Here is a 71,926-nt window from a genome sequence, read left to right as displayed (position 1 = left end):
AGGACTACAACCAGGACAAACAAAAATAATGAAGTTTTCTATCATATTTTTTAGTAAAATAGGTGATGTGTCAGAGTATGTGTGTGTATGCACGCACACGGGCAAACCATATGTGTGTACCCCTACGTTCAAGGTTTCATAGCGTTCAGAGTAAAGGAGATGGTCCAAAAGGGTTTCTTTCTATTTTTCATAAACTCTATTTAATTTTTCCTTCCAGTCCCTCACAACCAAAAGGACTAATAGTCCCAGGCGCAAGACCTCAGAAACATATTACTGAGTTATGTGAAACAGGAATAGGAGACATTTTTAGTAATACTTTTTATGTGGTAGTTATTTTGGTATTGAAACAACTAAATCAAATCTAACAAAGGTCTTTTGAGAGGAAATGGTTAAAAGGGCATGTCTTTCCTTTTCTAAAAGGAAAACCACAGCAAAGTATTCCGATCAGGAATAAATTAAAGAGCACTGCACTTTTCTGCAAGGGTCAGGAAGTCAAGCTCTTGGCCTTGGGCTGCTTCTCAGCCCCACCCCAGCTGACCCTGGGAACAAGGCACTCCCCATCTCTGTGTGAACTCAACAGTTGCTGTCAAGTCCTGCCATTCCTCTGTAGAAAAGAGCCAGGGATTTTCTGGCTCTTGCCAGAAATCAGAGTCGGAAGGAGGTAGCTAAGGTGCCGGGGGCTTTCTATAGTGTCCCAGTGCCAGCTTTCTGTCGCCAAAGGAAAATTCCCTAAACTCACTAAAGCCAAATCTCACATTTTGAAAAGTCTCCAAAAGAAGTTTCATAAGCTGTTTTGCTGCTAGAAGATTAAGCTCTCATTTCCCAGATTACATTTTTTAAATGTAATTTCCTTAAATTCAGCAGCAATTTTAATCCATGACACTCGCTGGTAGACAAGAAAAACAATTCTGCTGTCTTCACAATCGATTTAAAGCTTACAGATGTGACATCTCAGTACTTCATGTTGTGGTTAATTGCCTTATACTAACATCTGATGAAAAAAATATATATATATATTTAATGTTCTTATATAACCTGTGCAGCTGACATGTGATTAGTTGGGAAATAGGGGCTGTGAGGTGTCCCAAACAGCTGAACTTGATCAAGATGTCATGCACTCCCGACCTCTTTAATAGACTATTTTGCTCTTTTGACAGCATTCAAAAATCTACTTGTCCTTCAAGGTCTAGCTCAGTTCCTGCCTCCAGCCCAAATCTGTGCCTGGCCATTTAAGTTCTCACTGAGATCTTCCCCCTGGCACCACCTTAAGGCCCTATTGCCTGTGCTATTGTGGCATTTGGATATGTCAGCGTACACCATATTTTATTCACTGACTTTCAAGGGCCGTGTGCTTTCTCTTTGGCTCCCCATAGTGCCTAGTCTGGTGCTGAGCACATGTGGATGCTCCATGGTAGAAGTGAATCAAATTGACTTACCTCCTTTTTCATCATTTTCCCTATGATCATATCTAGGGCTAAAATTTGCATTATTGCTTTTTATTTCTCCAGTCATTGTTCCTTAGTGACCCAGGAGCATTTAGAATGAGATGCAAGTTAGATCACTCCTGGAATAGGTTGGTCACCTGTGGTTTTTGGCTTGGATGTCACTGTCTGTACCACCCATGGAAATGGGAGACAAGTTACATCCCTTATGACTGTAGTCATTAGGGAATTACCAATGAATATAAAGAGAAAAAATAAGCTAATGGAACAGAGAAAGAAAATAAAGAAAAGGATGAGGGGAAAAGAGAATGAAAGAGGCAAAAAAAAAAAAAGCTCCCACAATCCTACTTTCTGATGTACATACGTTTCCTTTTTAAATGACAAAACATAAAGACTCCTCACAGGTATATTTAATGGATGGTTACTTGCACATCTTAATAATGTTTGCTCTCTGGGGAATCATATACAGAAACAACTGCCTTTCCAGTTTGAATTAGGAATAAAGTGGAAAGGCAGTTACTTTGGGAGGAAGTAAAAGCAAAGCCTAGTAACACTGGTGCATTGTATGAGGCAGTGAGAAATGACAGTTCACAATGAGGCAGACTTCTCTCTTCAGTGATCAGCCTGCTCGGCCCTCAATGAGTCCGTGAGATTCCGCATTTTATAGGTTGAGCTTCCCACTGGCAGCAACTGAAGCAGTTTATTATGCACATCTGTCACGTGATCCACTTCATCAACCAAATGGAACTGGGAGAATAAGCCACCCTAACAAGATCCTCAGTACACTCTTAAAAACTACTTACAGATGTACTCTTCCTCCGAGGGGATACAATGCATTTCCTTGTACGGTGCCACATGATACAGGAAGTGCATTATCCCCGTCCAAATTCAGGCATACCAGGAGGAAGCCCATGAAAAGAAAGCAGCTCAGAAAAGCACACATGGCTTTTGCAAAAGTCCTGAGAGGGGCTCCTACACCAATTTGTGATAACAGCAGATAAAATCCCAGGCCTCTGAAGCTCAGTTCATTACAAATGCTAATGTCCACACAGGGGAAAAGAAACCACATCAGCAGTCAGCATCGACACAGATGTCGCCAATGCTTTTTATTTACGGTTGTCACTGAGTCCCCTCAGCAGTATGCCACATCTCCATTTGTGTTGTAACTTTAACTATGTTATGTGCTTTCACAGTTCGCTAGGTTAGGTACCCATAGGTGATTTGTGATTTCAGACTGTGTCTGGTGAGATGAGCGGCCGCACTTCTAATCTTGAATCTGGAACCATTTTGTTCCCATTCAGATAAGATCGAAGGAATGCTTTTGTAGATGCATCCAGGAACAGTAACACCTGCCATTGTTAAATCTTCCTGTTTCAGCTGGGGTGATCAATTTATCATTCAGTCAGTCAGTCAACAGCTGTTTATTGAATACCTGCCACGTGCCAGGCACTGTTCCAGGCATTGGAGATATAACAGTGAATAGAGTCCTACCATCAAAAAGATTACATTCTAGACAGGGGGAGGGGGAGACAGCAAACAAGTATGGAATATGGCAGAGTGTGTCCGTCAGGATAGGCTAGTTACTTTGTGGTAATAACAACCCAATCTCAGTGGATTAAAACAACCAAGTTTATCTCTGACTTACACTGGGTGTTCATTGCAGGTCAGCTGGGGGCTCAGCTCTGTGCAGCTTCACTCTGGGACCCAGGCTGCCCGGAGAATCCCCATCTGGAGCATGGCCAGTCTCTGTGGGAGAGGGAGAAGATAGAGTGGTGAACTGCGCACTGGCTTATGGCTGAGAGTGACACACGACCCTTCTCCTCACGTGGCACTGGACAAAGTAAGTCAGGTGGCTGCACCCAACTTCAAAAGGTAAGGAAGTGCAATCATATCATATGTTTAGGAAAATCAGACATACTTGGTGGGCAGAACTGTCCCAATGATGATGATTGCTATGAAGAAAAAAAGCAAGGTAAAGGAGATGGTGTCTGGGGAGCTGGTTTCCACTTACAGAGATGGTCAGGAAAGGTCTCTCTGATATGGTGACGTTTGAGGAGAGATCCCAAGGGAGAGAGAGAGGGCCGTTTGGATGGGGTGGGGACAGCATCCTGCAGAGGATACAGCAAGGGCATAGTTTGTCTGGCATGTTTGAGGAACAGCAAGGAAGTCAAGATGGCTAGAGGGGAGCGAGCAAGGGGAGAGCTGTAGAAAAGTAGGTCAGAGACATAAGAGAGAGTTGTGGGACCCAAGTGGGCACCTTATTATAAGGGCTATGGCCATTGCAGATGTTTGGGTGAAGACATGATCTGAGTTAGGTTTTAAAAGAATCCTGTAGCTGCTGTGAGGAAAATATACCAGGGGGCCAAGGGCTGAAGCAAGGAATAGTTGAGAGGCTCTTGCAATAATCCAAGTAAGATAAGAGAGTGGGTAGTAGTCAGACTCTGGAGAGAGTCTGAAGGTAGAACAAACAGAATTTGCCCATGTATTGCTATAAGAGAAAGAAAGGATTCAAGGATGACCAGAAAGGTTTGTTTCTTCTAGTAATCCCTGGATACACATAAGGACTACTTAATGTGACTTTTGAGAATCTTCAAATTTGGCAAAATCACATAGCACATAACCTCCCTCCAAAGTGAGTTGAGTTGAAGAGCCAAGTGGAGAGATGGATGCTGGGTGGTCAGCTTGATTCATGGACCATCTAAGGGACATCTCTCCCACACTGGCCTAATATCCAGTCTCTCTTAGGGTTTTGATCCATGTTACTTTATAAAACCAGAAAAATGAGCTTCATAATTACAAGCAAAACAGGAGCTTCTGACTGAGTCATCCCAACCTCATCCCACTCCTCTGTGAACCTCAGGTATCACTACCAAGAAACTTAGCTATACAACACAAGACCTGTCCTCAGTATATGCTGGTATAGTGGTGTGTCACCAATTCTCCTAAAAGTAGGTTGAATAGAAATCTTAATAAATACAATAAAATAACATTATGGTGTTCTTCTGAATAGTTTCCCCTCTTTCTGCTCACCCTGTCTTCCCATCACATGGTTCTCCCCATTCACCACCACCCATTAAATGGCCACTAGAGCGCCCTACTACACCTGGGCCTTCTCTTATGTCTTCTCCAGCTTAGGAAAGCACAGGTTGAATGCACAGTTTGCCAACTACCGTAATGGAATGAATAAATAAAGGTCATTGCTGTTTTTTGTTTTGTTTTTTTTTTTTTCCTTGGCCGCACTGTACAGCTTGCGGGATCTCAGTTCCCCGATCAGGGATTGGACCGGGCCCACTGCACTGAAAGCCCAGAATCCTAACCACCAGGCCACTGGGGAACTCCTTATTGCTGTTTTTAAAAACTGTATATTTTTGGTTATTTGTAATCAAAAGCATTCGTTCATTCAAAACATCTTCTTGAACTCCTACCATGTGCCACTTCCTCTTCTAAGCACTGGAGACACAGCCATGAATAGAATGTGGAAGTAATACATATTGTTGAAAACTGGGAGAGCATAGAAAAGTATTAAGAAAAGATAAACTTTCCACTAACTCACCACTGAAACATAACTGCTAGTAACATCTTGGTGCCCTGTCTTTTTCCAAGCATACATATTGTTCCTCCTTGCTCTTTTGAATAAAATTTACAACTCTGGACTTATACAGTACATTTTTTTCTTTAAAAATTATTTCTTCTTATAAAAATAAATCATAGCAGATGCTCAGTAAGTATTTGTTGAATGAATAAATTAATTATAGAAACAGTAAATTACAGAGAAGCAAAAAATTAAAAATGAAAGTCATCAATAATATCACTAAGAGATAGTATCACTAGTAATAGTTTGGGTTGTTCAGTGTGGTTTTGAATAATCAACATATTTTTACAACATCGCTCCACAATGATTATTTTGTAAATGACAACTTTCTCTTTTTTTCTAATTACAAAAGCAACATGCCATTGTAGATACTTTGGAAAATATTGAAAACTACAAAAGGAAAAACCAAAAGTTATTTGTAGTCCCACTGCCCTGAGACTACTGCTATTAATATTCTCCAATTGGGCTTCCCTGGTGGTGCAGTGGTTGAGAGTCCGCCAGCCGATGCAGGGGACACGGGTTCGTGCCCCTCCCGATCCGCGAGGATCCTACATGCCGCGGAGCGGCTGGGCCCGTGAGCCATGGTCGCTGAGCCTGCGCGTCCTGAGCCTGTGCTCCGCAACGGGAGAGGCCCGCGTACCGCAAGAAAAAAAAAAAAATCTCCAATCTTTTTGGAAATTTTTTTCCAATCGTTTTTTTCTTGAGCAGTACAGTAGGTTCGTTAAGAGCCCGGGCAAGTTACTCAGCCTCTCTGAGCCTCAGATTCTTCATCTGTAAAATGATACTAGTAGTACCCACTTTGTAAGATTGGTGTGAAATTTAAATAAGATAAGATACACAAACTGTTTAGTTTAACATCTGACTGACCCATTATAAGTGCTTAATATGGGAACTCTTACCACTTTGCAAGACATTTCTACATAGTTGGTCAGACTTTATACATGAATTTTTTGTCCTCTTTTTTTAAAGAAAGAAACAACATTCCTCAATCTCATTAAATTTAAAATTCTGAGACGATCTCAAATTTTCAGAAAAATTACAAGCAAAGTACAAAGATCTTTTCTCCCTTGAAATATCTGAAAGGAAGTTGTCAATCCAATTCCTCCATTACCCCTGAATATCATAGCTCACATTCTACAACTCAAACAGAGACATAGCTCAAACAGAGACATTCCCCTACAACTCCAGTGCAAACAGCAAAATTGAGAAATTAACATTGGTACACTGGGGTCTAATCCTCAGACTCCAGTCAAATTTCTCCATACATACCTTATAACAAAAGGATTCCAGTTCCAAACCACACCATGTAATTATTCCCCATGTCTCTCCAGTCTCCTTCAATCTGGAATAGTTCCTCCGTCTTTCCTAGACTTTAATATCCTTGACACTTTGAAAGAATATGGGCCATTTTGTAGAATGTCCCTCATATGATGTTTTCTCATGATTAAGTTATGCATATGTCTTTGTCAGGAATACCACAGAAGTGATGCTGTGTTCTTATTGTATCTTATTAGGTAACATACCTGTTTTGGCTATAACAACCTGTGCTGGACCACCTTCCTACACAGATACGCCTCTCACCCCACCTGGGCTCTGAAATATCCTCTTCACCCTGCCTCGACGCCAACATCTCGCACTAGGCTATGCCTTTGCAGGAACACTCCCCTCACCCCACGTGGGCTCTGAAACCTCCTGCCGGGCTGCCCCTCCCACCCTCAATCCTCAGCCCACCTGGGCCACCCTGCACTGAGCCATCCTCTCAGCCTGCTTTGGCTCTGACACTGAGCTAAGCTGACCCTCTGCAGGGGTGGCTCTCTTGAGCTGCTTGGGCACTGGCACCAGGTATCCCACTCGTGGGATGCCCTCCTCACTCCACTTTTGCGGTGTTCTAATTCTTTAAAGATTTCTATTATCTATGTATATAGTATCAGTTTTTCCTCAAACTAGAGGTCTGTGTATGTATTATTGATGATCCATCAGTAATAATGTGTTTTCATGTCAATGATGATCTAAAAAAACCTTACATTATAAAATATAAGCATATCTGGGGTGTTCGTTTTATAACCACATACTTTTAGTGTTGGTGCTTTGTGTTTAAAATTGGGTTGGTACCACGTGATTGTTAATGTGTCAATATTTAACTTTTAAATTGGTGGTAGTTTTAGATTGGCATTCCTGGCATCAAAATACAAAAACCATCTTGATTTCTGTTCAGTAAAAATTATGTTGCGTTTTCTTACCAACTATAAATCTAAAATTGCTCAGTGATGAGATTTATGTCTTTATTTAATAAATTAATTTTGACTTTCCATCATAAAAATAACCATGCTACTTTGTCACAGGCTGATGAAAAAAGAACTGAACTGGCTGACTTGATACAGAAATGATGCACTCATGCAAAGTGGAGGCCAAATGAATCATGGCACTGGTATAAGTGAAGCTTTACAATAGTTCAAATAGAGGAAAGTAGAGAGAAAACTGAGTCATTACAGGTCTCTTGGTATCATAGGTTGAACTCAAAAGAAGCTAGGCAAAGCAGTCACTTTTTTTCAGATTATTGACAGATGTGTTTGTGTGTGTGTGTTTATATGGCATACCAGCTTGCAAATATTCTCCATGAAGGACTTTTGTTAGGAGCTTTTTAAAAAAACAATTATCAATATTATATTTTGGAGAAAACCATTTTTAGATGAGTTGGACCAATTAAAATAATCAACTGATGGTTTCAAATGAGTAACCTGATGGAAGGAAAAATTATGGTTATGATAATGATTGCGAATCAGAGGACTGTCCATCATGCTCATAATCAAATATTTAGGTCAACAATTGAGACATAAAATGCATAAAAGCATCTTATTACGCTTTTATAATTACATGTATAAATTGTAATTAGGGGCTTCCCTGGTGGCGCAGTGGTTGAGAGTCTGCCTGCCGATGCAGGGGACAAGGGTTCATGCCCCGGCCCGGGAAGATCCCACATGCCGCGCAGCAGCTGGGCCCGTGAACCATGGCCTCTGAGCCTGCGCGTCCGGAGCCTGTGCTCCGCAACGGGAGAGGCCACAACAGTGAGAAGCCCACGTACCGTTAAAAAAAAAAAAAAAAAAAAATTGTAATTAAATCCAACATTGGCTACTTAGTTTCAGCAAAACTTTACCACTTTTACACTAAATTAATGTTTCTTATTTGAATTTATCTGGTGATCTTGTTTTTATCTAGCTTGTTAAATTTGATTTCTTCTTATGGTTTATTTTAATTGTGGTAAAGAAAACACATAACCTAAAACTTACTGTGTTAACCATTTTTAAGTGTACAGCTTGGTAGTATTGAGTATATTCACACTGTGTGCAACAGATGTCTAGAACTTTTTCATTTTGTGTACTTATAGTTTTTAATGAGCTATAAGTATAAAGCATTTATACCTAATTATACATTGGCACGTATTTAAGGAACAAGATGATGAAAATTATTTAAGTCAACATAAAAGGTGGTCTCAAGAGAACTTTTTCCTTTTGGGGAAAAAAGGAAGAGGTTTAAGAAACACTAATCAATATGGTAATTAACTTCCAATCTAAATGTTTGCTTAGGCCCACCCCCACTTTTCTCCCTGGCTGGACGGTTCACAGTGGACTGGGAGGAAAAGGCAGTGATACCTCATTTCTTGGAAAAGCAGAGCCAGGGGAGAGCATAGCAGTTTTCCCAACCTGAATTCAAAACTTCCTTTTAAGTAATAGGTATAATATGAACACAATACTGCCTTTCAAATTACTTTTCAAAATAGTTTCAAATCCAGTATCCTAATTTTGAGGCCCCGTTGTGAATCTCTAAAGTTAGTTTCCTTTAAAGTCAAACCTCATTGCCAAGTTTGATATGTTATAACTCTAATCATCCAAGCCAGTGCTGCTGGAGTTTTGCTAGAGGGAAGAAGGCTGTCTCCAGATGCTGTGATTGTTCCGAGTCTGCTACGGCCTCTTGCAGGCCTTATTAAGAAAACAAACTGTGCTGATTAGTTTCTCTGAAAAACTAGACGGAAGTTTTCAGCTTAAAAGCTCATAGGCTGACCTCTCTTAAGGCTTCATTTTTAAAACGAAAGTTTGTTGTTGTTGTTAGGATTTGCTATTTGACTTTTTAGAAATAAGAAAATATCCAAAGTTCCCATAAATAACCATTAATTATGAGGTGGAAAGCAAGAAGGAAAGGGCAAGAAAGGAAGGAAAATTTATTATTTACTATGTGCCAGGCACTATTCTAGAAGCTTTATATCACCCGTCTTACCTTGTCCTGACAACCTCCCTAGGAGTTGGTTCTGTTGTCCCCATTTCAATGGCTGAGACTCTGAGAGGTAAAGTAACTTGCCAAAGATCACGCAGCTTGTAAGCGAACAGGTTTGATTCAAACTCGGGTTTGTCTGATTACCACTCACTCAAGTACGAAACACGTCAAGACACATCACAGATCAGCTTGGTCAGTTTTCTGCCACAGATTTTGTCTGGGGAAACTGGACCATGCCGACACTCATTCATGGAGAAAGTCTCTCTGCCCATTCCAGCACATTACCATTCTCTGCTCTCTCGCTCAGTTACTTGTATATTTAGCTGACAGACTCAACTTCGAACACTCCCCAGACCCTACCCAACAGAGTGCAGAAATCCCTTTGCTCTCTCGCAGCTGATCCCAGCACCGGCTACGTTTCTGCTCCCACAGATGTGGAGGCTGCAGTGTAAAAAGCACTTCCTCACCTTGCAACTACAGGATTGTCTGGTGCTTCTTGAGGCACAGGTCTAAGCTGCTGTCTAGAGAGGCCTGATGTATGCCCTGTGGGCTGCACTGTCATTTACTGGTTTAATATGCACACTCTGTGATGCATTTTTATACTTTCCCATTTCTTAAATTCTGTCTCCTAACTCAGGTCTCATTTACATGGTGATTTATAGGGCCTGAATATTATAATCTAAAAGGTGTATGTGGAGAGGAGGAGTGAGCACATCTTCTATTTATTAGGAAAAGTCTCCAATCATCTGCTTCTTTGAAAATCTGACCTTGAAACTGCATAATGAGAGCTCAGTCCCCAATCATAGTGAGGAATAGGGAAAAGGGACCAGCTGGTCTGTTTGCTTAGCGTCTGCTGTACGCTGCCTTGGGTAATCTCTTTTCACATGACGGCCTCTCTCCCCAGTTAGATTTTAAATAATTGGACGGCAAGAGCATGTATCACTGACCTTTGTGCCAAGCATAAGCCCCTTGCACATAGTAGGCATTTAGTAAATAACTGGATGTCGGTTGCTGATCTGTGACTGACTGCTGCTTAAACCTCCCCATTCCCCACCATACCCCCGACCTTTCTGGTTTAGCTTTTACGTGACAGTTTCATTAGAAATGGTAGCAGGATGGAACCAGAACTTTCACGCACACACTGGGATATCAGAGACTTCTGCTTCATGTGTCTTTTCAAAGAATGAGTATAGGCTAGTATCCAAAGACCTAGTTTAGAATCTTGAATTTTAAAAACTTGACTGTGGGAAAGCCCTGCCCACTCACTTAGGAATGCCCCCGCCCCCTCTTAAGCATACTACACAGCATGGTTTAGTGCCTGGACTTGGTGATACCACTTTGCCTGGGAGGGCCAGTGCATGAAACCCTTTCCACACTGACACCACAGCTTAAATTCATTTTTCAGGCAGCCATTATTTTTTCTTATTAGGGTCAAAGATAAGGTGATGTGTGGAGGGGCAGCCGGGGCATCGTCTGGGGGGACAGGACTCTACCAGAGGAGCAGGAGCTGATGCTGGGCATCTTGTTGGAGGAAAGAAGGAGCCCATACAGAAGCAGGGGATGGGGTTTAGGTGCTGTGGAGCATTAACTGCTGGCCCTGACTGCACAATTCTCCTCAGGCTGGCTGTTTTGCCCAAACCTAGTTTAGAATTGTCCATGTTCTAGGAGCCTCTTATGAATGAGCATCTTGCTTTGAAAATCAATTCGAAGCCAGAGTGGAAGTTTTCTTTTAGTCACAAAGTGAGAGCAATGAAAATAGGACTACCCTGCTGTATTATTTTTGGCCTTGTAACAGTGCAAAGTCAACCTTTCTTTCTGACTCAGGAGCGTTTTATAAAATCTCCACATTTTGTGTGCATTTCAGACCCGATAATCTGCCACCCCAGACCCCATTTGAGAGGGACGATTTAAAGTTCAGGGGAACAGCAGCTCTCTGCAAGGTTCTGAGTAACTGAACTTTGTTATAACAACAGATTGGAAGATAGATTCTGTTAATCTCTAAACTCAGGGAACCCTTGACCCCTATCCCGGATAACACAGGATGCTGAAAATTGGTCGGGTCCCTGACTCACCTTCTCACATTTCTCCTCTCCCTGGAAGAATGCAGCTTTTGACCACCGTGCCAGCTTGAGAGCAGGGCCTCCCTGTCACGCCTCAGTGAATGTGTGACCAGGTGGATTTCTGTGCCGGGCGTCGCCTGGAAGGTGGCAAAAGCCAGACAGGTACCTGTGGCCCAGCTGCTGCTCAGCTACGAGGCTAGCAGCCAAGCCGAGCGGCAGCTTTTCAAAAGCAGCCCTTTTGATAACACCGATTACATTTCCCTCACTAGAGCCTTGGGCTGATTGAGCAACAGCCAGCTTCTCTGGGTAACAAAGAGGAGGGGAAAGTAATCCAAACACAGGTTTTATTATAAAAACCTGGGACTGAGAGAAGTATATTTATTCTGTAAGATAACACACCTGCTCAGTGCCCAGGAGGCTCATTTCCATCAGTTGCCATGGCAAACTCGTTATACTTCAAGGCCATGTGGCTTTGTTTCCTTTTGAGATCTGGTCCTTGTCCTACCTTTCCTAACAACTGCAACACAATGACATGGAGGCCTGCGACAGCATAATTGATTTCTCCTTCCCTCTATCAACGGTTCACATTTGTTCGGCACAGGACTGAGCCTGCCTCTTCCTTTGAACTCCTGGCTAACCATGAAGGCATGCTTCAGAGAGCCGTCCTCATTAACATTCCAGGTCTCCCTTCCCCGTCAGCGATAAACAAGCCCCGCATCAACGGCCTCCTTCCTTCCAGCTTTACAAATGAGTGGCTCAGTTCCATCTTTCGCTGCCGATCCAGGTGCCCAGGCGCACAATGCGGGGCTAAGAAGCACGCTGGAGAGACTAAAAATAGAACAGCAGTTTTGGACGCATACCAGAGCAGCTACTTCATCTCAACTTGCTTTGCACACTAAGCCTAATGGGATCCATCAGGCATGAGTTCTCTCCCTCTCGCCCTCCCTCTCCCTCACCCTCCCCGCCGCGCCGCCCCCCCTCCCCCCCATCTACCGTCAGCACCTTCCTGGTGAAGGGAGCAAAGGAGGTCAGGCCAGGGACAAGAAGTGTGTGCCCTCCTGGTCTTAGTTTACCGAGTGAGTCCTGGGAGATCTGGGGGCTGCAATTACTCCTTCCGTACAAGCGTTTCTAGAAAAGAGCAGGTAGGTCCAGAACATGGTCACCTTTGCCCAGGTACACTTCGTTCCTCCAAGACTTTCATTGTTCAGCAAAGGCTCAACTATCACTTCCTACACACCCCAGTAAGCGTGACCTAACCCCAGACTCAGAAGCTTCTTGGGCAGTTAAATAGAGAACTACACTATAGTGTTCCTCTTACAGGTCCCACCTGCTTGGCTTCAGGCTAAAGATTTGGGAGCAAATGCACCATCACAGATGGAGGGGCTGTAGCTCACGTGGGTGGGTGCGCAGCACGTGACTGCCCAGGGTCTGCGAAAGCCTCCCACCAGTGATTCTATCTGAAAGCCTTTTGCAATAGAAAATGGAACAACAGTATGAAGTTAGGAACATGCTGTCCTGCCTGGGCACCAGGCCTCCCCAGTGCCAGCTGTATTGAATGAGCGAGGCTCCTCTGTGTTGTTGATGTGTCTCCCTTCTTGCAGCTTCCCTCCACCCAAAGGAGAGTTAGCCAGACCCACACATTTCTCATGAAGGGTAATGCAGGTGTTCCAAACAGCTAAGTATTACTCCAACGAGTACCACTCGTGTAGAATTAGGAGAGGGAGGGAGAAAAAACAGAAAAGGAGAGGGAAAGATGACTATCACAGTATTGAAAAATAAAAGCCTTTTCATTGTTGTTGTTTTGGAGATTGGCCAGATACAACGAAAAGAAATCGATCTACTGGTGGGTTTTGTCTGTAAGCTTCTGGAAGGTGTCAAGATCTTTTCAATTGTGCCTTGGTTTCATAGAATAGCAGGATAAAATAAACATGCCAAAACTACTTCAAGAAAAGTCAGCCTCCGTACAGCAATAATTAACCCCCCAAAGAATTTCCCACAGAACAAATTGCAACATGATCGTTTAATCCTCCAGCCACCAGAGGACAGAGGTGCATCTTCCCTCAGCCTTCTCCTATGTTCATGAGGCTCAGTTTACCTCCAGGAGATACTGGGTCATTTGTTGAATAAATCTACCATCAAAACCCAGAAAGTTTTCTAGGTTCACCGAATAAATGTCTATAGACTGGAAGCCAGGGTGTTCTAGCCCAAGGGTGAGCTTAGCAGAGCCACGGGTGCTCTGCATCTCACTTTTCTCATGCCTGAAACAAAACTGCAGAGGTGCGTGATTTCTAGGGTCCTTTCCAGACTGAAGATTCCCTGGCAGAAATAAATGATATGGGAATTAAATTTTCGTTCGTGAGTTCATTCATCCTTTCTCATTTTTGTGGTGGTTTATTTGGTTTGTGGGCCCTTACAGAACGATATACCTTGAAAAATATTGCATAATTCTTCAGGATGAGAGGCATTTCTTCTTTGTGGCATTTTCCCACAGTCTAACTTTCCTTCTCTTTCATTTGCCACTAGGAGGTGGGTCTCATTGATTCTTCTTGGTTCATTAAGAAGAAACAGAAAGATCGTGTGTTTTGAGAGACTCTTTCTGGATCATTTCCCAGTGGTCACAGGACTTTGCAATTCATTTGGCAAAGGTGATGGTGACAATGGGGCATTTGGCAAAGTGGCTGAGGTGGCTGATGAAGTGACTGAGGTTGAGAAGGCTCCTGGCAAAACATCATGAAACAGGGTCTGGAATGTTCGAAACGGAGGGCCTGCCTCCCTCGCAGACACGGCTCCGAGAAGAGCTCAGTCTTTAAACAGGTGATTTGTTTAACAGGAAGCAAAGAAAAACGGTATCAACAACAATTCTGGGGGGCACTGAGCTGAGAAAGAGCTAGTCTAATACTTCGATTGTAGCCATGAACTGAGATGCCTTTGAATAATACAGAAATTGAACTAACCAGGCAGATATTCTGAAACCAGTCACTGAAATTAAAAATCACATTGTAAGTTTTCAGTTAGTCACTAAATATCAGACAAGACTCTAGCCTTGCACTCTGCACACGTCACCCCTAACATCAGTTTAGGTCTGAATAAAGCTTTGAGGCTAAGAGGTTATTTTTACTGAGTCAGCCCTAGGCCACTTCCATCCCCTGCAAACCCGCAGATGAATGCATGAGGACCAGGGTAACTTCCCTCATCATTCACCTCGGGGAGGAATAGTGGCTGAGGGCTCAGGACAGGCCTCCGAAGTGAGGAAGGGGTAATAACATCACATTATTAAACCTCCACAAACTAGAAACATTTCAGAGTAATCATTGCTGATGCCACTTTTGTACAACTCTGTGTAGAATCTTTAATGATGGTATCACCTCCGAAAAAGACAATAAAAAGAGAGGAGGAAGCCTTGATGTTTGTGTCTGGGGTGTTTTCCAGGCACTTTGAGTTAACTAAACAAGCACGTCAGTTTTACCAGGTCCCAAATGCTATGACACTAAAGGTACTCGTCATAAAGTCCTACAAATGAGGACTTCGGGTATACTAGCTTTTCTTTTCTCTTCCTAGTTTTAAAAACAAAGACATTGGGCTTCCCTGGTGGCGCAGTGGTTGAGGGTCTGCCTGCCGATGCAGGGGACGCGGGTTCGTGCCCCTGTCCGGGAAGATCCCACATGCCGCGGAGCGGCTGGGCCCGTGAGCCATGGCCACTGAGCCTGCGCGTCCGGAGCCTGTGCTCCGCAACGGGAGAGGCCACAACAGGGAGAGGCCCGCGTATCGCAAAAAAACAAAAATAAACAAAGACATTCACTGTACCCAGTAGACATCTAGGTTATAATGTAAAGAAAACTAGTGTTCTTTGCAATTCATCAGCAAGGATTCTTGTTTATAGTTGATAAGAACTCATCTTCCTAAGAACTATGATTTTATTTAGAATCATGGTTGTGTATGGTACAAAGTTGTTTTGTTCAAAAAATTCACTGCAGGAATAAAGCTTTCAAGATTAAGTTAAAAGGGATTGTTTAACTCTCTGGCCTAATCCTTTAATACAAAGTAGTCTGTTACAGTTGTCTAATATTCTATTTAAGCAGCTTTATTGATGTCCCTGGAAGCACCTGCCTAGATAAATTAATATATATCTATGTCCTCTGAGATAAGTGAAACACAATTTTACAAAAGAGTAAATATTTTATTATTTGTACATGAATCAGTGTGGTCTAAAGACACACAGCATCTGGCTAACTCGGAAAAGTAGCCCAGAGTGATGGGAGAGTGTGGTCGCTGACATTTATCGCAATGTCACTTGTACTGTCTACTTGCTAAGTGCTGAGAGCCCATTCTGGACACGTCACACGCTTGGGAGGAGCCTGCAGTGGGCTTAAGACGAAGGGAATGCAGAGCATCCATGGCCTCTGTTTCAAAGACAAGGTCCTTTGAGGTCTGGGGTGGCCGGGAGGAAGAGGACCCTGCAGAACAGGTTTTCTGGGGTGGGAGGGCCCCTCAGGGAGGGACTGAAAACAACAGCCCTGAATGCTGCCACGCAGCCTCAGCCAGAAGAGCGCTCGTCAGAACAGGGGCCCAAACGTGGCATGGCCCCCAGATCTGGGGATGGAGGGAGTCACAGGGGAACCACCTGAAGTGTGGGCAGAGGCCCTCGGGGGGGGGCCACATACTCCTCCTCTCTGAGCAGCCGCAGGAGGATGTTTTTTTTATTCTTCGGCCAGCTGTAGACGTGAGTGTTCTGAAGCCAGGTGGGTACATGCTCCTAGGGGAGAGAGAGTGGCAGAAGCAAAAGCCGTTAGAGAAAAACCCGGACTCTAGATCCCAGATTCAGTTCCCAATTTTTCCCTCATGGGCGTCTCCTACTAAATTCTTCTGGGAGTTGTACTGTTTTGCTTTCGGAAGGGGTTCGAGTGTGAAATGGCTCTGGGTGCAAGCTGTGTAGCTTGTTATGGAAAGCACACGTGTCCAGCATCTTCCTTCAGTCTCCCAGGCTACCTGCCCTTTGCATCTCAGTGTGCTTTTCACCACGATCCCATAAAAGGGGTAGGACGGAAGTCATGCAGAGTGATGTGAACTCCTCTGTGGCTTCCGCAGAAGGGTGCCAAGGCTTTGGGCTTAATCTAATTCATTATCCTTTCACTCCAGCGACAGGGCTGGCTCACAGAAGCAGCCCACCAGATCCCAGTTATCAGGCAAAAGCAGAACCTGTAAGCCAGGGATCGTGAGGGTGCAGTTTCAGAGTGCCCTCGGGGAGTGGACATTCTGTTGGGGAAAGAAAGACAATGAATAAGTAAAATATATAGTGGGTTCAACGGTAATGCAGGCTGTGGAGAAAAATAAAACAGAGAAAAGGGGTAGCGAGTGCTGGGCAGGGATGAAAGATTTGCAGTTTTAAATAGGGTGTGAGGGAGAGGTGTTACTGAGAAAACAAGCAAAGACGTGACAGAGCAGTGAGCAAGCTTTGTGGATGTCTGGGTCCAGGCAACTAGAAGAGCCAGTGCAAAGGCCCTGTGGTGGAAGCATGTTTGCCAGTGCGGCCAGAGAAGCATGAATGAAAGAGAGTAGGGGAGGGGTTTTGGAAGTAGAGGGGGCTGTATCAGATAGGGCCTCAAAGATTTTTCACTGAGTAGATAGGACTCCTTTGGGGATTACAGGATGAGCTTAGACGGAGCACCTGCTGTAGGTCAGGCACCATGCTGGGTATTGATGATGCCCAAATGAAAAAGACACAATTACTGCCTTGAGGAGTTCATAGTCTTATGATGGAGTCAAAATGTAACTATTTTCTACGCCATAACATGCCAAGTGGCCAGGGCAGCGGTGGGGGGGGGGGGGTGCAGTCTGCCCTGAGAGCGGGTAAACAAGGGGACTGTTTGAAGAAGTTTAAAAAACATTAACAAAACCAACTAAAAGCTGGTCTGCTTTTTTCTATCACCATAACGCTCCAGTAATTCTAAACAATTACTCCCAACAGCCCCAGCCACGCACCACTGACTCAAGGTACAATAATTAGGAGCTCTCAAGAGAGGGACTATTCAGTACATCGGCACAGAGGAGGAGAGGCTAGAGGGATTGGGTGCTATGGGGATAAGTAAGAGTTCGCCGGACACACAACCAAGGAAGGGCACGGCAGAGCAGTGGGAGCACAAGTACAAAGGCACAGAAACATGAAAGAGTAGGGCGTGTGTGAGGGCAAGCTGAAACAGGCCACCGTGCCCAGGGCGTAGTGTCATCTGTGCGCACGGTGGCGAGAGGGAAGGCCAGGCAGGCGGCACAGCCCTCTTCTGAAGGGCCAAGCTCGCCACACTAAGGAACACCGATGTGATCTTGTAGTCAGTAGGAAACCACCACAGAATTTCTAAGCTGGACAGAGACAGATCAGATCTACATTTCGGATGTTCTTCTTTGATGGCAGCACAGGGGATGGCTTGTACAGGGTCAAAGCGGACACAGGGAGACCAGGAAGGACAGGTTGCAGTGAGAGCAGTCAGAGCCTGGGCGAGGGATGGAAAGCACACTGTTGGCAGGCTGTGAATTGCGCAACCCCAGGGGTCCCGTTCCCATAAATGGAACCCTCCCTCGCCCAGGGCAGAAGTCTCAGTGCAGTCCTGACATCTAGGGATCCTCCAGGGTGGGGCTGGGCCTGAGCTCAGGGTGCCGTGGTGTGGCTCCCAAGATGTTTACTACACTGTTGCCTTCGCTTCTCCAAGCCTGGCGTGGGACCTCAGATGTTTTTGCCCCCGTTCTCCAAATCTGCTGGCCTGCCCTTCCAGTGAAAAAAACCCTCATATGACCCAACAGCAAAGTTCCCTTCAGTAACTGTGTAGGTTTAATTCCCATATTCTACAGCTTTGAGAGCTGAACTATGTGCAACCAAACATTTCCGTGGAACAGCCTGCAAAAAGTGCACACATCTTGACTTTCGTGTGCAAGAGATACGAAGTATCAGATGAACAGTCTCTTTTCGTCTCATGAGTTACAACACAAACTACTTCTTTGTGTGTGGTGGCTGCTTGAACAATTAGGATGGTCTATCAGGTAAAGCTCTGAAACCTTCCCGATTCATGCTACTCAACTGAGTGCGACAACCTGTTGATCTTTCTGGCAACACTGCTATCTCGAAGGATGGATAAAGGGCTGACAAGCTTTTCCATTTAAAATCCCAGATGACAAACAAACCGTTTGTTTGTTTACCTTCTTAGCATTTGGGAAGAGCACAGGGATGAATCTGAAATTCATACTTCCTTGTTTTATGAACTCAATCTGCATCTGGAAGAGAACACACTTGAAGGATTAATTTCAGGAATGAGGATGAGTCGATGGTACTCACGATCATGCAAGCCCGCACGGGATTCTTATTCTGATTTCCTTCAGTGCCACACACTCATAACTTCAAACTCTCCATCACACATGTATGCCATTTGCTCATTCATCGGTCATGTATCGAAGGCCTATTGAAAGTCATGCTCTGTGGTCAGGGGGCCCGGCCGGCACCACCACCTTCTCCCCCATGCTGTGAAGGCAGGCCCCGCACCCCAGTGCCCGGGTCATGCTCACACTGGACTCTCCATCTTGTGCATATCTTTAACAATAGCTTCTGTCTCTCCCCAGTCTTCTAAAGACACTCACTTTATCTTCTCATGCCATGGTCCCTTTGACAGTCTGGTAAGGACCCCTTCTCCAAATAAAATACGTAAGAAAATAAAACACCTAAGAGAACGAGAAAATCTAGGAAAATAAAGGAACTATTGTTACTGTTATTGAAAACCACTTGTCAAATATTTTTAAAATATGTAAAAAATAAAAGACCTATTTGAGATTAAAAAAAAAAAAAGTCATGCTCTGTGCTGGACTTTGGGGTTTCAAGGACTAGGATACTTTACAGGGTGTGCTGAGTTGCCTCATAGCAGTTCACAGAAGCCACTCGTGTGCATCTCTTCCCAATTCTGTGTTCAGTGACTTCACATTGGTAGGTTGAAATCGGCCATGTGAGAGTATTTGAGAACCAGTTTACCAGACACCATGGATATAATTCCTATCCTCACAAAGCCAGCAGTTTAATGAGCAGGCAGGAAGGAAAACTACCGACCACAGTGCAGTGTGAAAGGTATGAACAAATCACTGTGGAAGCCCAGTGGGGGCCAACCTTTTCTACACCAGTGGTTTGAAGGAGTTACAAGGGAGTTGTCATTTGGATACTAAAAGAAAATAGGAATTTGGTCAGACAGGGAAAATGGGGGGGAGGGGAAGAACATTCTCAGCAGAGGAAACAGCATGAGCAAATGTCTGGAGGTGTGAAGAAATGTTTGTGGGGTTGGGGCCAGCTAGTCATGCATTAAGGCCAGAGCACAGGAGGGCAAGGGAGGCCGAGGGAGGCCGAGGGAGGTGAGGCTAGGAGGTCAGTGAGGAAAGCTCCGTCTGCCAAGCTTTAGGTTTCCCACACCACTTCCAATTTGCTCTGACACTGTGGTGGCCCTGCAAGATTTAGCTGCCAAGAACTCTATCAAAACCAGAATTTTCAACGTGAGAGGAGTTAAAGCCTTTCAAATCCTGTAACCAGCACAAAGCTTTCAGTCATCTGATGACAAAGGAGATGAGGAATTATGTGTTCCCAACTATGTCATCTTCCAACTGATTTTTGTAACTGAGAAGTCTTCACCATGCATGGGAATAAAAACAGAACAGAGAAGAAAGTGACAGTGGTGATGACTGAAATCACCATAGAAACAGCCTCATAAACACTCACTCTTACACACACACACACACACACACACAGTCACAACACACACAAATCTTCCATGAGGTGTTTTCTCAGTGCCATCTCACATTAAAAATCAGAAGACGACACCAAAGGCATATTTTAAAATGACCCGAGTGAGGTGCAACTAAAAGCACCAACCACACGAGCACAAACAAGTGAGAGGAAGGGTGTAGGGCCTGTGAGTTAAAAGTGAAGAACTGAATTTAGTCCCTGACTTCCAGGACACTGCATACTGTACAATTTTGCTTGTCCACTAGGCTACCCCGGCGGTGGTGCGTTTTTATCATCTCTTATGTTTCCAGAGATGGGCCTTCTGGGAGCCGTTGGCTCTATGATGCAGTTACTCATGGGTACCTCCTCGCTCCCTCTGTCCTGGAGTTTCCTGCTGCTTGGAGGGGACCAGCAAGCCAGCCAGGTGGGCAGGAAGGCACTTCTGCAGCTGGTCTCTTCAACCCCTCCAGTGATGAGGAAGGGCCCGAGACATCGTTGCCCCAAGAAACCAAGTTTTGGGGACAATCCGGTTCATGGTTGGGCACCGTCAGAAAAGCCCTGAGGTCCAGCTGCCCATTACTGCCTGGCGTCACCACACACCAGCAGAGCTTGACAGGACCTGGAGCCCTTCACACACAAGAGCTGTCGGCTCCAGGACTGGCAGTTCCTAGACACAAGTGCTTCGAGGCCATGCAGACAGCCGAGGGGTAGCAGCACCCAGAGCCAGCCATGACCTTTTAGGGCAGAAAGGGTGGCTTTCCTGGGCCCCACCAGGGTCTGCCAGGCTGGGTAACAATGGAATAGGAGGGATACTTATCTCCTGACTCCTTGGCCTCACTCTCTGACCTCCCTACCTTGCCTCGGCTTTTGCTTTACGTTGGTTCTGAGCTCAAGTAAGTGGTCGGCACTTGGTAGAAGAGGAGCCAGAGACTCTGAAGACCCAGATGGGGAACACCCACCCAGCCAGCCTGCCTTTTTCCGGTACTCCCGACCCACAGGACAGACCTGGATTTCAGTCCGCCTCCCCTGAGGTGAAGCTGCATGTCCCTGACCGCCTGACTGCCTCCTGCCTGGTGCTGCTTACTTATTCCATCTGGGCCATGTCTGCTTCCTGCCCCATCTTCCTGTCTTAATCAGTGACCTTTTATGCCCATTCCAGGTGCCTTCCCCCCGTGTGGAATGCTCGAGCTGAAATGGAGCTTACAAGTTCTAGACCAGTGAGTTTCAAGCCTTTTTAAGTCTCAGAATCCTTGGTAAACCAGCCTGAGAAATGCAGACAGCTCTGGGTGGGGTGGGAGGCCCAGGGCCCCCAGCACATATGGGCATAAAGGGACTCTACAGGAGAGTGTGACAGTCACAAGTCTAGCCCAGCATCCTAGTCAAACAGGCACCGCCTCCACAGGCTCTATACGGTCATGAAAAGCAGGGAGGCTGCTTGCCCTATATAACACAGCCAGTTCCAAAGCTGGTGATACTTTCAGCCAGAATGTTCTGTCAGATGCTAAGTCGAACTTCCTATAAATGTCTCCCCCTGGTTTTAGTTTGACCAGGCCCCCATAGTTCAGGTGTTGCTCATATATCATGAGCTAGAACCATCCCTTCCCTTGACAGAGCATCTGATCTGTGCCATATGCTCCACAGATATTATTTCATCCAATCTTCACAACAACACAGTGTTAGTGACCCATTTTCTGAATAGGCACATGGAGGCACAAAGAGGTTTAAGCCTTTGGCCGGTGGTCACACAGCCTGTGCAGGAGGGAGCTAGATTTGAACAGTCTCTTTGACACAACAGGCGGTGTCCTTTTGGCTGCGCTACTCTGGCTCTCTGAAAAGGCAGGGGACAGAAAAGGACACAGATGCAGGAGCCCACTCCCCTCACGGCCCTGTCTCCCCCCACCCCACCGCAACCCCCAGGTTTCACATTTGTTGATAAACAACCAAGCCAGCAAAGCACTGCTTTCCAGAATCTTGGAACTTAGAGATCACACATTAATCTCCCTGTTACTGAGAGGTACACTGAGTCCCAGAGGTGTGGGGACTTGCCCCAGGTCCCGAAGGTAGGCAGAGCGAGAACCAACACCCGCCTCTCCTGCGGGGGTTCTTCACCCATCAGCCGGCTGGTCTCTGGTGAAGGACAGGCCTTCACAGAAGAAAGTGCCCGACTCCGAGGGCCCAGGGCCGGCGAGGTGCTGGTTTCCTCACTCACCATTCGATGAATGTACTTAGTATGTAAGCCATGCTCATCCTCGTCCAGCTGCGACTCAGCACCTTCCACATCCTGTTTGTATTTGGGGCTGATTGCTACAATTATCATCACTGTCTTCTGTTAATGAGAGGGAGAAAGTATGTTTATGGAAGTGTGGAGCGTGGTCCATTTGGTGAAGGCAGGCTGGAAACCGGCCAGCAGGACTGTGAGCCTTCTCTGATACACTGCAGGATGGAGGGCCGGCCTCCATCCGCAGAAAGCAAAAGGCATGGCCCCAGCCCAGGCAGACTCCCGCCTCCCCTCCTCCCCTGTCTCCCTCCCCAGCTCCCTTCAAACACCAAGAGCGAATGGCTCCGGTTCTCCTAGATGGACACGGTTCTGCCCACCGATTTCTACAACCATCGCTAATAAACGTCTAATGAAAACCGGAATCACTAAGTGACTCTGCATTGTGGCAAAATGGGTCTGCAACGACAGCGATGAAAACCCCCTCCCTCGGGCAGCAGGATCTAAGCTGTCAGTTAGTGCACCCTTGACTGCCCTGCTTGCCGAGGAGCAGACCCTTCAGCACAAAGCAAACATCAGGCTGCAGACAAAAGGAAAAGCCTCAAAACCCCAGCCTGCTGAGACTGTCCCCCACCGCTCCCTCCGAAAGAGGCGGCCGACACGGACAGGATGGCAGCAATCAATTTCTATCTTGTTAAAGCACAAAGTGTCCCAGTGGTCGGTATAGATTCTGTCAGTGGAAAACAAATCACAAGGCTGTGAGGGGGCGTCGGGGGCTGGGGGGCTGTGGGCAATGTGCTGCATGGCCTGTGAGGCTGCCCTGGAAACCTCTTCAGCCTGATCCCACAAAACATTTGGGGTGGCCTCAGATTCAATTGAATTCTGCCGCTCCCTCCGCACTCCTCGCCTTCATTTCCTCCTTTCCTATTCTGGTCAAAAAATTGTTTGCTCTGATTGTTATCAACCACCTGTGTCTGGTTCGACAGTTACTTCCTGCCTGTGCATGTCCAGGAGGGTGACCCCATCCTTCCTTTCCAAGTCTTTGCACGGCTGCCAACAAGGGAAGCTTTGTTGGGACTTTGTCTGCTTTGCCCTTGGTGGGTATGCCAGTGCTTCTTTGATAAAATAACTCCCCAAGCTAATTGTCTTACTCACAAGAAAAAAGTTCAGAATTTTGGAATGTACTTACATCCCTAAGGTAGCGTTCCATCCACTTAATGATATCAATGCCTCGGATTCTATCCTCAAATATGTCAATCTACAAGAAAAAGATGTGGAAAGTGACTCTTAATGAGAAGCTCTGTCTAGATGCAAAGCAAGAGAAAGCAGCACAAGAGGCCATATATATTTAAGACTGAAACAGTCACTAATGCTTTTTGCAAGGAGGAGCCGGTAAATGTAAAAATCAAGATACAATTTTCTTAAAATGTTTCCTATTTCAAGATTAGTAGGCATTTGAGTATTTAGTATTTGTAATTATGTTTTAAAAATCTGAGAGACATAGTAGACCACCAGGTGCACGTAAGCCAGCAACATACACACACATATATATATGTCTGTAATTTGGAAGGCAAACATGATTCTGGAGCATTTTAATGGATGCGTAGTATGCGTGTACTGAGATATGATATGGTCCTTTGCTTGCATTAGCCAGGTCATTATTATGGTATTATGTCCAGTTTCGATCTATATGTTTCAAAAGGATTGCATGAAACTTGAAACAAGTCCAAGAAACAGTCACAAAAACAATTACTGAGATGCTGGGGAAAAGGTTTATGATGAAAGTCAAGTAGTAGAACTCCTGGGCCTTGAAAAAAACTGGTATTAAATATCAAGCCTTCGAAGGGGAGAAAAACCAGTTATTTTCTGTTTTACAGAAGACTAAATAAGAAGGCCTTTCTTGGGCTCAGCCTTGCTCTGCAGCCAGAGTAGTGTGTTTGTGCACAAGGTGCTCATGATTGGAAGAGGGATTATATACGGAAATGGGTAATACAAGGAGAGTGTCCTTGAAGAGGGGTTATTTGATTCAGTCACACTGCTCCCAGATCAATGGTCCTACATGTTATGCCACCATTTAGGGCCCATCAAGTCAAATCCCAGCCACGCAGCAAGCTTCTGTGCCACCCATGAGCCAGGCTTGCCTCTCTTTTCCACGCATGTCCTGTCTACTTTACTCCCCACACTGGTGTCCCCTGCACCCTAAAGCACAGTGCAAGCCCCCCTGCTCTGTGAATCCTCCTCACACACTGACTTCCTTCTCCTCACCTTAATGAACTCTACCCCTTTGTGACCACTGGTGGTGCTGGACAATGAACACATTATTATAGCATTCTTTCATTTACTGAATGTCTTATTGATGTCTGCCTTATCTCTTCAACCTGGTTCTAAGCTTCCTATGGAACAAGATCCTGCCTTGTGTACACCAAACTCAGATACATATAGTACAAATATGAGTTCAGAATGTCCTTCTTTTTAACTGATGGAACATCAAAAATGGAACGGCTTTCCTTTTGGTTTGGACGATTCCTGCTTTAAAATGTCCAATGGCCAGTGACTACATTAGGTAATCTTGAGAGAGCTTCTGCAGCTCTCCGAGGTTGTACCAATTATCCATTTCTGTTCTACGAGAGACAAGCAATGTGATGTCAGGGCTGGGAAGAGACAGGCAGCTTGGCTTTCCTCTTGGCTCCTGCCCTTCCCACTTGCGTGACTTGGGAAACATTCCCGAAACTCTCTAAGTCTTAATATTTTCATTTGTAATATGTGGTTAATAAACCTGCTTCCTAGGGTGGCTGTGAGGATTAAAATGAGTTAGTGTGGAAAAGGCATATCAAAATGCCAGACATGAAGTAAGTACTCAATAAATGGTCATTCTTATTATTACCCCAGCACCTAAATCCTTCCTCTCTATGGACGTGGACATTCTGGGTGGCACAATGTGCTGGAGATCTTCCATTAGTCTCTCCAGATCTCTACTAAAATCCACAGCTCCTGTCAGGCCAACTTTTCCACCCAGCCACTATTATGAGCTGAATCGCGTCCCTCCAAATTCATATGTCTCAACATATGTCTTAACCCCCAGTGCCTCAGACTGTGACTGTATTTGGAGATTGGGCCTTTGAAAAGGTGATTAAAGTAAAACGGGGTCTTATGGGTGGGCCCTGATCCAATATGACTGGTGTCCTTATAAGAGGAGATTATAAAGAAAGACCAGAGGAAAGACCAGGTGAAGACACAGGGAGAAGATGGCCATCTACAATCCAAGGAAAACACCTCAGAATGAAAGCAACCCTGCTGACACCTTGATCTTACACTACTAGCCTCCACAACTGTGGGGAAATAACCGTCTGTTGTTTAAGCTCCCCCACCTGTGGTATTCTGTGGCGGCCCTGGCAAGCCAATACAGCACCCCCTTTAGGTTGCAGGCGTCACTGTTCCCTTGCCTCTTTAGACCTCCTGCTTTTGCTAGTCCTGGGATATTGAACTATTTATTCCCTGTGGATTCCCTAAAACTCACCTAGAACTTTGAAAATTGTCCCTTTATTAAATTACCCATTAAGTTTATTTTTCTCCACTAAGGGGATCTTGATGTATCAATATAGTAACTGAGCTGTCCAGGATGGGGCTATGGGATTCTACCACAGGCTTCAGAGTGATAAGGATCAAGGACAAATTTAAACTTGGCCTAAGCAGCCCCTGATTGTTAAGGTCACAAAAACCTGTCCTCTTCTCCAGAGACAATCAGTATGCTTATTTGGAAAGGACCCAAAGTAAGATCTTTTCTGAAATGTTGACCTTATGTCTTGTAATTTGATTTTATATCATGGTTGCCACAGTGTTTCTTATCCCAGAAATGAGAAACTGAAATGTTGGTCTCTATACAGTCTTGTATTTATATAGTCATGAAGTTGGAGTGTATAAAGTATATACTTTTAACAACTTGCATGTACTTCCCTTTAAAAATAATTGTAGACTGAAGAAAAAATTTGAATAAAACTCGTGTCAGAAATGCTAAATAATCTTTAAAATTGACATTTAGCTACTAAATGTCAACATTTATCCTTTATCCTTCAACATTCCTATTTGTAGATATTTCCCTTAATTTTTCACCACTCTTTAGAATTGACCGTCTCTAAATACCCAGAGGAGGTCTCTGGGAAGGAAGAGAAGCGATCTCAGCGTTTGAGGAAAGCCAGTCCTCCAAGTAGCCTCCTGTGGTTCTCTATTTGTCCTAAGGAAAACTTACATGGGTTTAAGCTGAGCTTTTTCAAAGCACTGCAGGGGACTTGAAGAGCATGTGCTTCCTGAGATTTCTTAGGCTAAGATCACAGTGAACAGCAGGGCTGGGGCGTCTACCTTCCTGAACTAGCCTAGACCAGCCGAGAACCTGGCCAGGTACCTCCCTGTCCAGAAGCATTGCTGCTGCAGCGAGGTGTGGATGGACCAGCAGCTTCGCACAGCGGGGCCCCCAGGCTGCAGGGGCCTCCACTGCAAACCTCACGACCCAGTGCAGAACAAAAGGACCTTGTAAGAGGAGTAGGTGAAAAAAAAAAAAAAAAAAGATGAGTAGGTGACCTGGTGAAGCCTGCAGCCTCCTGTACCACAGGAAGCATAAACAAAGCAGGCATGATTGGTGAGGGGGCAAAGATGCCAAGTGCAGCGAGAGCCTGGCGTTTTCCTCAGGCTGGGCACCAGCTGCATACGTGCTCAGCGTTTACGCCGTTCTGGCTGTACGGAGGCACTCGGGGTCCCTCAAAAGGCATGCAGGAAAAACATGCTGGAGACTTTGGAGAGTTTAAACTCTAGAAAATAATTACCTAAATCCATAAGCATTTAGTTCATAATCACGTAAATCAAATAACATAGCTTAAAACATCAACAGCTCTTTATAATTTTTCTTGTTTTTCTTTTCATTATACTCACTTTAACAGTTCAGTCTTCTCTTTGGATAAAATACTTACTGCAGTTTGGAAGCCATTTACCAACAAAAAGTTCACAAATTTCACCACCTCCATGGCCGTGTCCATAGAATAAGTGATAAAGACTTTCCCTAAGAGAGATTTTTCACATTTATTAGAAAATAGTCAAATTATTCTATTCTAAACCACACTTGAAAAGTGTATGCAATGTCTTTTGTCCTTCTAGAATAATGAAGGGAAGCCTCAGGATGGGAGTGGTCTAAGGGCTATGGCTACAGCAGGGTGAACTGCTGTCCTCAGGACATAGATCTGCAGGCCCAAAGGGGCAGGGGGTTCTGTCCAAGGGAATGCAGACCGCTCAGGGTGCATGGAAAGGAGAGAGAGTTCTGGCAGGCTGAGACAAGCAGAGGAGGTCTTCTGAAAAACCACATGATGCGTTAACAAAAAAATCCATCACCCAGAACCTGCGGGGCCTTAAGATCAGGCCACCCCTGGTGTATTAGAGACACTTGGCTCTGTGTCCAAAAAATACTCTCACAGCGGGCCAGGAAGTTGAGCCCTGCTAAGGGGCCACCCAGCAGTGTCCTCTTTTGATCTCATGATGCTCTCCACTGCCCTGAACTTGACAAGAGCAAGAGAGGAGGGGGAGAAAATGGTTCTCCTCCCCCTTCTCCCCTCACTGGTGGGGGAAAGGCCAGGAAGTTGGAGTAGACTAAAGCACAGCTCAGAAATGTTACCAAGAACTTCAGCAGCTTGAAGGAGAGAGCCCGCCTCTGGCAGGTCCAGCATCATTGACTCCCTTGCTTCTCCCTGAGTCAGCCTAGAGCAGCAGATGGGATTGTGCCCATAAGCCTAACCCAGTCAGGGTGAGAACCAGTGTTTTCCCAGGCTAAAGTCTTGGGTAATTATCTGGCTAGCGTGTTAATGTGGTGGATGAATAATCTCTCTGTATTGGCTTTTAGTCTGGAATCAACTGGCTACATCTCAGGAAGCCCTGGGGCAGAGGGTGGAGAAGAAAGCGGGGGTTGGAGAGAACCTACTTATCTGCGCTTAGGCTCTTGTTTTTTGAAGCACACCTCTCAAATGGAAGTATGTTCAACGGTCATGTTGACTCATTTAAGCAGCCAGGCATATTGATGGCACTCTATTTTCTTCTCGACACCTAATATTCAACCAATTCCTCTGTAAGAATTTTAGGACTCCCTTTATAGGTTATGGTAAGATAAATATGGTCTATAAACAGACACCCAGACTATATCCCAACATCTTCCATTCTCCAGAAATGCTCGAAATTTAAATGTCTAAGATTTTAAGAAGATTAAAACAAATTAAAAAAAAAAAAAACAACAATGGATCATTGTCATAGATATCTTTCAGAGCCTTAAATGACCAAAGAGCATCGATTCCCCCAGTTGGAATTAACAAATGCAAACGGCTTAATTTTAAGTTGGCTCAAAGCAGTGCCTAGATTTGGAAAGGGCTTATTAGAATTCCAGCAAGCACAACAGAATATAACAATTTCACAAGTAGTGACTGTTTCCTTAAGATTTCTGGAACTTACTGTCCTGACAGACCTTAATATGAGAACATTTTGGTGATATTTCAAAGTGGCTCTGGCTGCAAAATGTGGAAAAAGCATCATCACCTGACACTTAGTCGAATGTTTCTTTAAATAAAAGGCTTAGTTTGCATTTGGTCGTAAAGCAGTATGGAGAATGTGAGACTGCTTTTTCCAAACAAGATTGCTTATTCCTACAGGAAATGACCTCGTTCTTGAAGGCTGCTGCTAATTTATGGTGAGACGCTAGATCCCTGGCCAATACCACATGGACTTCTAATCAATCTATCCAGGGACAAGTCCACTTAAGAGCATCATTTAGAAGAGGGAAAAAGCGTGGGGGCCATTTGTTGTTGGAGGACATGTTGAAGAAAAAGCTAGTCGCTAAGCACTTTGTGAGTACTGCAGGTAGTGTCAGAATCACTACAAACAGTCCTACAAAATGCTCGTTACTTTTTTAACAAAAAGGAAATTTCATTTCACTGTGTAGTATGTGAGAGATATCCAAGATTATGGATGAATAATCATCAAGTACTCTTAAAGTATAAGACCTGACAAGAAGAAGGAAAAAACAACATCGCAAACAACTTACGCAGTTCTTCTGGCAAATTGCTTGTTTTCAGAGTTCCTCTGGCTGGAGGGTTACTTGGGGGTCTAGGGATAGCAGCTGGGGATGGAGTCTGGGGACCCTCCGGTCTCAACTCTGCAGGACACTCCAAGGACCCCTCAGGAGCACCAGCTCTATGAGGTGGCTGGTTATAAAGCCGGCCCCTGGAAAGGAATACATTCACAGTAAATGTTCATGTTTTATAAACACAAACCTAGGGGGACAGAAAGCCTTTAATGACTATGGGAAATACCAGTGAGCTATCTCTCTCCTCTGCCTCCATTTCTTTCCTGACCCAGAAGGACAGAGTTTTTTTCTGCAGAGATTTTGGTCAATGAGCAATTTGGATGGCTGCCATTTATAAGGGCCTGTGCTAGGGGGTCAAAGAGGGAAGCAGGATTTGATTTCTCAATTTAAGGACTGTCTAATGGGGAAGATAAGTCTCAGGTACAGTTCAGACAAGATAACCAAGAAAACAAAGTAATACAACGGGTGACATACAAGGTTTGGTGTTTAGGCATTCTGATAAGAAGACAACTTTCAGCTCACAATAGATAACATTTAATTATATCTCAAAAGATAGAAAAGACCATGTAGGTTTAAAAGTATCCACGTTAATATATGAATGAAAATCTGATTTTGAAGACCCTTTAAAGAGGTTTGTACCATATTATTATATGGCATCTTTGTTATTATTTTGGTCACCAAAATATTCCCATGAACGGTCTGCTGAGAGGAACAACCAGATGCACTCATGTGAGATTTGGAAGGTAGACGGAAATGGAGGCCATGCTTCTGCCACTTCTGTGGTTTCTGTTGTTAAGGGCTGTCTGTCATGAGGTGCCGAGTTCATCAGGAGGCATCCCAGTGTCCCGTTACAGCTTCACAGTGTCAAGGGCAGGGCATGGGCATCCGTTTTTTTGCCAGTGCAGACCTAGCAGGAACAAAATGTTTCCAGTAGCTGAGGTGGTGGCAGCTTCCGGATTCTGGAGTGTGCTGTGGCAGCATGGCCTAGAATGGAGGGCTCCGCGGTGGCTTTCTGACCCTCCGCCTCTCTGACTATGCCAGAGGAAGCAGCCTCTCTGGTCTCCTGTTCTGTGACTTTGCTCTGGGATCATTCCTGGAAGCCCAGCCTAAAACTCATTCCTCCAACCTCCAACAATGTCGTAAGTACCCAATTCCCTATATTAAATCCCTTCTGTTTACAATAGCTAGAGTTGTTTCTGTTTTCTGTAACTGAATTCTAATTGATATGGAGACTTCAAAAAAATATGAAGTAAATGTGGCATTGTTAACATTTTAAAAAACCTAGGTAGTGGGAACAGGAATGTTTGTTATTTGTTATGTTTGAAATTGTTTTATATTCTAAATCTTACAAAAGTTTTGAATATAAAATCTGTGTGTATATGCCTAGATTGTTGCTTATGATTTCATATTTTTACCCAAAAGAGTATTAAAAAAATTCTGAAAGTCCTATGTAACAAGATTTAAAATAAAATTATACAGAATCTCAACTACATTATATTTCTAATTGTGAATGCTTGAGGAAGTTATTTTTATTTTATATTAATATAGAAAAAAATTTTTTACGAAATATGCCTTCATCTAATGGGGATCCAGTTCCATATTCTTTTTGCATTAAATGCCTTTGTACCCAAAGTTGCTTAGTTGTTATAAAAGACGGTTGCTCACTTGACAAAGCAAAGGCCTTGATAATATTCAAAAACTTTCATATAAAACAATATCATGGAGAGTAATGACAGAGTAAATTTTCTGTATTAAGGTTCTCTTTCAAAAGACCAGTAAGAGGAGAATTAGCTTCATTACCTGTACTTATTTTTCATTATCTTAAAATGATAAAATAAATCCAAGGAGACCATAGCAGGCTTAAATTGATGTTACAAAAGCGGTTACTCTGTACTACATTTGCTATTCTTCTGCATATCTAAAATTATTTCAAAATAAAAGTTTAATTTAAAAATTACTATTGCCTCTCCTATTCAACAGTAAACATAAAGATGCTTAAATTTTGTTTGTTTTCTTGGAATTTTAGATATTTTTTCTGCAAGAGTGCTTATCTGGCTGTAAATCATTACTTAATTCCATTATATAAATTCCATGCAATTTTGTTTTTAAAAAAATAAGGCATCTCTCTGCAAAGAAAATCTGAGGGCTTGTCGGCTTTTGAGTGAAGAGGAAAGGCAGATGTGCCTTATCTGCCATTGTAAATAGAGTGGGCTTTTTTCTTTCAATAAACTTTTTGATCTGATTGCCGATTTCTGAAAAAAACTGCTTTAATAGGACCTTCATATCTCATTCCGTTCTCAAAACAGAATATAGATTTACTCTGAGTGGTATATAAAAGTCGTGCTTGAGCAAGAGCAAACATTTTATCTACTCTCTTTCCAATTTTGTCATCAGTTAGGAAGCTCCATTTACACGAGTTGTTCCTATATGTTTTAGATCTATAAATTAAGAGAAAAGGAAAACTTGAAGAGTCAAAAGAAAACAATGGGGCTTCCCTGGTGGTGCAGTGGTTAAGAATCTGCCTGCCAACGCAGGGGACAGGGGTTTGAGCCCTGGTTGGGAAGATCCCACATCCCGCGGAGCAACTAAGCCCAGTGCCACAACTACTGAGCCTGCGCTCTAGAACCCACGAGCCACAACTACTGAGCCTGCGCGCCTAGAGCCCTTCTCCACGACAAGAGAAGTCACTGCAATGAGAAGCCCGAGCACCGCAATGAAGAGTAGCCCCCGCTCGCCACAACTAGAGAAAGCCCGCACGCAGCAACGAAGACCCATCACAGCCAAAAATAAATAAATAAATAAATTTACAAAAAAAAAAAGAACAATGAAGAGAAATATGATTAAAGGATTAGACAATTAAACAATTAAAGTCAAGAAAAACCAAAATTGTTTTTCTGGAAGAAGTATCGGAAAGACCTAATAATGGTGTTCAACATGTGTGAATTCTTTTATTACAAAAGAAAATAACAGGTTATTTTAAATTTCTATTAAGAACGAATTGAATTTAAAATTTCAAAGTAAGAAATGGTCTTAAACAGGTGTAGAAACTAAGGATATAAAAAAGAACTTCATAGCTTTGGAAGTCAGCCATAGTAAAAATAAAAAACTATTTCATGGGCTAAAAGGCCAGGGGATCTGAAAGTAAAAGAAGCAGGTGTGACTTAGCATCTTAAGAGCCTTTCCTTCAAGAGCATTTTGACTAGTCACCAGTGGCTTTATGTGTCTGGTAAAGAGATTCTTAACCAGTTTCCCTTTCCTCCTGACCTGAAAAGTCTATGTGGGGCGTTCCAGTGTGGGACTTGGTCAGCAGCCTGGGTAGCAAACCAACAGAGAGTTTAGATACATTTTGATTGCATTGGCATCATTCTTTTTCATGTTAGAACTGTTTGAAATTTGGCCCCATCGTACTTACTGATACCTCAGGAGCCCTAGGGAGGAGCAGTCTCTTTGTGGAGGCCTCTCCTCTTGGTCCCAGGGGCTGGGATAGTTCAGGACGACCTTCTGCACAGGGTGCAGGCCTCTCACACTGGCTCCAGGTGGGGCCTGCCCAGGTAGAGCCGGCTGGATCACTTGCTGGTAGGCTGTTCGAGGGTAGTCGTGGCCATCTGCAGGTAAAGACAGCAAAGAAAACAGGGAAGGCTGACCCTAGCTCCTTTGTGTGAAAGGAGAGGTAAGCTCAGTGCAAATTTTTGTCTTGATACCAACTGAGGGTTCCAGATAACGTGTACCACCTCTAAGATGTTTGCCATATTTCTGTACTACTATTTACTTGATTGCTTTCATGAAATTGAGTCATTGTTTTTATTTTTTTCCTAAATAAAAACATCTGTGAAATCATGAGTTTGGTGTTCTAATTGGAAAGTACAAAGCTCCACATAGGCCCCTATTTAAATAAGATGCTTTAAATAATCCAAACTGAGCCTATTCCAGCTGCCTGGCTGATAAAGACCAGGACTTGGAGGGCATCTCTAAGAATGGGGAGGTAGGACCACAGAGACCCCTTTGGTCTAGGACAAGATACACTGCCCAGGTTTTGCTGTTATAGCTTTCCTGGGGCAGGTGAGATACATCCCAAGGGACCCAGATCACCACTATTCCTACCATAATTCCCCAAGTTTTTAGAACCCAAGGCTAGGAGAAATTATCCTCAGGATAGATACAGAAGCACTACTTGCTCTTTTCCTTCCCTGGACACACACACACACACACACACACACACACACACACACACACACCCCAATCCCTCAAGAAGAAGTAAATGAATGAAAACTTGGCTCATACCTCTGGGAAGTAACCAACCAGTTGGCAACACCTCCCAACTTTCTCAGTCCTCTGTTGCTAAAGGCTATGTGCACCTGGGGCCAGGGCAGTTAGAGGAGGGCAGTCTCAGAGCAAAGCCAGGCCTGGCAGTGATTTATATGAATTTGTAACCTAGGAGAAAGTTGGTCCCAGCCAGGCCCAGGAGTAGCAGAGTCCCAAAGGAAGAAGGGCAACCTGCCTGACCAGGTGAGAGAAGAGAAGTGAAGGTCAGAGGAGGGATGCAAGGGAACCCAGGAAGGGTGGGAGAGGAAGGCTCTGGGGGAACTGTCTGGGCCCAAAGGGGCTCAGGTGTGGGAAATCTGAGAGCTCTGATATATCTTAGGGGTGGGCCTAGCTTGGAGAGGGACTGGAGAGAGCCAAGTGGATAACCCTGCAAAATGAACCATGAGCACGTCCTGGTAATCCAAGCATTGCCACCTCTGCCCAAGTAAGAACTTGGATGATGGAGGAGGCATAGCTAGTTAGGGCAAGAAAGAACCTTGGTTTTCAAAAGATATTTATTGGTCTTTATTCTTTCTCTGATTATATAAATAATAACCAATTTGCCTGCCATGTAGGTAGGATACATGCCGGGATGTAAAGTGAAATAAAACTAGGAAGTGAGCAAGAAAGTAACAGATAAAGAAGGTTGGAACCAGAATGTGGTTAAGAACTTTATGCCTAGTTTGGTAAGTAGTCAGGAACCACTGAAGTTTTCATGGGAACATCTAGGGGACTATTGGCCTCAAGTACAGAAGACAAATAATATGTGTATTCACTTCACTAGTGTGGCCCCACTGTCTGGACTCAGGAAACTTGGCTGAGTGACCCTGGAAATGTGCCCAAGCCAGTCTCTCAAGCATGGTCAGAATCCCTGGATTTAGTCTATTGTCTGCTCTGACCTGTGACATCAGCTAGGTCCTTCCTGTCCTGCTTCCTTTGGCAAAAATGACCACACCCCTCTTAACCCAGGTTGTCTCCTGGTCCTGACCGTGACCCTTGCCCTGCTATTGCTTAGGCCTGCCTATGATATTAGGGGCTTAAGGAAAGGGAGGAGGATAAAAGGATCTGACTGGGTCTATCCCAGCCCCTTGGCTGATAAAGACCAGGACATGGAAGGCATCTCTAAGAATGGGGAGACAGGACCACAGAGCCCCCTATGGTCTAGAATAAAATAGACAACTGAGGTTTTGTCTTTACAGCTTTCCTGGGGCAGGTCAGACACATTCCAAGGGGTCCAGCTCACCAGTTGGAATTCCAGGGCTACAGGGCTGGTCTCTCCTGCTGCTCTTTTCCCTAGCTGGAACAGGGTTAAAAAGTGCCACTGCTATCAGGTCACTAGGCCAGCCATGTTTTTAGGTGAGTCTTGTATGAGTGGACCATTTACAAAACCAGCTATAGGTACAACCCTCCAGAGATTACCCACTGCATTTAAAATCCACCTTGCATGATTGGGTCTCTGCCCTTCTTGATTTTACCTCCTACTATACTCTGCTCACCAAGCCCCAGCTATCCTGGCTGTCTTTCTTCTTCTTGAACGCCCCAAGCTATTACCCCACCTCTGGGACCCTGAGTCTGCCATCCGCTCTGCCCAGACTGTTTTGCTCCGTGTCTTTACAGATCAACATCTCGACATTCAGGGCTCAGCTCAGATATCACCTGTTCACCAGTGAATTCACCTGTTCAAATCCCATCTCCCTATTTTATTTTCTTCCTAATGCTCATCATGTTTGTATAAGTAAGCATGACTCTTGTCAACTTCTTACCTGCCTTCCCTACGAGACTCTAAGCTCTGTGAAAGCACGAACTGTGTCTGTTTGCCACCACATCTCCAGGCACAGAGCCGACACCCAGGGGATGCTCAATAAATGAATGAATGAAGACCGAAGAGTTACAAAGCGAACTTCACACACGCACACAAGCGAAGCCATGGAGCACTGCACAGTCTGCCTGCTAGGTCTTGGGTCTTCTAGACTGTCTATGTCTCATCTGCTCTCCATCTGCGGTATTTCTCAGTGTCTCCTCTGGAAGTAGGAAGAAGGAAGACAAGAAGAGGAGCAACGTTGCCAGTGGCCTTGAAAGTTTTTAATGCTTAGAGCCATTCTTGTTTCCCATATCCATTAAAAAGTGGCTAATAAGGTTTTATTTGCTTTAAAATGACTGCCAAGCTCTAATCATAGGGTTTATTTCTTTTCCAGAAGGTGGATGTTAGTGCTGTTAATCAAAAGCCTTTGAATCAAGGACATATGATTTCTAACAGATTATTCCTCACACAACAGGTTTCTGTCTCATAGCAACTAATCATATCATTAAAATCACTAAGGCATGTGGGCTAAGTGTTTGATTAGCTGTAACTCTCATTTCTGAAATGGCCACCTGTGATAAAAACTTACACTGCTTTGTGTGAGCAGATGAAAATGATCCACCTCATCTATTTTTGAAATTAGGGTACTGACAATATAGTTCTCTATGCTGTCCTTTGATTGTTAAAGCAAAGAAATATTGAATATCAGAGGGTCAATCAAAAATAAGATTTCCTTTTTTTTTAAATAAATTTATTTATTTACTTTTGGCTGCATTGGATCTTCGTTGCTGTGCGTGGGCTTTCTCTAGTTGCAGCGAGTGGGACTACTCTTCGATGCGGTGCGTGGGCTTCTCATTGCGGTGGCTTCTCTTGTTGCGGAGCATGGGCTCTAGGCTTGCGGGCTTCTGTAGTTGTGGCACGAGGGCTCAGTAGTTGTGGTGCACGGGCTTAGTTGCTCCACAGGATGTGGGATCCTCCTGGACCAGGGCTTGAACCTGTGTCCCCTGCATTGGCAGGCGTATTCTTAACCACTGTGCCACCAGGGAAACCCAAGGTTTCCTTTTTGTAAGTGGAACTTGACTGGTTTTGTCTGGAATTTGGCTGGTTGTGTGGAAAAGTTGTGAAATAAAATCTGTATTTGTTGGGTAAATGAATGTCTTTTCATCGTTCAGATTTTGATAGTTTTGTTCCACTATTTTGACCAAGGCTTGCTAGTTTAGCTGGGTACTATATATATAATGGCTAACATTTATCGAGTACTTGTTACATGCCAAGTACTGTTCTAAGTTCCTTATTCAGGATTATAGAGTTCAATCTTTTGTTTTCCTAAAGAAGTTTAACTTAGAAAAAAATCCAAATTCCTTACCACAGTCCTTGCCTCCTTCATTTTCTAGCATATCATTCTCTCCCTGCTCACCCTGCTCTAGCCCCACTCGCTTGCTTTTGGTACATTAACTACACCAAACTCCTTGCTTCCTGGACCTTCTTTTCCTTTAGATTTCAGCTCACATGTGTCCTACTCAAAGAGGCCTCCTCTCACCATCCTGTCTATTAATGTCTGTTCTAACACCTGGCTATTTCCTTTATAACACATACACTTTGTTTTTTTGTTTGCCAATTTCTTCTTATCTATAGACTTATCTCCAGTAGACTGTGAACTCTGAAAAGACAGGACCATGTGTGTTGTATTTACCCCTGCACACCCAGTGCCTAGCAGAGAACTGGGCAAATATTTGTTGAATAAGCTGATAAATGAATGAACAAGGTCTGTTTCCAAATCTCATTGACCTCCTTTCTTTCCTCTGCTCTCCCATTAGACAAGTAAAGATGGCCTTTCCAAGGCTTGATTTCACAAAGTCTCTACTCATGATTAGGGAATCACTCCTTTTCCCAGGAAGTAGGGAACAGATTTCTTTTTGTTCATTCAACAAGTATTATTGAACCTCTATGGCTAGGCAGGCGGTGAATAGAAATAAATAGGTTATAGTTCTCCTTAGTAGCTCAAAATAAATGGAGAGAGAAAGAGGAAATCTGTGTGTCTATGGATGTTTGTTTGGAAACACAAACCCACACTCAGTGCGTAAGAGAGGTGTGCAAGCCAGCAGCCAGCTACGTGGTAGACTTAAGAATCACTGCCTAAAATATCTCCCCCAATGACTTGTCCTCATGCCTAAAATTCCATCAAGAGAGTGCATTCTGTAGAATGTGATAGACAAGTGATTTGTTAGCACAGTAACTCCTAGATTCTGACGCAGTGTTAATCACAAAACAAAAATACAAATCTTGCACATCATGAATAGGTGCCCAGAACTGTATGTTACTTGTCAATCTTACGATCCTCTTGGCCTGAGTACACATGGTCTTCGTGTTACTGGGCTTTGACCGCTTGGAATTTGTAAACCAAATCCTAAACGAAGCTTTCCACTTCTCAGTCAAAACATTCAACATTTTTCTTCCTTATTAAGAATGGTATTAAAAGAATTTATGAGAGAGAAAATAAAATCTGATTTTCAAGTTGTCAAAAGACATGATGATATAACGCAATCACTTTAGCCAGGAAAACAAAATGACCTGCATAAACTGTTACAGGAACTCTCACAGCTGTAAACAGCTGTAGTTCCTGAAAGGCAACACCTTTCTTTCTCATCTCTTCCACTTGGTTTGCTTTTTCCTTTCTTTTAATTGTGCATGCATTCTAGCATACAAACAATCACTCTTTGGGGTCCATATGAGCAATAGGAGGCACGTGCCCACAGGTTTATTTTATTCAGTCTCCTTGGTAGAGAAAGCAAGAATTTTACAGTAAAATGAGTCTTTTAGACTTAATACATTCTTTTCTCCCAATTTATTTGCGTCATGGGTTTTATTTGATTGCATAGCCATGATCTCCAGTCTGGTGACCTTCAGGGGAAGGATTTTGAGGCAGTAAGAGGCTGACTTCTCCCGGGGGTTGGGGGGAGGAAAGAAACAGTCTTTTCCCACTGCTTGTTTCCACCTGCTTTGATAACTTTTTTTTTTTTTTGACATGAAAGGGGTGACCAGTAACCAGTTTTGCTTTAACTTGCAAAGGCTAAGGTATGCCATTTGCATGGTGATCATTATTTATTTATATTTTCATTAACGGATGAGGAAGTAATACTCTTCTAAAGCCGAGTAGAACCACGTAGCCATGGTTTCCAACTGCACGAGCATCACTTAGATGAACAGCTCTTTTGAAGTGGTTTTGTTGGCAATTAAATGCAGTTACAGTCCTGACATGAAACTAAGCATTTATACACCTGCTTTGAATGCTTAAAATCTGTGCCAGTGAGAGGGATCTAGAAGTAGAGGAGTACTTTACAGGGCTGGCTATAGGATCCATTTAGATAATAACAATAATAACTAAGAGCTGCTAGTTATTGAGGGCTTACTACAAGCCAGCCACTTTCCTAGTGTCTTTAATACATTATCTCATTTAATCCTCACAGCAACCTTCCTGGGAGCCATTGCTATTGGAGGCTTCATAAATATTTTGGGCTTGCAGTGCCCTGAAGAGAAACTGTAAGCACTGAATTTCCCTGACAAACCCAGCCCGACCCTGACCCTCTTCCCTGTGATTAAATGCCCCTGGGAACCAGGACCAAGGTACATGCAGGGTGGATTAGGCTGAGCCCACCTGTACACTCTCATTTCCCCTTACTTTTCTTTTTTCTTTTTAACTTTTACTTATTTTTAAAAATTATTTATTTATGGCTGTGTTGGGTCTTCGTTGCTGCACACTGGCTTTCTCTAGTTGCAGCTAGCGGGGCTACTCTTCGTAGCGGTGTGTGGGCTTCTCATTGCAGTGGCTTCTCTTGTTGTGGAGCATGGGCTCTAGGCTCGTAGGCTTCAGTAGTTGTGGCTCGTGGGCTCAGTAGTTGTGGCTCACGGGCTTAGCTGCCCCACGGCATGTGGGATCTTCCCGGACCAGGGCTCAAACCCGTGTCCCCTGCATTGGCAGGCAGATTCTTTTTTTTTTTAAATTATAAAAGTAATGCCTGTCTGCTCTAACAAATTCAACAAAAATATGTAGAGTTAGAAGAAAAATCTCCCTATCTCTTCCTAATTCCTTGTTCCCCTTCCCCCATGATCACAGTTAACAGTTGGGGCCATCTTACACACTTTTTAATGGAGTCTTTAACATATATAATTTAAAAAAAATAACATGTATGGGATCAACACTTCATGCTTCTCCCTTAATCTTTTTTATGTCAGAGTGTGTATTTTAGTCTATGTAACAGGGGCCTAGTAGTCTATGGTATAAATAAATCACAATTTATTTATAATAATGTATATTCTTTATAACATAATTTGATAATTATTTATAATTTACTAATTTATAATTATTTACTATACTCTGTCCCCTTATTGATAGGCATTTTACTGTTTTTATTCTTACTCTAATACAATGCTTTAATAAACATCCTCATTCAGGTATTTCTTTATGTTCATTTTATGTGTCTATAGGACAGATTCCTACAAGTGAGACTGCTGGACCAAAGAGGACACATTTAAAATTTTGATAGTGAAATTGTCTCTTGGAAGACTGTACCAGTTTATACTCCTATCAAGAGTAGATGGGGAAGTTCATTTCCCCATAAACCCACTAATACTAGATGTTGTCCCAGGGTTTTTTTGTTTTTGTGCACCTGATTGGGAAAAATACATCTTTAAAAATTTTGCATTTCTCAAATTCAGTAATATTAAGCTTGGTTTCATATGCTTATTGGCTGCTCATACGTGTTCTGTGAATTATTCCCTTCTCCTGTCCAAGTTCTCTCCTCTCTGCCTTTCATCACTTATCTTCACTCCCAGGATCCTAGGCTCCCCTTCCTCCCCCAGTTCAAGAGAAGGAAATAATATAGAGAGCAAGGGGAGGGGATCTGATGAGAGAAAGCAAGTGTTAAGAGACTAAAAGTATTCCCAGTGGGAGTGTTTGCATTTTAACAGAGCCTGCCCAAAGAGGGCAATGCTTACTTCCAAAGACTAGATTGCTAACAATGCCATTTCAGGGTTCAACAGGAAAAATATTTTCAAGTGAGAAGATCTTCCTGGAACTCTCAAATTGTGAGTCCATGTTTTCTCTGTCTATCACAATGGGGCTTTCTCCTGTTAGTGGTTAAAGGCAACTGCTTGGGACTTAGTATCACAAAGCCCTTGATGAAGTATTCACACTTCTACATATTAATCTAAGAAACTAATCAGAAATGCAGGTAAAAACTTATGTACATGATGTATCATATCATTGCTTTTTGGATCAGAAATTGGAAACTACTTAAAATGTCCAACAACAGAGAATAACTTTAAAACAACTTGATAGATCCATCTGATGAAATAATATGCAGCATTTTTAGGTGATGCTGGAAGAATTACACTGAAATTATTTTAGTTTTATATTAAATATATATGCAAAGAAAAAGCCCAGTAAATATGTCAAACCCCAATAAGGAATTATTTTTGGGTGATGGAAACATGGCTTTTGAGCATATTTCAACTTTGAGAGTGAACAAACATCAGTATTATGATCAGAAAAATTATCTTTAAATGCAGATAGTAGAATGTTAAAAAGAAGTATCTTGTGGTATTATTCCCACAAAATCATTCCTTTTTAACCTAGAAATCGTTGAGAAAAAAATGCAAATCCTGACCCTGCCAAGGTTCAGTTTTCAGTGAGTGATTCATGCTCAAGGAACTCTGCCACCACACCCATCCTATCCCTGGGTGCTCAAAGTCCAAGTGAGGTCCTTGCTTCCCAATCAGCTGACTTCGCAGCATCCCACACCAACACCAGAGTCCCAGTTGTAGACCTCAGGGGCTCTTTCTCCCGAAGCTCCATTGCTTCCTCATCTCTTAGCCTCACTCCTTTTTTTTTTTTTTTAACAAATACTTACTGAGCACTTGGCACATGCAGATATATATATATATATATATATATGTTTACTTTTGGCTGCGTTGGGTCTTCGTTGCTGGGTACGGGCTTTCTCTAGTTGTGGCGAGCGGGGGCTACTCTTTGTTGTGGTGTACGGGCTTCTCATTGCAGTGGCTTCTCTTGTTGTGGAGCACGGGCTCTAGGCACGCGGGCTTCAGTAGTTGTGGCTCTCGGGCTCTAGAGCGCAGGCTCAGTAGTTGTGGCGCACGGGCTTAGTTGCTCTGCGGCACGTGGGATCTTCCCAGACCAGAGCTTGAATCTGTGTCCCCTGCATTGGTAGGCGGATTCTTAACCACTGTGCCACCAGGGAAGCCCCTCTTAGCCTCACTCTTAACTCACATTCATTATTGCCTGCTTTCTTCCAAGCATCTTCTAAGTTAAATTCCTTTACCTCACTTTTTTTTTTAAAATTATGAATTACTGTTGCTCCATTCGCTTTAGGAAGCTTTATTAAGCTTCCTAAAGCTATATTAAATGCACATGTATAAATACATAAATTGTGATTGATTATAGGATGTGTAATTATTTCTATAATTTATTTTAAAGCTAGGCACCAGATTTGGTCAGACTCTTTGGTCAGACCATTTGAACTGCTTTCGATACGGTGTTTTATTTTGCTAAGAAAAATATTGCACCTCCCAGCCCCATGTTTCACCTGTAAAGCCCTATTGTTATTTTCCGGCAGCGTCTTAGAGAGCTGACATCAAGAATTATGATGAACCTTTTATCTCAGTCTAAGACTTTATCACTTTCAGAGATGCTTACTGTACTGATACATATTATTTATTCATTCATTCATTCAGAAATAATTTATTAAGAATCTAGTATATGCTGGTCACTGTGCTAAATACCGGAGAATTATGGATTGAAAATACACCTTTTGGGCTTCCCTGGTGGTGCAGTTGTTGAGAGTCCGCCTGCCAATGCAGGGGACACGGGTTCGTGTCCCGGTCTGGGAAGATCCCACGTGCTGCGGAGCGGCTAGGCCCGTGAGCCATGGCCGCTGAGCCTGCGCTCCGCAACGGGAGAGGCTACAGCAGTGAGAGGCCCACGTACCGCAAAAAAAAAAAAAAAAAGAAAGAAAAAAAAAAAAAAGAAAATACACCTTTGCTGAATGTGCAAAAACTTACAGTCTGGAAGGAGAAGTAAACAAGTCCACAAGTAAATGCCATACTGGCATTAGGTGCCCCAACAGGCAGAGTATAAGGAAACAGAGAGCCCAAAGGAGGGACTGATCTGGGGAGACTGCCAGAGGGACACTTGAGCTAAGTCTTAAAAGAGGTATATAGTGATGGTTGTATAACTCTAAATTGAATTGTATACCTAAATGGGGGCAGGGTGAACTTCACAGTGTATAAATTAGATCTCAGAAAAGCAGTTAAAGAAAAAAAGGCATAGAACTGGTTCAAAAGTACACGAAGGGGAAAAACATCTTGGGTAGAGAGAAGAGTGTGGGCAAATGCAGGGGGGTGTGAAACAGCTCGACAAATTAGGGGGACTGCCAGTCCTCAAGTGTGGCTAGGTGGTAGGGTAGATGTTGATGGTTCAACCTCCAAAGGCCTTTTAGCAATGGGATCACAGGAGCGACTGGATCTTCATGTAATGCATGAATTCAGTCTCAATGACGTTCTGGGCACCTTCTGATGTTTTTGACAGAAGTCCCCTTTCTCTGAAAAATCTAAGGTGGAGAAGAAGCATGTAAAGAAGGAAAAACCCAGATGCCCAAGAATTTGGATAGCAACCAAGTTTTCTAGAAGTTATTTGAGTCGTCTCCCTGCCTCTCAGCAAGTTTCACTTAAAACTACCCTAGAGAGGCATCTGTTTTATACTTAAAGTTTCCTAGAGAAGCAGGTTCCAAGCGGAACGGGCTCTGGGCCAAGATAAAGCATTATTCTAAAGCCCCTTGCAAATCCAATCACATGCGGAAGGCCCCACAGGAAGCAAGATGTCCTCCCTGCCCTCTGATCTGTCTGTGCTGGTCTAACGATGCAAGACACTGACGTGAGATTCCCATTTACTCAGTTACCCAGCCCAGAATGTCCAGAGGAGGTAAAGCTCACTTACATGGCACCAGGTGATCGGGGCCTCCAGGACAATAGTAGCGATAGTTCCACTGAGCCTGTGGGGAAGGGTTGGGAGGCAGCATCTGTGCACATGCTGGATACCTCTGAGGTTCAAGCTGATGGAACTCCCTGGATCTGAGAGGCCTGGGGAGGTCCTGGGGGTAACACACGGAGGTGAGGGTCAGGGGCCTTTCCAGCTGCCTGATGCCCAGGACGTCCTGGGGCTGTGAATCATATCCCGTGTCTATCGTACGCAGGTCTGGGGCTGCTCGGTTCCTGTGGATCCGGGCCCGTGGCACCATCTCTTGGCTACTGCCCGGGGGGTCTGCTGAGGCATTAGGTAAACTTTGGTCTGATTTGTCTGAGTCATGGCCAGTGTCAGGAGAAGCTGCTGAAAGCTGAGATCCCAGCCATTGATTACGTTTTTCCATAAGTGAAAACTGATGCTCCGGGGTGAGGGCTCCAACCACAGACTCAGCCTCAGGCTCGCTGGCTGCAGAGCAGCCCAAGGGAAAATCTTTGCCGGGGTCTGGGTGTCTCCTCCAGAAGCTGTCTTCACTCTCTGCCCGGACTTTAGTGCGCAGGCAGGTGACCTGCTGGGACACAGGCTGCTGGTTTGAAAGCTTCAGGGTTGGGTGAGCGTGAGAAAAGTCTCCTGAGGAAGAGTGAAGGGTTTGAGGTGCAGACAAGTTGTTGGGTGCCACGTTCCTTGTATCTGGAGCAGGTAGCTCGGATTCTTCTTCCAGGGAATATTCTGAGAGAGGTTTCAGCAACTGACTTGGGTATGGTTCTGATTCATCAACCTCCACAGGAATGCTTCGGATCATCCTAGTTTCTGGAACAAGAGAAAACATGCCACAGCCTCAGAAGTCAGATCATTTCTTGGAGTCCCCTGCTTTATGACCTTAAGGGACCTCATTCAAGATGTGGTTTAAATTAACAGTAGAGTGACACCAATGCACTGGCAGAGCCCTGATCACGTAAAATTGTTCACTTATCCTCCAGGCAAAGGCACTAAGGCTTATTAAGATATTTTTATCTGGAAGGCGATTCAAAGAATGTGACTGGACCATTATGTGGTAGAAGTCATATACCAGCAAGGGAAAGACACAGATGAAAATCAACAGCCAAGTTTTGAGGGAGGAGAAATAATCGGAATGTGGGTTGTTTCATGTGTATTTGGAATCCATGATGAAAGAAATCTCAGTAACGAATGTGGAATGATCTCTAAAATATACTGTTAAGTGATTAAAGAAAAGCAAGGTGCAGACCAATGTGTATACGATGCTGTTATTTTGTGTGAAAAAATAAAGAGAGGGGAATGTGTGTGTGTGTGAGCACAACTGCTTGCACACGTATAAAACATGGATGGAGGACACACAAGACATTGGTGCACTGGTTGCCTTTGAGAATGGAGCTAAGCTGGGGGGGGGAGGGGGAGAGTTTTTACCTGCTGAAGTTTTAAACTTTTGCCCCCTGTGACTATTGCCCAATTTAAGAAAAAGATTTTTAAAGCCTGAGTTTAAAAAGCACTGGAAAAAAGGTCATAGTGACATTTTCCACTTACAACTATAGGTTATTTGGAGGGCTTAATTCCCTCTTGCACGATGCCTGCATGACCATCTGGCCTGTGATGTAGTAGCTGCACGGACAAGGCTCGCTAAACTAGCCTTTAGCCCACAGAGCAGTTAGCCCACAGTCCAGGTAATATTGGTTTTACCTATAAAAACAGAACTCTCAATCAACATAACAGAATGAGAAAGAAAATTCGTCTCCCCTTATCAGAAGATTGGTTGAGATGATGTCCCAGGATGCTTAGGCTCCAGAGGAAGCAAGGAGGCAGGTCATGGAAAAAGATGTCACAGGGTGATGACGGGAGGCCTGCAGAAGGCTCCAGAGCAGGGATAGTGGGAGTGAGGAAGTGAAAAGAACAATCCTGGCCATCTATTCCGTACAGGCCTCGTACATAGCATACCTCAAGTGCCATACAGGGAGAAGGGGTGGTGTGGGGCGGGGGTGTGTGGATTTTTAAATTCCTATTTTATCCATGTATTATTTCAACCACAAACACTCACTGAGGGCTTACTGTGCCCAAAGGCACGATGCCCATCAGTTATTGTGCTAAGACAAGTTGGAAAATTATGAATTCCCCTTCTCTTGTGCCCAGTACCCAACCCAATGGCAAGAAGACAGCACACATTTTAAAATGCTGCCCCAGGGCTTTCCTGGTGGTGCAGTGGTTGAGGGTCCGCCTGCCGATGCAGGGGATGCGGGTTCGTGCCCCGGTCCGGGAAGATCCCACATGCCGCGGAGCGGCTAGGCCCGTGAGCCATGGCTGCTGGGCCTGCGCGTCCGGGGCCTGTGCTCCGCTATGGGAGAGGCCACAACAGTGAGAGGCCCGCGTACCGCAAAAAAAAAAAAAAAAAAAAAAAAAAATGCTGCCCCAAAGAGCAGAAGTGGGATCAGTAGTTTCCCACCAAATTTATCTTCCTGGCTTGTAGAAAGAGACCTCAATCTGCCCTGCACTCCCTGCCAAATGAATGCCCTCTAACACTTCTCTGACTTACTTGGTATCAGACTTACCCATCTGCTGCAAACAACCTTTGTACCATTTTCTGGCACAACAGAAAATTCCCTCAGGCTCCAAGTCCCTGCGGGCCCTCCCTCCTTGCCTTGGTGTCCCCTGCCCCGGGCTGGCTCTTTTCTAGGCTGCTGTCTAGGCTGGGTGTACTTCCTCCCCCTTGACTCTGCAGAGGATAGACCTCATCACCTAAATTGCTTCGACCCTGTAAAAACACACAAATTTCCACCGATTTCAATTGATGAGACCTACCCAAAACACACATATTTCAATTACTGAGTATTTAAAAATGTTCACTATTGTTTTCCTTTCTTTCTTACAATTTGTCTATAGCTATGAAATTGGATACGCCATACAACATGCTCTTCAGCCCGTCAGGAAACAGAAGTATTTTCCGAAGGGCTGGCTGAGTGTTGCGTAATCTCCTGCAAGCATCTGTGGGCCCACAGCTGAATGGGGGGGCGGGTGTGGTCGGGGTAAGAGTGGCAGCCAGTGAACCAGCCAGCAAGAGAACTAAATGCTGTTAGCTATTTCTTTTTTTTTTTTTTTAAATCTGAATAGCCTTATATCTTTTTTTTTTTTTTATAAATTTATTTATTCATTTATTTATTTTTGGCTGTGTTGGGTCTTCGTTTCTGTGCTAGGGCTTTCTCTAGTTGTGGCAAGCGGGGGCCACTCTTCATCGCGGTGCGCGGGCCTCTCACTGTCGCGGCCTCTCTTGCTGCGGAGCACAGGCTCCAGACGCGCAGGCCTCTCACTGTCGCGGCCTCTCTTGCTGCGGAGCACAGGCTCCAGACGCGCAGAGCTCAGTATTTGTAGCTCACGGGCCCAGCTGCTCCGTGGCACGTGGGATCTTCCCAGACCAGGGCTTGAACCCGTGTCCCCTGCATTGGCAGGCAGACTCTCAACCACTGCGCCACCAGGGAAGCCCTGTTAGCTATTTCTTGATATGCAATTCATATTCATTTTCCACACTTCAGGTACAATTGTTTATATTCTCCCTGGGTCTTCAAATGTGAATACCTTAGAAGTGCTTCCCTAAAAAAATTAAATTTAATTTAAAAAGTTGCAAATTCTCTTCTAGCCGAGGAACCTTCAAGGACTTGGAGGAAGCTAATAAAAAGGGTGACAAATGTGGTCATCTCCGGAGTGCGGTCGGTGACTGGGAATCTGAGGTCCACCCTAGGGTGGGAATTCTAGCGTTGAAATTGGTCTGAAAATGAACAGACGGTGCCTCAGATGATAGTGAATAAACCCGGCATGGCAGTGAACAACCTTTCAGGAAAGCTATGGGATTAGTAATCTTTAAAAAACAAAATGAACTCTGATGTTTCAAATTTGTACAAATATTCAAACAGCAAATGATTACTGAACCTTACTATGTGTCCAACTCTGTGCTGTGTACCCCCTCTTCTGAGGCATAAGCTCAGTTAAAATTTTTTTACAAATGGTAATACCTACAAGTGACAAAAAACTCAAAAGGTACAAGAGGGTATATTGTGAAAGGTAAACAAAATTATTTCTTAAGACATAAAACATTATTCCTGCCTTCAAGTTGCTTGTGATCCAGCTCAAGGAAGACAACTAATACAGGAAATCAAAGGCCCTACCTCAGGGCCTTTGCACTTGCTGTGCCTTCTTCTTGGAACACTCTTCCCCCTACATATCTGCATGGCTTGATTCCTTTCTTTTTTAGGTCTTTACTCAGCTCTTGCTTTCTCAGTGAGGGCTCCCTGGTCACCCTCTAAAATTCTTACATGCTTCTTGCATTCTCTGTCTCCCTTCCCTGCTTTATCATTCTCTGTAGCAGTTATCACCACTATATATACTATAAAATGTATGTTATAAATACAAATATCTAGTACATTCCTTGTTTATTGTCTCCCCACTTCCCCAGAATGTAAATTTCATGAGGGTGTGATTTTTGACTCTTCTGTTCACAGCTGTATACCCAGCATCTAGAACTATACCTGGTACATAGTAGGTGCTCAATAAATATTTGTTGAATGAATGAATGATTGATGCCTGTTTCAGAGAGGAGACAGATCCATGTAGCTGGAAGGATCCCTGACAGTGAGGATCTCAGGCTCATGAAAGGTGGCAGGGAGGATTTCAGAGTTCTTGAAATTATACCCTTCCCTCTTCCTCTCTTCCTCTCAAATATGTATTAAGTTCCACTAAGTGTCAGGCCCCGAGGCGGGCCTGGGCCATGCCTGAAGAGGTCCCACCCCCCAACGGCAGGGCTGACCTGAACCCTCACTGGCAGAATAACAGTGAGTCCACCACCCAGCGTGCTGGGACATCTGTTCTGCTTCAGACGCGAAAGCAGCTGGTCTCCTCCTGCATTCTCAGAGCTTCGTGAAGAACAGCAGAGGGTGGGGCAGGCCTGCAGTCACCACGAGGGCCCCTCCAGCCCTAGACCCCGGCCAGAACTGACAGAAAAACCCTGCCACCCTCCTAAGGGTGTCACAGAGAAAAACTACACACCGATGCCACATCAGAGGGCCTTGGGCAGATCAGTGGTTTGGGTCGGAAATGACAGTTTTACTTTTTGGTCTTTTTTTTTTTTTTTTTTGCGGTACGCGGGCCTCTCACTGCTGTGGCCTCTTCCGTTGCGGAGCACAGGCTCCGGATGCGCAGGCTCAGCGGCCATGGCTCACGGGCCCAGCCGCTCCACAGCATGTGGGATCTTCCCGGACCAGGGCACGAACCCGTGTCCCCTGCATCGGCAGGCGGACTCTCAGCCACTGTGCCACCAGGGAAGCCTTACTTTTTGGTCTTTAATGTCAATATTGTAAAAAAGAATAATAATGCACGTTGAAAAAAGTTAACTCAGTATCTCATCGCTCCTAACCATTTCTAATTTCCCTGTTTTATTCCAGACCTGTCTCTATATGATGTCCAGGCAGTTGTAACCCTGGCACAGCCTGTGCTCCCATCCTTAACAGCGGGTGGCAATTGGATTTAAGTGGAAAAGCCCTGTTTTCTAGCCATGACCTAGAGGAGAAGTCTATGACCCCTGAGGGGGACAGAAGACCTGCCAGCCAGGCCCTGGTGAGCCCCAGGGCTGGCGGTGCTCTAGACAGGATGATGCTGGAAGGAATCAAGCCATGCAGATATGAAGGGAAGAGTGTTCCAAGCCGGAAGCCGGGGAGAGGCTGGAGCACGACAGCCACGTCTAGCTCATCGCTTCAAACCCCTGGGGGAAGGGAGAGGCTGGCTGGCCAGGGACCACAGGAGAGTTTCTGCTTCAGAAGCGCTTTCTGAGGCTCACAATACAGATTTCCAGGCCTCACACCTAGAGATTCTGAGGCGGGGCCAGGGCTCCCTTTTTTTGCTGTTTAAGTCCCACAGGTAAATAGGTTCTCTCATATTTTGCCAAGGGGAGTGTAATCTGTACAATTTGGCCATAACTATCAGAATTTTAAGATCTTATGTCCTTTGACCTAGTAATTTCATTTCCAAGAATTTCCTCTACAGAGATATGCACATATTATTTAAAACGAAGAGGCTATGAGGATAGGCAATGCAGCAATGTTTGTAACAGCAGAGACTACAAACAACCTACGCGTCCAAGAAGGTTCTGCTTTTTAAAACTATGGTCCAGCCTTACAATGAACACTGCATCTTTTTGACAAGACTGAGGAAGTGCTGTGTGAACTGATGTGGAACCATCTCCAAGATTTACTGTGAAGTTAAAAAAGGAAAGAGCAGAACAGTGTGTAGAGTACACCACCCTTTGTACGAGCTGAGATTGTATATGCCCACACCATCACATCCGAAAGCTGGAACAGAGGATGCCTCTGGGAAGGGAACTGGGTGACTGGGAACAGGGGCAGGAGAGGGACTTGCCTTTCAGAGCATTTTTTACCTTTCAAGTTTTGTACCAAGTGCCTGTATATCTACTTAAAAGATAAAAAAGGAAAAGGAGAAGCTCCCCCAGTGATTCTGATGTTCACAAAGATTAAGAATCAATGTGAGCGAGGCACTGCTGAGACCACCCAGGAGAGAGTGAACTGTCCCATAAAATACAAAAGACCGTTCAGCAGAGGATGGGGACATTTGTCCACGGTAGGAGTGGGTGGGACTGGGGTGGCGCAAGCTAGGAATGGAGGGCTAGTCCCAGGGCCACACAACCAGGTGAAACCGTGGTGTATGTGAGCCTGGTTCTTACTCTGATCTGACCCAAGAGACAGCAGTTTTCTTTCTCTGGAATCTCACTGCCCTTTGGACTGTGAGCTGTGGTTCCAGCTCTTAGATTCTGACCAGCATCTTTCTTCAAATCTCTCTGTCAGTTTTTCTGTCCCAGCCTCTCTCGCTTCCTTTCTGCCCTCTACCCTTCCTGCGTAGCCTGGCTTTGCAGATAAGACCTTATCCAGACATCAGTAGTTTTGACATCCCCTGTGACAATGCTCCCTGGTGTCCCATTCACAGAATTTCCCATTCATTCTCTTTCTCTCTCTTTTGCTGCCTCCAAGTCTTTGCTCATGTCTGTTCCCAGCAACCTTTCTCTCCTCCAGCACATTCTGCCTTAAATTATTAGTTTCTCAAAACAGAGCCTATCAGTCTTCGCAGCACTACCTTTCTTATCTCATCGCTCATCCCAAAGCTTCTTTTCCTCCCATCACGCCCGCCTCGCTTTCTGCAGGTCTCTTAGACCCCATCCTGGTGTGCATAGGGCACATATTCACAGATATGATGTCCACGTTCACAGTTAACTGGGGCTTCTGCCATCCAGACAGGCTTACCCTGAATAAATACATATTTCTAGGATGTGGAAAATATGCAGGACTTAAATGCACAGGCTCTAGATTCAATCTCCCCATGATTAAATTCTTTCTCTGCTAGCTGCACGATTAGACGTGTGACCTTGAGAAAATTACTTAACTTCTCTGGGCCTCATTTTTCTCATCTGTAAAGTGGGGGAAATGGGGAGGGTAAAAGAAGAAGGTGTAAATAAAGTGCTGACTGTGGGGCCTGGCCCATATCAAGCTCTCCCAAAACAATGGCTATTTTGTTATTTTTACAACAACAAGTGATTTGGCTTTAGAACTGTTTTCTAGACAATGTTCACTTGTTTTATACCGGGACGCTAAACCTATTATATGAACCTAATGTATGGAGACCATATCTTTTTAACCAACATGTGTATTTCTGGCAGATTCGATATACGCCATCTCATCTGGTCCTTAAAACAGCTGGGTCCCAGGCGAGGTACGTGGTTTCACTTCACCATTCCTATTGTACAGAGCCGTGGGCACGTTAAATAGCTTCTCCAAAGTCACCGCCAATTCTAGCCTATAGATCTCCTACCTCTTTCCATTAAACCACATAGATCAGGCACTGGCAAACCTTTTCTGTAAAGAACCGGATAGTAAACAGTTCACATTTGTGGACCACATACCGTCTCTGTCTCATACCCTGCTTTTCAGTTAGTTTGTTTGTTCTTAAACAGCCCTTTAAAAATATAAATTCTTAGCAATAGGCAGGTACAGAAACAGACCATAGGCCACCTTTGGCTCGACAGTTGTAGTTTATCAAGTTCTGATATAGATTATGCTGAGAAATCAATATAAACCTAATGAAATGGATATACTTAAGAAACCTTACCCTTTGTTAACAATAATTGTTAATATTTGTTAAATGTTTACTATGTGTCAAATACTGTTCCAAGTGTTTTACATGTATTAACTTATCCTCTCAGCCACCCTATTTGTAGGTACTGTTGTCAGCCCCGTTTTAGGAATGGGGAAACTGAACACAGGGAGGGTAAGTAACTTTCCCAACGCCACAGGGCCAGTAAGTAGCCTAGCTAGTGTTCAAATCCAAGCAGTTCAAGCACCAGAGCCTGGGCACTGAACCCACTTGATTCTCAGCTGGGGGCACTGACTTGTACAGCTATGTGGGGGAGGGGAGAAAGGGGATGGCAGGAGCTGAGTAAACCCTAGAAGCTCCTGGAATAGATAGGTTTCAGAACCATTCACCCTGAAGCTAAGGAGGCGTGGATACATGCCACCTGTGTTTTATGAAGAATGGCCAGGCTGGAAACCTGTGATGGCTTTCCTTCACGCCATGGATGAGACTGCAGAGGCATCTTGATTTGAGAAAAGCGCTTGATTGGATCTCATTAAATTTTAATCATAAACTGAATTCTAAGTAAATTGAAAACTTGTTGATAGGGCACAAACAAAGGGTGAGGATAACTGGCGATGCATCTAGAGAGGGGATATCTCCCAGGGGACGCCTCTGAGGCAAGGATGGATGGGATTTAATGAAGGTGTTATGTCCCTGGAAGAAGACAAATAGCAGAGCAAGAAACAGAGGAAGGGCAGGAGTGAGCAGCCTGAGTAATTAATAAACCACATTACCAGCTCCTAAATGATCAAGGCTTGCTGTTACCAACTGCTTGGATTTTTAAAAAAAAGCATTCTTTGGGTCAACAATAGGGTGGAAGGGTCCTAGAGACACACAGCATGAATATTTCAGGTGGACATATTAATAAATATATAAATTTACAGCTAGGAAGATCCTCAGATGCACTTTGGACCAGGTCCTTGCAGTCAACAGATTCTCAAGGTCTTACTTCATTCTCCAGGGAGTAATTTTTTTCATAACTGTCCAAAAATTTGGGATTTAAAAAAAATCTTTAAACTCATTAATGTTCTTTGTTTACTGCCCCAACGCATGCAAACTCTCCCAACATTGGTTTGCTTAGTGGAAGTTGGTTTTGAGTGAACTGTGTGGCTCAGGTTCAAATTCCAGTGAAGAAGTATTTCCAAGTTCACTTGCAGAATTTCCCAGACAGAGAAGTTCTTCCATTTGGTTTGCCAGAGGATTGGAAGCAGTGGTGAGCCCTGGAGACAAGGGAACATTTACTGGCTCTTGTTCATACCCTGCACAGTACAGCTCACAGCAGGCTGAAGGCGGTGCAGCGTGACCCGACCTGATGTGCGGAAGTTTGCTCTGCAACTCCTCGGAGCTGCTCACTCAATGACGGGGCTAACGGGAAAGGACTGACTCCACAACGCTGGAAGCTGGTAAAAACCGTTTAGAGAACAACCTCAAACCAGCCCATGGGTTCTCTTGTTTGTTTGCTTTGTTTCAGATAATGTTTCTCTAAACAAACGTTCGTGATTCTTAAGTAGGTTCAGACCCCAGAGTGAGGAAAAGACGGGGCAGAAAGGGAAAAAAATCGGCAGAGGGAGGAGAAGGGATAGAAAGGAAAATGGAAGAGAAGCAAGGAGAGTGGGAAACCTTGAAGGAAAAGTTTAAAAAACTTGTCCTTTATTGGTGGAGGAGAGAGGCTTGCTTAAACTGTGATTTTTACATATTGCTTAAACTGTGATTTTTACGTATTATAGTTGGAAGGGAAGGGAAAGAATGAATGCAGGCAAAAGGCAAGAGTGTTACAGGTAAGCTGCTGGGCTGGGAAGAATCTGGGCAGACAGCACAGAGGAGGAGGAAGGGAAATCGGAGGTGGGAGGGAGACCTGGGACCCCGCCTGGGAGAGGAAGAAGGAAAAACACTGGAACCATGAGCGCAGGAAAACAGTGAGGTGGGGAAGGGCCAAGTTTCCATCATCGCTCAGGGAGCTGCCCAGACCCCAGCCAGCCTGCGTCTTCAGGATGAAAGAAGGGGGTCAAGCAGGCTGGGGGCTCCAGTCAGTCCTGAATAGCTTGATCTCAGCTGCTTTATCAGGGAACCACGCCAAACTGGCTCAGCTCTGCGAATCACGAGGGGATGAAAGCCCACCTTCCTCCCTCACCAATTTACAACTTCTGGTCCCCAGGAAGGTTTGTGTACACATCTGTACACATACACATGCACACACACACACACACACACACACACACACAGAGAGGCACAGGGTGAGCTTAAACTCAGGCATCGAAGCACATGTGGGCGAGTAGGAGGCCTGCTGGGCAAGAGACACAAGGAATGTCAAATGTCCGAGGGAGAAGGACAGCCTGGGTTTCAGGAACTAAAAATATCTCGGTGACAATGCACTAGGAAGAAACAGGAGAGGCCCAAGGGGAGAGCTTCTTGATTCTAATCCTCAGATGCTTTCTCACGGAAGGCCTGCAGGGTTGTTTTGATAAGGAACTGTGATCAAACATTAGGGGTCATTTCGTTGGATCTGAAAGGAACTTAAAGTTTAGTATGGCTCCTCTGTGTGCTCTTTTTTGTTTTCCCTGCAGCAGTTGCCTGCAATGCATATGTGTTTTGAAAGGCTAATCTAAATTTTCCTGTAGCAGAAAAATGATTAGAATTCAGGATATTTCCGAGATTTCAATTCTTCTAAACGTAGATTTAATTTAGACAAACTACCCACATAATCGATCTTTCTGGGTGCCTGCAACTATGATTCTGAATTCGTGCAACTATGACTGCCTTCTTCTCTTATTTTCAGAGCATTTGAAAATCACTAACACCTTAATCTTGAGAGAAGCAGGCTTAAATACTTTCCACCTTTCCACCCTCCCAAAGTGAGTACCCCCGAGTTAAAAGCCTGCTCCCCAACATGCTTTCACTCCTAGTCAGCCCACCCCAGGCACGGAGCAGAGCAGGGGCTTCTGTCTAGTGCCACCTCATCACAAATGACACCAGATGAGGAATGACTGTGGGTGGCCTTTCTGGATCAAAGCTAGGCTGGCAGCAAATAACAGCCTGATTTCAGATAGTGGTGCATGTTATTTGAAAAGAAAAATCAGTAACTCATCACAGGTGAAACATCTTGAAATTCCTGTCCTCCCATCCCAGGGTGATAGAGAGAGCCATTTAAAAGCATGACAGGGGCCATACCAGGGCCTTGATATTCCACAGAAACAGCTGAGCAATACAGAAAGCCGTGAGTCAGTCCATCCCACACAGTGAGGGCCTGTTTGAACTGTATGGAGGGAGAGTAACAGCTCAAAAGAAACAATCAGGATTTTTTTGGAAAAGCTTAAGGATTCTGTGTGTCGGTCATCAAATAATGCGTCTGATCCTAGTCATCACCCTTACGTGGTATCTAGATGTGCTTCACAGCTTCCCTTCACCCCCCATTAAAGGCCCCACACACCAGTGACTGGTCTAGCCAAGGAGTGGTTTCCAGCTCCTGCTAAGTCAGTAACGTAGCCTTCTGGAGCCAGGCTCATCTGCCAGCTCTCGGGCCTGCCTTGACTCTGGGCAAGTGCACGGACTGGTTCTTCCTGGGTAACCCAAATGGGACATAAACTAATTCAAGAAACCCCCTGCTTTCTCCTATTTAACTAGAGCCAAGAATAACACCTAAATTCCAGGCAGCCTCCTGCAGAGCCAGGTGGCAGCCCAGCACACCACGCCCCGCTCTCAGCCTCTGACCCAGGCTATGGCTTCACCTTTTGCCTCGAGAGCAGATAAGTGAAACAAATCAGAGCAGCTTATATGGAAGAAACCCGAGCACCTACAAGGTGCTTGATAGTATACTGAGTGCTAGAGGGTAGAGAAGGATTAAGAAAGGAGTCCTTTTCCTCCAGGGACTAACTATCTCTTAGTAGCAAGAGGTAAGATGAATGTATTTGAGTAATCAGTAAATGAAACGCACTCTTCTAAGACCACCCACTATGGCTACCCCTCTGGGATCCCCATCACCCCAGCCTTATTTCGTCAGACTTTCGACATAATCTTGTTAGTTCACCACCCCACACACATTTTATTGATGAAGAAATCCAGGCCTAGGGAAACCAAAGTAAATTGCATAAGTCACAGAGCCAGCAAGGAGTGGAGGGAGAACTTGAAACCAAGTTTCTTGTCCTCTGCTTTTATTATTTATTTGGTCTCTTTTTTCCCCCGTTCATTAAAAAATATCCCCCTATGCTAAGAAATCATCTTGAACTTGAAAGTCATAGGACGCTCGATTAGCTTCTAAGATCAAATAATAGCACTTCTCCCCTGGTTTTCCTTAAAGGCTCAGGCCTACTGTCCGTGCCAGCAAATGTCTGGGTCATTTGGGAGGGTGGAGGGCTGTGGGAGAGGAGCTGACAGGGCGCCACAGCCAGCACAGAGCGGAGATGAACTTCCTGGCCCAAGAACGTGGTGTTGATTTTTCTTCCCCAGAGTGAAAAAGGGATCAAGAAAACTTGGGAGTTCTCCCTCCATCTCTGCCACTGACGTGTCTGAGGCTGGAAGCCAATTCCTTAATCTGTGCCATCCCCGGCTCCCTCCCTGGAGAATGGGGCTTGTCTTCTTAATCGAAACTTGTGGGGACACTAAGTACTCAAACACAGGCGTGTGTGTGTCTCCACTCCTCAAAGAGTTAATCTTCGCTCGCCCGTCTGAAACACTAAACCACCAGCATTTTCTCACAGCAGAAATGTAGCTGTCATTTTCCCAGCCCAAGCTGGTCTCTCTGTACACAAACAAACGAAAGGTGGGGAGAGGCGGGTGGAGGAAAGTAAGGCAGCGCATTTCAGTAAAGGAGAAAACTGTTTTGGGAAACAGGTCAAAAAGAAGTAAGGCGAGGCAGGTGACAACTCTGAACAGCTTACCTTAGAGCCACCACGGACAAACAGACCGGGCTACGGGGTGATCGCGCTATCTCCTTCTTGGGTCACTCCACCTTGGGTCGCGCCGGGCCTCCCTCCACCCTCTCCCGGCCCAGGTAAAGCCGGAACAGGCTCCGAAGCAGGAAGTGGAAGTTGTATGCAAATTTCTACCGAGGCTAGGAAGCCTCGGCTCAAAAATCTCCCTGTGGGCAGTGAATCAACAGCCGCTGAGAAGTCACTTTATTTCTTAAAACAGAAACCTCCTTCATTCACTAGAAAAGGCCACTGGCCAATTAGGCTGCATTTTTCTTTTTTAACCACCCAGCTAAGTAACTGCTGAGGAATGTTCCCACTGCCCTGGACCTCAGCGTCGTCGTCGTCCTGGTACCCTGGCCTGAGACGGTGCCTGGGGAGCGGATTGAACTTGGGTGTTAAGATCGGTTATTCATTAGCAGCTCCAGAGGAGGAAACTGGGGGCAGATCATGGGGAGGAGTATGAAGCAGAAACTTCTTACTGTCTCTAACTGCATTTGCTGCTCTTAATCACAAAGGGAGGACTCACTGTCCATCCCCCTACCCACACAAACACGCACAGACGCACACACACAGGCACACACGCACACACACACACCCTGCCCCATCCACAGGCATGAAAAAGTGACTAGTTTTGAGAACCACCCCCCGCCCCTGACACACACACACAGCCCTCCTCTGGCTGCATTTTTCACATACTCAAGTCTATTTCCTCACCTTTCCTTCTCCTTGCTTAATCAGTGCCTACAGAGTTTATTGCCAAAGGAGATGCTAGAAACAGGATGACCAGGACGGCAGACTGTAATGGGAGCTGTGTTGGCCGCAGCTCTGGAGTCAGAGGGACCCGGGTGTGAACTCAGTTGCCCACTGGCCAGCTGGGTGCTGGGCAGGGGCACTGTGCTCCTGGACGCTCTGCGTGCCTGCTGAGTCCCAAGGGTCAGCCCACTCGGCTGGCCACCCCTCTACCCTCGAGCAGGGGACGGGCCCCAGAGCGTCCCTATCCAGACCTCCAGGTTCTGTTCAAGTGAGCCATGTGGAGCAGGTTGCTCTATGTTCTGCAAGCAGAGGGAATGCTGCTTGTTTTTAAAATGACATATACAGGGTGTATACATTTTGGTGTTTCCTTACAGCGGAATACTACACAGCTGTTAAAAACCATAAATATTTATTTATGCATATATTTATTTCCACATACAAGGAAAAGTGGCTCTGAGATATTATTCATTGAGAAACATAATCTCATTTTTGCCAATAGATATAACAAATACGTGTGTGTGTGTATATATATATATATATATTTATTTATTTATTTATTTATTTATGTTTATTCACCATTGGTTCCAACACCTATCACTCTGCCCAGAACATAGTTGGCAAGTACTACATATCTGCTAAACGACCAAAAATGACAGAAATGTCTGGAAGAATGCATACCAGTCTGTTAAGTGGTGATCACCTCTGGGGAAAAGGATTGAGGGGAATGGGTCAGAACAGAGGGCTTTTATCCTATTTATAGTATTGATATAAAATATGTATACTATACATATGTGTATGTATAGTATACATATGTTGGATTCCTTTTCCAACAAGTGTGTAGTACTTCATTCATTAAAAAAAAGATTTAAAAATTGTACTTATTAGCTTGGCCTTGAGCTTTCTGCCTCAAAATTATTATTATAATAATCTTTTTTTAGTTTGGGGGAAAATAGCATTTTTTTGCATGTGGAGCAGTTGGTACCAGGATACTTTGAAAAAGCTATCAGTATTAGGAGATGAGAATAGAAAAGACAAGAAGAATGACAAGAGGAGGAAAAAAGAGGGAGATCAAAGAAAGGGCAGGGTGAAGATACTTTTCATTTCTCTTAGATGCCCTTAAATGGATTGGGAAAAGCCTGAAAGATGCTTCTGTCAAGTACTGCCTTTGGAATACAACCCATCAGGAAGAACAAGAGGAATCTTTTTTTCCAATTCTCCCACCAACTGTTTCCCCAGATGTGAGCCTAAGGGCTCTGTGGGGAGATACCAAGTGTTGCAGTGCTGCTTTTAATTGCTGGTAGCTGGGCCTTCCTCCCATCTCAGTTTATCCCGAGCAGAAAGGCAGCACTTGGGGGAAGGAGTTAATGGTTCCTACCTAGGAGCCCTTGCTGGGGCCCCACTGAAAAGTGGCCTGAGGATGTAAACTGTTTAGAGAGGGTGTCCTGAACACAAGAAACTTCCATCTGAACATGCCTGAGGCAGTTACAGTGAAATATGGATGACAGGGAAAGTGTCAGAGAGCCTAGGAAATGAACACCTCTGGCCCCCAGCAGTACCGCCTGGTGTTCTCAGGCTAATACACACACCCTTTTAGCTGGCATCACAGGAGACGAACTCTTATTTTAAAAAATATTTCTTATTTATTTATTTATTCATTTATTTTGGTTGCACCAGGTCTTAGTCACGGCACGCGGGATCTTCAGTTGCGGTGTGCGTGCAGGATCTAGTTCCCCGACCAGGGATCGAACCCTGGCCCCCTACATTGGGAGCATGCAGTCTCACCCACTGGACCACCAGGGAAGTCCCAGGAGAGGAACTCTTCACTGAGGACCTACCATATACTACTTGCTAGTGCATTTAATCCTGCAAACAGTCCTGTGAGATGCATTTACTACTGTCATTCCCACTTTACCTTTGAAGAATCTGAGGCTCAAGACTTGGAGTAACCTCACCAGGGTCAGCCAGATAGTCTGTGGAGAAGGATTCCTGAACTGTCTCACTTCTAGGTGGGGACGTTTCCTCCCATTCCTTTGTTGCCCTGCTGTAGTCTGTCCTTCCTTATGTGCTTGGATGGAGCCCACATAACTTGTTTTCTTTGCACAATTCTTGACAACAATGCTTAATGTGGGTGGGGAAAGGTGTAGGCAATAAAAGGGTGGGGCCGAGACTGTGCCAGTTCCCAAAGTACAGTGTTTACATATGGTGATGGCTGCTGTATGCATAATGGAGTAGTCAAGAGCTGGGCCAGCCCTCTCCCTCTAGTTAAAAGTCTAGGAGGGGAGGATTTGTGTTTGCCAGATTCTAGAGTTGCTCAGTATTCTTGCAAAAGGCATAATTCCATAAAGGTCAGCTTTCCCCACCTCTACAAACAAAACCGTTTGGACCTAATGCTCAGAACTTGTCATTCTACAGCTTTCATAGATGGAAAGAAAGGGAAAAAGAAAAAAGGAAAAGATTCATTCCTTGGACAAGCCTTGAGTTTCCATTTTTAAATGCTATGATTTTAAGTGCTGAAATGGCAGAGTGAAACTATGACACACCATGAGGAAGAGAAGAAAACTCCTGTCCTGCATTTCCCGGAGGATGGTCCTCACCCAAAGGGTCCCTAGTGTTGGCTAACTCTCCCCATAACTCAGTTCTGGCGTCACTGCTGGAACCTAGGCAGGAAGAGAAGAAACGCCCAGGCTCTCAGTGCCTGGTCCTGCCCTTCTGGCTAACTCCAGTCCCACAGCCTTTAGTGAGCCTTGCCTTATTCCAGACGTGCACTGGGTGCTAGGCACGCAAACTGTAAGATTCTCAACATGTTCCTGTGTCTCTTTCAGAAGCAAAAACTGTGGAGATACAGGCAGTTCGAAATAAACTAGCCACTAGACAAAGCCGTAGAGCCACTGGTTACTTCTCCACTGCTTTGGTGGGCTGCTTCTAGCCCAGAGGGTCAGCCAGACACAGGCAGAAGCCAGAACCCATCACCACCCTTCTCACCGCCCCCGCCACCATCCGCTGAGCCCCGGGATGCTGCCCCACCGTCCAGGTGGCCCTCCTTCTAGGCGAGTTGCCCACTAGAACTGTTTCCTGTTCTGTCAGCTGACTCAGTCAGGACCTCACAAATCTAGCAGAGGTCCTGGAAACACAAACTCTCACGTGGAAAGGATTACCTCTCAATCTTTTTCTTTTCAAGAGGTTCCTTGAGCCCCGTACAGATTTATTCATCGCCTTCCCCTACAAAGGGTATATTGGAAACAGCAGCTTCTGTCAAGCTACAAAAGCTCTGTCATTCCATTACCCCAGGGCGATGGCATCTATTCACCTTACATTTGCATACTTAAAGGGGAACACTTTAAAGTTCTGGAAAGGCCAAAGATTATCTGCTCCAAGGTGACTTTCCTCAGAGTGGTCAACTGGACCCAAAGTTGTTGGCAGCATCTCTGGCTACAAAGGGATTAAATCCTAACAGACTGAGCTCCCCATTACCACCAGTACAATAATAACAGCTAACCTCAGCGCTTAAGTGTTCTAAGAACTTCGTGTGCATTTATTTATGCACTTAACTGTTCACAGTACCCCTGCGAGATAGGTACCAGAAGATTAGCTACCATTTATTATCTACTATATGTCAGGTGATTTTCATTATCTGTATAATGGAGTGGAAAATTTTATTCACCAGAATTCCAGACAGCTGCTTTCCAAGAGGGAAAAGCACATTGAGACCAGATTCTACTTCCTGTGGAGGCTGAACACAGCAGGGCAAGTCAGATGAGAGAGGAACATTTGGAAAGGGATGATGAGAAAGTAGCACGAGCCCCACAGAGGAGGTGGAGGAGGAGACACAGTGTAGTAGTGAGAGAGCAGGAGGGATCCTCTGCCCTTCAAGAAAGTCTGTGATAAATAATCCCATGTTATTCTCCAAGGCTTCTCTGTACTCATTTGTTTGACTTTTGGACATGTATATGGGCAGCTTTATTCAGGTTATATTTAAAAATTAGGATGGTTAGGGCAGAAGAGCTAAATAAACATTTCTCCGAAGGAGACATACAGATGGCCAACAGGCACATGAAAAGATGCTCAAATCGCTAATTATTAGAAAAATGCAAATCAAAGCTACAATGACATGGGTCACCTCACATGGGTCAGAATGGCCATCCTTAAAAAGTCTATAAATAGGCTTACCTGGTGGTGCAGTGGTTGAGAGTCAGCCTGCCGATGCAGGGGACACGGGTTCGTGCCCCGGTCCGAGAAGATCCCACATGCCGCGGAGCGGCTGGGCCCGTGAACCATGGCCGCTGAGCCTGCGCGTCCGGAGCCTGTGCTCCGCAACGGGAGAGGCCACAACAGTGAGAGGCCCGCATACCGCAAAAAAAAAAAAAAAAAAAGTCTATAAATAATAAATGCTGGAGAGGGTGTGGAGAAAAGGGAACCCTCCTACACTGTTGGTGGGAATGTAAATTGGTACAGTCACTATGGAGAACAGTATGGAGGTTCCTTAAAAAAACTAAAAATAGGGACTTCCCTGGTGGTGCAGTGGTTAAGGATCCGCCTGCCAATGCAGGGGACACAGGTTCAAGCCCTAGTCCACGAAGATCCCACATGCTGCAGAGCAACTAAGCCCATGCGCCGCAACTACTGAGCCTGTGCTCTAAAGCCTGCGAGCCACAACTACTGAGCCCGCGAGCCACAACTACTGAAGCCCATGCACCTAGGGCCCGTGCTCCGCAACAAGAGAAGCCACCGCCATGAGAAGCCCACGCACCACAACGAAGAGTAGCCCCCACTCACTGCAACTAGAGAAGGCCCGTGCACAGCAACGAAGACCCAATGTAGCCATAAATAAATAAATAAATAAATAAACAAAAACTAAAAGGAGAGTTACCATATGATCCAGCAATCTCACTCCTGGGCATATATCTGGAAAAGATGAAAACTAATTTGAAAAGATACATGCACCCCAATGTTCATAACAGCACTTGTAAACATAACAGTGTAAGCATAACAGTGCTTACAACAGCCAAGACATGGAAGCAAGCTAAGTGTCCATCAACAGAGGAATGGATAAAGAAGGTGTGGTACATATATATAATGGAATACTACTCAGCCATGAAAAAGAATAAACTAATGCCATTTGCAACAACATGGAGGGACCTAGAGATTATCATACTAAGTGAAGTCAAAGACAAATATCATGTGATAGCACTTATATGTGGAATCTAGAATATGATACAGAAGAACTTATTTACAAAACAGAAACAGACTCATGGACATCGAGACAAGACTTATGGTTACTGAAGGGGAAGGGTGGGGAGGGATAAATTGGGAGTATGGGATTAACGGATGCACACTACCATATATAAAATAGATAAACAACAAGAACTTACTGTATAGCACAGGGAACTATATTGAATATCTTGTAATAAACTATAATGGAAAAGAATAGAAAAAAAGAATATATGTATACATATACATGCATAACCAAATCGCTTTGCTGTACACCTGGAACACAGTATTGAAAATCAACTATACTTCAATTAAAACAAATTAGGATAGTTACTATTAAAAATGAGAGAATAACAAGTGTCAGGGAGAACGTGGAGAAATTGGAATCCATGTGCACCATTGGTGGAATGTGAAATGGTGCAGCCTGTGTGAAAAATAGTATGGTGATTTCTCAAAAAATTAAAAATAGAATTACCATATGACCCAATAATTCCATTTCTGGGTGTATACCCGGAAGAACTGAGGGTCTCAAAGAAACCCTCAAGAAAAGAGAGTCTTGAAGAGAAATCTGTACACCATGTTCATAGTAGCATTATACACTACAGCCAAGGTAGAAGGCAACCCGCGTGTCCATCGATGGATGGATGGATAAACAAAATGTGGTATACACATACAATGGAATATTAATCAGCCTTACAAAAGGAAGGAAATTCTGACATGTACTATGACAGGGATGAACCTGGAGGACATTATTCTAAGTGAAATAAGTCAGTCATAAAAGGACAAGTCCTGTATGTTTCCACTTAGCTGAGGTACCTAGAGCAGTCAAATTCACAGAGACCAAGTAGAACGGTAGCTATCAAAGACTGAGAAGAGGCAGGAACGCAGAGTTATTGCTTAATGGGTATAGAGTTTCAGTTTTGCAAGATGAAGAGTTCTGGAAATAAACAGTGGTGCTGGTTACACAACAATGTGAGTGTACTTAATGCCACTGAACTGTGCACTTAAAAGGGGTTAGGATGGTAAATTTCATGTTAGGTTACTTCATCACAATTCAAATAAAATAGTCCCCAAAGCAGGCCTGCATGGTGGGTTTTATTTCCCTCGCTTTACATGTGAGGAAATTAAGGTGCACAGAAGTCAGGCAGCTTGTTACGGCTGCACAGCTGGGTTTCAGACCAGAGCTGACTCCCTAAGAAAGCCACGCCTCTCCCCTGCATCGGGCTGCCCAGTACCCACCGGGGGCTCAAGGTGGGTGCGGACATATGCTGAGGCCACACAGATTCACCTCCTTCCTGTGCCCTTTACCCTCTCTAGACTGTCCTTTCTCCAGCACCGGTTTTTCTAGTATCCTTATTCTCTCTTCTGCCTTTCCCTCATCTAAAGGTCCTCTCAGGAAAAAACCTGATCCCTCATTTATACCTCAGCTACACGGTGTGAATTTAAATCATTGTGCTACCTCTCTGAGGGGCGCTTGCATTTAAAGCTTCATCACTCTCTATGAAATGAAACCCTTTGTTCCATGTTCAAGGAATTTCAGGCATCAGGGAGCAAGCAGGAAGGCAGTGGAGGGTGCTGGTGGCAGGTAGGACAACTATAACCCAGAGAAATGCATTAAATGGGGGGGAATTTGGGTGCAAAGTTAGAAGGCAGATATATTTTATGGACAGACTGATCTTTCAAGGCTCCACAAAGACGTGAAGTATGGGTGCGAGGGAGGTAGGTGGACAGTTCTCGTTAAGCTTTCCCCACTGAGCAAACTGGGCTGCCTGACCTCCAGACTCCAAACTTTTGTTTGTTGTCAGAATCTAGAGGGTTGATTTCCTCAGGGTGCTGTTTCCCTGACAGTTCTCAATGCCTCTTCTCTTCCTGTTACATCGTGAAATTCCAGTCTAAAGCAGCCGGCTGCAGTAGCTGGAGATTTCTGCCCAAAGATCTGAGCAATCATTCCTTTAGTGTCAAGAATGCATCTCATCTGCTCACTGATGTAGCGTGTTGCGTAGAACCCAAGGCAACTCGTGTGGACACAAATGCTTGTCTTCTGGGCACTCACAACCTAAGACTGAGCATTCCCGGGGGTGGAGAAGACGCTATACCAACAGCATCCGGGTTGAGAGCCTGGGCTGCAAGTCTGGCTGCTGGACTAGTCTCTCGACCACCTCCTGCCAGCCATGTGACCTTAGGGAAGTTCTTAACCTCTTTGTACCTCGGATTCTTAATCTGGATAATGGGAGACATAAGGTCTCTCTTTCATTGGTGATCAAGGCTCCCAATGCACTGATTCTGGCTGTTGCCTTTGTGTAAAGAAGACATCTCCTTTCCTCCAGGGGCATGAGACCTCTGCCCCAGCACAGAGCTTGGTGGGTGGGGGACCAGGGTTGATTTTGCCTTCTCAGCCGGGCACCAACTGCATAACTGCGTACCGCAGCCCTGAGATTGTTATGGAAGATTAGATAAAATGACCTCTGTGCAGTGTCTGGCATTGCGCTCGATAAATATTAGCTAGTATAATAATAATAACTATCAAATAAATGCATAATTCAATTAGTATACCAAGAGTCAGTTATCGGTCAATACTGTAAAGGAACAAAACTCAACAAAATAGTAGATGATCCTAAAATATTCGTATGCAGCAATAAGACATTCTTATGCTAACAATTAAATAAGGGTGTGTTGTAATGTTAGAGAATTTACTGCAAATCAGAGAATCCAAACACATGTGAGGATCCAGTTGAGCAAAAACCAAAGGCCCGGGCTTCCCTGGTGGTGCAGTGGTTGAGAGTCCGCCTGCCGATGCAGGGGACGTGGGTTCGTGCCCCGGTCCGGGAGGATCCCACATGCCGCGGAGCGGCTGGGCCCGTGAGCCATGGCCACTAAGCCTGCGCGTCCAGAGCCTGTGCTCCGCAACGGGAGAGGCTGCAACAGTGAGAGGCCCACATACCGCAAAAAAAAAAAAACAAACCAAAAAACGAAAACCAAAGGCCCAACCACGTGCCTCCTGAGGGCTTTTGCCTGTTCTGCTCTGCATTCTGTTCTGGGAACAGAGTGACCACCTTACCTCTCAGGCCACCTGAAAGCTTAGGTATTATTACAAGCAGACTTGTCTTCACTGGCTCAGCTTGTTGCCTTGATGCTCACACCTTCCTGGCAGGAGAAAAATTATGTATTCTTTTCATTTAAAAGATCTTCCCTTTCAGCTTTGCCTGGCTGGCAGATTGCATAAACAGGGATAGCGGTGGTTCTACCTGTAAGAAAGATGCTCTTAGAACTTCATCTTAAAAACAATAGGCCAGTAAATTTTACTCGTGTGTGTGTGTGTGTGTATGTGTGTGTGTGTGTGTGTGTGTGTGTCACAGAGAGAGAGAGACAGAGAGAGACAGAGAGAGAGAGACAGAGACAGAAAGAGAGAGAGTTTTAACTTTTAGATTACACCAAAACCCCCAAAACTCCACAACCCTTTTTTTTTTTTGGCCACGCTACGCGGTGGCATGCAGGATCTTAGTTCCCTGATCAGGGATCAAACCCACATCCCCTGCAGTGGAGGCACAGTGTCTTAACCACTGGACTGCCAGGGAAGTCCCTCCATAACCTTTTTTTCCTATAGCTATTCTACCTCTCCTAGTGAGCTCCCATTCCACTAAATTGTGGGGAAAGGACCATATGCTTGCCGGTGAGAGTAATTCAGTCTCCTTCAGTTCTGTCTCTCCTTGGTAATTATTGAACATTTGGCATTTCTCCCTCTTTCTCTTCGGCACAGGGTCTAGACGTAGAGGAGAGCCTGTGGGTCTTCTCATTAGTGAGGGCAGAGCCTCAGGTCCCTGTTGGGCTTTTCTGTTCTCTGTGAAAACAGTCTTTTCCCACTGGGCACCTTGCTCTTATCTGAAGATGGTGACGATGTGAGCACCTTCTAAGTGCTCATCTCGGCGCTCCTGGAGGGTAAGCTGACTTGCTCTTCACCTTCCCCAGGACGCTCTCTCAGGGAACTGGACCAAGCTTGGTGCAGCTCAACCCAGTTTGGGTTGTTGATGTCTGAGTGGAGGCTCACAGTGAACCCCGGCATTCACTCTCTTCTTCTGCCATAGTAGTAGAATCTTTTTTTTTTTTTGCGGTACGCGGGCCTCTCACTGTTGTGGCCTCTCCCGTTGTGGAGCACAGGCTCCGGACGTGCAGGCTCAGCGGCCATGGCTCACGGGCTCAGCCGCTCCGCGGCATGTGGGATCCTCCCGGACTGGGGCACGAACCTGCGTCCCCTGCATCGGCAGGCGGACTCTCAACCACTGCGCCACCAGGGGAGCCCAGTAGTAGAATCTTTTGTTGGGCAAATGGCTCCCCAGAATAAAGACTCTGTTACCCAGCCTTCCTGTCAGTAGGGAGGGCCATGCGGACTAGGTTCTGATCCAAGAGAAATGAGAAGTGTCATATGCCCTTTGAGCAAAGGGGCATGTCTTCCTCTTCTTCCCCGTCTCATTGGCTACAGCGTGGATTTGGTGGTGGGGGTGAGCTGTTGGGGGACCATGTGGTGACAGCAACACCCCAAGGATGGGGGAGCAACAAGAGGAAAGGAGTCTGGGTCCTTGATACACCGGAACCTATATCCTAGGTATGTAATGTTGTACAAGACTCCTATTGGGCTTTGATTTGATTGTCTTACTCGAATTTTCACACTAAAATTGCATCTGAAACCATTTTCCCCCCAAGAGCTTTAGGTAGAGGATAGATTTTCCTTGAAGCTTATTAATCATCTTGAGAAGAGCTCAACCATAGAAAGGATTTGAGGACTAAGACAGGCCTTGGAACAGAATGGGATACTAAGCTCTTCCCTTCTTGGGGCCTCCTGGATAGGGCCAGGCCCCAGGAGAGAGGGCACGTCCTCTGAAGGAAGGGAAACTAGTCTAAGAGAGGAAGTTGCTGGCTGGGACTCCCTGAAGATGGCCTAGCTCTGGGTTGGAAACATACAAGCAAAGAAGAGCCTGCCTCTGACAGTCATTGAGGCTGACAAGGAAGCTGAGACCCTCACAATACATGGGACAACCTCCCTCTCTCGTACACACACACACATACACACACACACACACGGTAGAAATGTCAGCCTTCTGGGAAGCTTTCAGGTCCTTTGAGAGGCTGGGTTTCCAGCAATTTGTGGGGCCCAAGTCCTCACCCTTTGACTATTTTAAAGGAAGTGTTACTCGGCATTTGGGTGAGAGGGAGAAGGCTGGTGCTAACAACCTGGGAAGGAGGTGATGTTTGTCTTTGACCTTTTTTCATTAATCGTTTCCCTTCATCGGTTCTGGGTGCCCTTCTTTCAGGGCATCATCTTCCCGGGAGACTCCTCTCACAGAGGCTGCTGCCTGTTCTGTCTCACCTCCTCACTGGCTGCCCCCTCTGGGCCTCCCAGCGTGACTGCCACCTGGCCCTCTGCCCTCCTTGACCCCTTCCTGCCCCGGATCTGCCCCAACTCTCTGCCTTCCGAGGGCACACTAGCTTCCGATACACTCCCCAAGGTAGAAACAGAGTAGGAAATGGAAGCTTAAGCCACTTCCCCCAAGGCCACAGGCTAGTCCGTGGTGGAGCTGGGAATTTAACCCTTGCAATCCAACTCCAGGCTCTGGACTCTTTGTCCTAAGTCCTCCAGACTTTAGAAATCATCCTTCCTTTAACAAATAAATGAAATGCCTTAAGTCCATCTCCTGCATCCTGTGGGAAGTCCAGTACCTCCCCAACATTTCCAAGGGCTCCTGGAGAGTGGATGGTGAGTCATATCCTCCTGGGGATTCCCACTTAAATTCCTGATCCTTCAAGTCCTCTTGCCTCCCACGTGTGGGGTCCTCTCTCTCCTTCCCTCACCCAGTGCAGGAGCACTGTCTCCCCACCGATTCCCCAAAGCACACCTAAGCCCAAAGCAGCATGCTAAGCGTGTTCTTAGGGACCGGGGATGCGTGGTGATAACAGAAGGCCACCATGCCATAGCAGAGCTCAGGAAAGAGATGCAAACTCAAAATGGGGCATGCCTATTCGGCAGGCCCACTCCTACATTGACAGGGATGGGGCAAGAAAGCACTGGAGGCCCAACGCTCACCCTCTCTCCCATGCCCTTCCTAACACCAGCTACATCCTGCACACGTGGAACCTCAGCTGTGAACACTGTGGCCCATGTTTAAACTCTGAACCACCCCCGTTGGGAAGAGGCCTGCATAGCATCAGGGTATTCCAAGGTCCTGAAGGACGGGGAGAGACTCGGTGTAGACACACCCCACTGGCCCCATGCGGTGTTGTGCCAGTTAGCACAGGTTCTTGAGAGTCAAATCATTGCTTCCTGGACTTCCCTGGTGGCGCAGTGCTTAAGAAACTGCCTGCCAATGCAGGGGACACAGGTTCGAGCCCTGGTCTGGAAAGATCCCACACGTCGCGGAGCAGCTACGCCCGTGCGCCCCAACTACTGAGCCCGCGCACCACAACTACTGAAGCTCGCACGCCTAGAGCCCGTGCTCCACGACAAGAGAAGCCACCACAATGAGAAGCCCGTGCACCGCAAGGAAGAGTAGCCCCCGCTCGCCTCAACTAGAGGAAGCCCACGTGCAGCAACAAAGACCCAATGCAGCCAAAAACAAATAAGTAAATTTATTTAAAAAAAAAAATCATCGCTTCCTAACTCCACTTTCAGGGCCTCGTACTGGTAGCTTGAAATCAGCTGTGCTGTTGGGGGAGTGGAAACTGGCAAACATTTCAATCTACAAAACAACCTTTTTTTTTTTCTGGATAGCCTGTTTATCAGTGCACCCCTGGCCCATGGACACCTCCCACCATGCACAGGGGCACAGCCAGAAAAAGTCCAGATTGGAGCCCTCTAAGGCAGTGGTTCTCAGATTTTGCTACATATTAGAATCACCTGAGAGTTCTGGTGGTGGGCTGTCAATATTTTTTAAAGTTTCCTGGGCAATTCCAATGCACAGCCAAAGCTGCAGACCAATGCTCTAAAAGCATCGCTTATGAAAGTTTAGTGTACATTTAAATTGCCTGGGGAGCTTGGAAATGACAGATTCTGGTCCAGTAAAGTCTGGGGTGGGGCCTGGGATTCTACATTTCTAACAAGCTCTTAGGTGCTACTGATGCTGCTATTCTGTGGACCACAATTTAAGCAGCAAAATTCTACAGCACAGGCCCGAGGGAGGTATCGCTATTCTGAGGACCCGCAGCTTTGCCTGTCATGGAGAGTTTCTCACTGGAGTTCCTTTGCTCCTTAAGCCCTGACCTTAGCCATTTTGGGAGCCTATTCTGATCCCTTTTACCCTATTCTGGGTAATGGGGCACAAGTCTCCCTTGATGCCTGGGGGGAAGCCCCTAATTCCTACAACCTCGTTATGCAGATGACTTTGGTTCTCCTGCCAGGAGGCTCACCTTTCATAACCAAACAGGTGTTTTCCTAAACAATCAAGCCATTTTTCTTCTGCTTCCTCTCTTCCTCACCCCGTGCACCCACCCTCCATCTCTAGAATTCAGACATGCACCTACAGTGGTTTATTTTTTGTATCATTTGTTTTCCTTTCCTGTATTGGCAAAGCCTGAGACTTAGTGATAAAGGCTCGGATGCAGGTGTGAACAACCTGCACGGAGCAGACGGTGTGGGATGAGAACAAGGTAGGACGTGCAGAAGAGGCACCAGACTGAGGAGATGGGAGGGTAGCCCCTTAGTCACATGGGGTCTCATCCCCAGACCTTCAGCTAAGAGAAACACAGGACTTGTTTCAGAACTAAAATGATAGTGAATCTTTTAGTTTGCTGTGTAAAAGTGTAACTAGAGATGAATGAAAAGACACCTCAGTCTTCCTACAGAGTGTGGGTCTATTTCATGATAACAAGTCTTTCGTTGCTTACAGTATTGATGAAAGAAACCTCCCTTGTGTTTCTACAGGTGAATCTCTGGACAGAGGTGACCCAATCTGATCATCAAAGTCAGGGTTCTGATACCCACGGTGGCCTTACTGAGGCGACAGACCGGTATGAGGTCCTGTCTCCATGTGAGGCGTCTCCATCTGAGCAAGTTCACATTCCCAGGCCAGTCCCTGCTCTGCATCGCCCCGGAGTGACTCATTCGGGGAATGTTCCTCATGGTAGTGGGAAGTTAGATCTAAACTAAGCTGCCCCAGTGTCACCCAGCTCCCTGAAAGCCGCAGAGTTGTTTCACAGGCTGTGCATTTTGCCGAAACTTGGCTCCAAGAGGGCGAGTCTCTGTTTCTGGCCTGCTAGAACATTCACTAATATTCTGCCCACATATGATGCTGGAGCTTCACCTCCAGTGGCTCTGGTTCTTCTGCTCCAAGGCATGGTATTCTCGGGATAACCTGGAAAGCCCCAAGTCTTCCCTTTGTCTGCAATTGTCTTTTCCTTTAATTTCTACTCAAAGTGGCTGCAGTCCCCGCCTCATTTCCCGTAGGATTTCTGATGTGCCCCACACTCAGTTCCTGCTTCCACTCAGCATGGGGGCAGCCCATCTCCCCCAACTTTGGAGAGCCCCTCTCCCACCTCTCTGTCCCTCCCATTTGCTCGCAGGGCCTTGCACATAAGAGATTTTAGCTGAAGGTTTAGGGACAATGGAGGGGAATTACAGCCCAGGGCAGACCAAGTAAGCAATTTCTCAATAAAATCAACTATGGGGCATTCTAGCTTCATTGGCAAAGATCTCCTTGGTCATCTTTCACCTTAGGACCCCGGACCCTGGTGGTGCAGAGCTTGGCCCCCTCTCTACAGAGACTTCTCTCTGTTCTTTCAGGGTCTTAGACCCCTGGCTCAGCACCACCCAGGGAAGACAATATTCTTGCAACTTTATCAGGCCAATACCGTCTAGTTGCTTTTTCTGGGTGGTAACCTTTCTCCTGATCACTGAAATGGATCTCACCTTTCACAGCCAACCATGTCCTATCAAGGTCATTCCATAAACAGCCGTCTACTACGGAGATCAGTTCTATTCCCTAAACGACAAAAGAGATCATTATTAGGAAACAGTCTGGTGATTCCTCAAAAAGTTAAACATAGACTTACTATGTGATCCAGCAATTCTACATCAGAATATTCTACATCAGTATATACCCAGAATATTCTACATCAGTATATACCCAGAAGAACTGAAAGCAGGGACTTGAACAGATTTTTGTTCACCCATGTTCATTGTAGCACTATTCATAGCGGTCAAAAGGTGAAAAGAGCCCAAATGTCCTCCATGGATGAATGGATACACAAATCGTGGTGCAGACATAAAACAGAATATTATTCAGCCTTAAACAGGAATGAAGTCACTGATACA

The 71,926-nt window shown here is 45.1% G+C and overlaps 1 protein-coding gene across 3 annotated transcripts; it reads right to left on the bottom strand.

Annotated features, from left to right (window-relative positions):
* Positions 1-15,969: 15,969 nt before the first annotated feature.
* Positions 15,970-44,372, bottom strand: TRAF3IP2 (TRAF3 interacting protein 2). 3 transcript variants are annotated; one of them, XM_065888774.1, is made up of 8 exons: positions 43,547-44,372; positions 32,845-33,037; positions 29,391-29,569; positions 27,283-27,371; positions 23,511-23,579; positions 22,316-22,432; positions 18,549-18,623; positions 15,970-16,116 (listed from the first exon to the last, which is right to left on the bottom strand). In XM_065888774.1, the coding sequence occupies exons 1-8, from the start codon at positions 44,370-44,372 to the stop codon at positions 15,970-15,972; spliced, it is 1,695 nt and encodes a 564-aa protein (XP_065744846.1). The 3 variants fall into 3 exon arrangements, with proteins under 3 accessions (XP_065744846.1, XP_065744847.1, XP_065744848.1); XM_065888775.1 differs by having other exon boundaries at positions 22,316-22,429; XM_065888776.1 differs by having other exon boundaries at positions 32,851-33,037.
* Between the last annotated feature and the right edge of the window lie 27,554 nt (positions 44,373-71,926).

The sequence above is a fragment of the Phocoena phocoena genome, chromosome 12, assembly GCF_963924675.1.
Source record: "Phocoena phocoena chromosome 12, mPhoPho1.1, whole genome shotgun sequence".
NCBI classification, from domain to species: domain Eukaryota; kingdom Metazoa; phylum Chordata; class Mammalia; order Artiodactyla; family Phocoenidae; genus Phocoena; species Phocoena phocoena.
This window is presented reverse-complemented; position numbering and strand designations above follow the sequence as displayed.

Bases quoted from the DNA above. Each gene is read 5' to 3' on its own strand.
- TRAF3IP2 (XM_065888774.1), bottom strand. From the start codon at position 44,372: ATGATCCGAAGCATTCCTGTGGAGGTTGATGAATCAGAACCATACCCA. The intron at 33,038-43,546 runs GTAAGTGAGCTT...CTTTACCTGCAG, and splicing joins CCCCGATCACCTGGTGCCAT to ATGGCCACGACTACCCTCGA. The intron at 23,580-27,282 runs GTAAGTATTTTA...TTTTTCTTGTAG, and splicing joins TAAATGGCTTCCAAACTGCA to ATTGACATATTTGAGGATAG.